Source organism: Equus asinus, chromosome 6 (genome assembly GCF_041296235.1).
Source record: "Equus asinus isolate D_3611 breed Donkey chromosome 6, EquAss-T2T_v2, whole genome shotgun sequence".
NCBI classification, from domain to species: Eukaryota; Metazoa; Chordata; class Mammalia; order Perissodactyla; family Equidae; genus Equus; species Equus asinus.
The window spans coordinates 13967820-14039908 of NC_091795.1; the positions used below are offsets into that span (position 1 = coordinate 13967820).

The window sequence follows — 72089 nt, forward strand, 5'->3', positions numbered from 1 at the left end:
CAAGCTATTTTTAATTTCCAATCCATTGCAGATACTTTTGTAAAATACAATAAAACAAATTACTAGGAAAATGAAGGGAATTATTGAAGATACACACAATACAAGCCTAGGTTTTTAAGACTCAACTTATTAATAAATTCAACATAAAATCATTTCAATAAAAGTAATCAGTACAAACATAACATTGGAAAAAAGGAAAAAATTACAAAAACTGTACACATTCATTGAAAGTATACATTTGTGTAGGTAATTAACCTATACACTTTTAACTTTTGGTGGTTCTACAATTGCAACTAAATAAAAGTTGAAACTAAATAAAATAATTCTTGAGTGAAATGATGATTCCCCATGAAATGTGTATATGAACCCTTTGAATAAATACTATGAATATTAACATATACTTTTTTTTTCTTTGGTGAGGAAGATGTGCCCTGAGCTAACATCTGTGCCAGTCTTCCTCTGTTTTGTATGTGGGATGCCTCCACAGCATGGCTGATGAGTGGAATACGTCTGTGCCTGGGATCCGAACCCACGAACCCAGGCCGCCAAAGCAGAGCACACAGAACTTTCAATCAATCAGGCACAGGGCCAGCCCATAATATACAAAGTTTTTAGGGTGACAAATGAGCTTTCTTCTTGCTTGTTAGTTAATCTAATCTAAATTAAATTGCCAACCATGCCGTTTGCAGGAGACAGTGTTTCTGTCTTGCTCTTTATTTTGTTTTAATAACACTAAGAGTAGAGAAAACATCTCACGGAGGAACGTTGACAATAACTTGAAGGCTTTTGCCCTCAGTCTTACTTGAAATTGAGAAACGTTGCATTTCTTCCTTGAACGGAAGTTAAGATCATTAAAGATACAAAGATGTCAAACAAAAAAGCATGTCTGATTATCCAATTTACATATTTTAAAATTGGGATCAACCTGGTTTCTGATATAGCAGAAGCTCTAAGCATTCATTCTGTAGCTCAGACATTCCCAGAAGAACTTTCCCCCTTGGCAACAGACAATAACTCAACAGCCAATAAGAGTTCTTTGTGGGGCTGGCCCCGTGGCGCAGTGATTAAGTTCGCACATTCGCTTCAGCGGCCAAGGGTTGGCCAGTCCGGATCCCAGGTGCGGACATGGCACCGCTTGGCAAGCCACGCTGTGGTAGGCGTCCCATGTATAAAGTAGAGGAAGATGGGCATGGATATTAGCTCAGGGCCAGTCTGCCTTAGCAAAAAGAGGAGGATTGGCAGCAGATGTTAGCTCAGGGCTAATCTTCCTCAAAAAAAAAAAAGAGTTCTTTGTGATTCGTGGTTTACAGTTTCATATAATAAAGAGAATAATCTTGAATTCCGCTTTACACATTTCGCAATTTTTATGATGTCACTAAGGACACTTTGGTTTAACTGACTTTGTTTTCATAGGAAGAGTTTCTTGATGAAAGGTGCTGAGCATTATTTTACGTCCTGGTACACGCTCCTTAATCTGGGTGACAACCCCAGGACCTTTTCCTGTCGTGGTAGCTTCTCCTTCAGATCAGACTTTTCTTTGCAGTCTTTCCTAAGTAGTCCTTCCGAATGTCACACTGCAGAGCTAGCTGTGTCTGTTGGCAATGATGCTGTAACGAGATTCTTCATAGCACCATCATATTCAAATTACACTAAAGGAATTGCCTCATTAGTAATATCTGTGCATGCATCAGGTTGCAATAAACAATGCTTTGCTAGTTTTATTTGTTCTCTGACTTGGTTTGTTACCGGCTCTTGGTTAATATCACCCTTGAAATGGGTTCCCCTGCAGTGAACCTGGCTGTGTGGGGTCAAAGCTAAACCCTGCATTCCTAGTTCCCCGGGTCTGTAGTTACAGTCAGATGTAAATGTTTGTTTCTTCAGCCTCTGACTCCTTGAGCTTTACAAGGAAATAGAAGTTACAAGTTACAAATCGTTAAAGCCCAGATGGCCACAAATTGGGCTCCCGCTAGAGTTGTAGCTAATCCCAGGACCTTGAAGCTCTTTTACAGAGAAACTAATGTCCAGAGAATATCAAGAAACCGAAGCTTCCCAGGCCCAACTCCTCAGCTTCCTGACACGAGAGTCCTCCTCCACCATGGAGATGAACAGCCAAGCACACTCATCTGAAAATCCTTAGTCTCCTCCAGTGGAAGCAGCCCCAGACACAGGGCGATGGGAAAACGCTGACCAAGAAATCCACGGTCCCCTCCCCTACCTAAAACCCCAAATAAAAACACCTACCCATTTCTTAACCGGGAGCAAGCAACTTTTGGGGCACTGGCCCTTGCTTTGCTCCCTCTGCCTGGCAAAGTAAAGCTTTCCTTTTTCTCCCACGACTCTGTTCCCATTATTTGGTTTGGCATGGGGATCAGAGACCGAACTTTTGGGAACAGGTTTTCTATATCATTATCTAGGGGAGGGGACAACTGGGAAATAAGATAGGCCATAAATTGTTGAAGATGGAAGATGGATACATGGGGTTTCATTATTATTATCCTCTCTACTTTTTGCATATGCTTGAAATCTTCTATAATAAAGGACTTTATAAAAACAAAAAAATTATTTAAAAAAGTAAAATTTCACTCTCTCTCTCATCACCTCTCGTCTACTTAAGTAGCTCCATCAGTTTTTTCTTTATGTATTTTGAGGCTCTTTTATTAGTTGCACACCTGCTTACGTGACCAGGGAAGCGGGCAAAGAAAGGGTTACTGAGGATTTACTTAACAACCAACTTGGTCTGTCAAGTGTTTTTCAAGACGAAGAGAAACTATGTGTTCTGTTTTGCAGAAACTGACGTCTTGGTTTTGCAGATGTTGCTGTTTTGCAGAGAAATCACACCTCTGCAGAAAGATCCCCGCCCCCCAAAATGTTCCCGCACCAGACATCCTAAAGTTACCTTAACTCATTAGCATCTTAAATTCTCCTCTGGGAAGGTCAAAACAGCCATTTTTAGATTATGTGATGTATGTAATAACATGTTTACCTGCTAAGTTTGTGCCTTAAAAGAACACAGTTGTTACAGTTGTTATGCAAATAAACCCTGATCTTCTGCCCTCTTTTGTATAAAGTCTCTACTGGCCCTGAAGTCGGGGAGACACTGCTTTGGGAGTTGTGCCCAGTGTTCTCCATTGCTTGTGAAAGTGATGAACCTCTCTTCATCTACTTCCAGCTTGGTTGTGTTTTCCATCTCTGCACTCACCAAGAGACGAACCCATTACCCATTGTGTTCGGTTACATTTAGAATTCAACATCTTCATGGTGAGTGAGCCTTTTTATCATTGTGTGCAACTCTATTAGTAATGATGCTTTTGCCTTAAAATCTATTTTATCTGCTATTAATATGGCCACCCAGCTTTCATTTTACTAGTATTTACCTTAATATCTTTTTATTTTTAACTTATATTTGACTTTATAATTTAGGTGTGTCTCTATGAAATAACATATAGTTGGGATGAATTTTGCCTCAATCTGACATATTCAATCATTAATTGGTGAATGTAGTCCTTTTATGTTTATTATAATTATTGATATATTTAGAGATTTCTGTCATCTTAATCATAGTGTTTCATTTTATTGTCCCATTTCTCATTTTTTTTCCTTAACTTTTGAGTTGATATCTTTTTCTTAACAAAATAAGAACCATTCACTAGTTTCTTCTCTGGTTTCTTACTACTTTTTGGGTTTATTATGTTGCTTTTCTTTCTCAACTTTTTGAGTTGGATGTTAGCATATTGCTTTTTAGTTTTTATTCTTTTTTAATGTAAGCATTTAAGGCTATAATTTCTTGCAAAATATAGCTTTAGATACATCACATATTTTTTAAAATTTAATGTTTAAATCTCTCTTTTTAAATCTATACAGATTTAAAACAGCTCTGTTGAAGTGTAATTGAAATTATAATAACATGCATATATTTAAAATGTATAATTTGATGTTTTGACACGTCAGTACACCCCTGAGGGCATCAACACAATCGAGATGATGAACATTTGCATCATTCTGAAAGTTTCCTCATTCACCTTTGTAATCCCTTCTCCCATCCCCACATGACCATTGATCTACTTTCTATTACTGTAGGTTTGTTTGCATTTTCAAGATTTTTATGTAAGTAGAATCATTTATATGTATATACTCTCTCTTGTCTGGATTCTTTCACTCAGACTACTTCCTCTGGATTTCATCCATGTTGGTCCCTGTATCAATAGTTCATTCTTTTTTACTTCTGAGTAGTATTTCATTGTGCAGACCACAATATGTTTATCCATTCACCTGTTGATGGGCATTTGGATTATTTTCAATTTTTAACTATTACAGATAAAGTCAATATGAACATTCACATACAAGTCTTTGAATGGACACATGCTTTCATTTTTCTTGGATAAATACCTGGGATGGAAAGGCTGGTACTATGGTAAGTATACATTTAACGTTTCAAGAAGTTGCCAAACTGTTTTCCAATGTGGCTGCACCATTTTACTTCTCACCACCAGTATCTGAGAGTTCTAGTTGCTCCATGTACTTGCCAACACTTGGTATGGTCATTCTTTTAAATTGTAGACATTCTAGTAGGTGTGTGGTGGTAGCTCATTTGGGTTTGATTTGGATTTTCCTAATGAGTAATGATGCTAAGCATCTTTTCATATACCCGTTTGCCTTCAATATAGCTTCTGTAGTCAAGTGTCTGTTCAAATCTTTGGCCCACTTTTTAATTCAGTTATGTGCTTTCTTGAGTTCCCAAAGTTCTTTGTATATATTTGATACAAGTTCTTGACCAGATACATGATTTACAAATATTTTTTCAAGTGTGCAGCATATCTTAGTGTCTTTTGAAGAGCAGAAGTTCTCAATTTTGATACATCCAATTTATCAATTTGTCAATGCCCTAGTGCCCCAAATCACCAGGAACACTGTATTTTCTATTTTGGTTTATTACTCATTGTGGCGCAGGAGAACACTCACCATGGGGAGTCTTGGTAAGAGGGTGTTAGAAAGAACCTATTATGGGGTTTGGGCTTTGGTTGGATAATTTTGGGAAAGATCTAAGGAAGAAGGATCTGATTGGGTGCTGTGAGAAAGCAGGTACAGTTCCACGATTGGCTATCTCACTAAATCTTATTTATTAGGAGGACAAACCAGAACGAGAATGAAGCTGTAACTGGTAAAGAAGTAGTAGTCATTCATTTTAGCTGAGAAGAGGGGATGGTTGGCATTTTGTGGGTTGCACAGTGCCCTTGTTTTTGTCTCACTTGATCATGGTCTCAGGGTAACTTTGTCTGATGTTCATGTTCTGAGATTGTTTATGTCCAATAGGAGAGCAAAATTAACTAGCTGTCAGCATCAGGCCAGCTATGTAATAATACTGGGGCCTCACTGTGTGTCAGCCCAGATCCCTGATGTAAGGGGCTCCTTTTTTCTTTTTTTCTCTTTTGGATCATGATTTTCGTGTTATATCTCAGACCCAGACACAAAAATTCTCTCCTATGTGTTTTTCCCCCCAGAAGTTCTATGGGTTTACTTTTAGGTCAATAATCCTTTTTGAATTAATTTTTGTGTATGATGCTAGGTATAGATCAAAGTTCTCCTTCCTTTTCTTCTCCTCCTCCACCTCCTCTTACTTCTTTTTGCATATGGATATCCAATTATTCCCACATCGTTTGTTGAAAAGACTATTTTCTTCTCCACTCGATAGCCTTTGTTGAGAATCAACTGCCCATATCTATGTGTGGGTCTACTTTTGGAATCTCTATTCTATTCCATTGATCGGTTTGTTTATTTTGACAACCAAAACCACACTCTCTTGATTATTGTAGCTTTATAATGAGTCTGGAAGACTTTGTTCTTCTTCTTCAAAGTTGTCTTGGATATTTCAGGTACTGTGCATTTTCATATGACTTTTAGAATTAGCCTGTCAATTTCTACAAGGAGTCATGCTGAGATTTTGATTGAGATCAAGTTGAATCCACAGATCAATTTAGAGAGAACTGACATCTTAAACAACACGGAGTCTTGTGATCCTGCACTACGTTATGTCTCTCCATTTGTTCAGGTCTCCTTTAATTCCTCTCAGTGACCTTTTGTATTTTTTAGTGTACAGATCTTAGACATGGTTTTTCATTTTTATCCTTAAGTTTTTCACAGTTTGTATGATATTGTGAATGGTATTGTTTTTAAATTTCAATTTCCACTCAGTGCTAGTATATAAAAATCCAATTATTCATTCCATGGGCTATTTAGAGGTGTGTTACTTAGTTTCCAAATATTTGAGGATTTTCTAGATATTTTTCTATTATTGACTCCTATTTTCAGTTCACTGTGGTGAGGAACGTACTTTGTATGACTTGACTGCTTGAATTCTTTTAAATTTATTGAGACTTGTTTTATGGCTCAAATATGTACTATGTTGGTAAATGTCCCATGTGCACTTGAAAAGAGTATGTATTCTGTTGTTGTGGGTGGAAAGTTCTATAAATGTCAATCAAGTAAAGCTAGTTGGTAGTACTATTCAGGTCTTCTGTATCCTTACTGACTTTCAGTATACATGTTCTATTGATTGTTGGGACAGGGGTACTGAAATCTCTAACAATAATTCTGAATTTATCTGTTTCACCTTACAGTTCTATCAGTTTTTGCTTCACATATTTTGAAGTTCTATTATTAGGTGCATACTTGTTTAGGATTATTACGTCCTCTTGACCAATTGACCCCCTTATCATTATGAAATGGCCATCTTTTCTCCTAGTAATATTCTTGGCTATGAAATCTACTTTGTCAGATAGCAATATAGTCACTCTAGCTTTATTTTGATAAGGGTTAAAATGGAACATCTTTTTCCATTCTTTTACCTTTAACTTATTTGTATTTGCTTATTTAAAATGGTAGGCAGTCTATATTTGGGTCTTCCTTTGAATACAATTTGACAATCTTTGCCTTTTAATTAGACATTTAGACCACTGATATTTAATTAACTTTGATTGATATGGTCAAGTTCAAATCTACCATCTTATTGTTTTCTTTGTCCCATCTGTTTTCTGTTGCCTTTCTCCTTTTTATCTTCTTTCTTTTGGATTAATAGAATTTTTAAAAAAATGATTTCATTTTGTGTCCTTGTTGGCTTTTTACCTATAGCTAATTGTGTGATTTAGGTGGATGTTTTAGGCTTTAGAGTCTACGTCTTTAGCTTATTATAATTTTCCTTCAAGTAAAATTATATCATTTCACATATAGTATTAGAATCTTACAACACTGTTTTTCCATTTCTCCTCTCCTGACCTTTGTGCTATTTTTAGCATAATTTTATTTCTATATATGTTATAAACCTCACAGTACATTAATATTTTTGTTTTAAACACTTCTTGCTCTCAGCAGGCATACCTCCAACAAGCTTCTGCTTTCTGTTCTCTTGCTAGAAATTTGTCTAAAATAAGAGCAGATCGGATCTGAGATGATAAGGTTTCATAATCCTTAGTGTGTAGTCTTTGAGGCACCAATTTAAATACTCAGAAGCTTTTTCCTCCTAGCTTCCTGGTTGTTGGCTGTGAATTTGTTGGATAAACAACCTTCATATATAAGTGAATTTCTACTGTATAAAGAAAGTAGATAAAAACAAAAAGTGATTAAAAAGAGAGTTTGGAATAATTCGCTAAGGAGAAACAGATCAAAATCTCGTTTGACTACAACTGTTACAGTCAAAATGGACGGCTAGGGGGAAAATCTTTCATGGAAAGAGCGGGGGTTGGGGTGCGTGGAGCGATGCGCTCTGTATTTGTATATTACAGGACTAGAGGGCTGCCGAACGTTGTCTCCTTTTCCCTTTTACGAACTGCTCTAAAATTTTCTCTCCTCATTTAATAAGGCATTTGCCTTTTCCCAAAGCCAGATTTGATCAAGGTATTTTATATTTTTTTAGTCAGCTGTTTTAGATGTAAAAAAACCCTCACAAACTTAGAATAAAATTTCGACTTGAAAACATGAACAGTATGGATTCTGGAATATTCTAATGCATTGTATTGCATTCAAATACATAGAATAAAATAGATGGTGGAACAATACAGAGAGAAGAGCAGGCTATGTATAATGAGAATTCTGAAACCTGATTAATGAACACAGAAAGAACAATTTTAGTCCTTGCATAAACACCAGCGTAGCTTTTAACTCCCTTCTTCCAGCAACTTCTGTATGCAGTACTCCATTAAGACACATTTTTAAAAATTCTATTTCTGCTTCCTAATCAAGGGCACAATTGTCCATTTCTCAACTCCCTGCTCCTCCCAGCACCTAGTTTGGTATTTCTTCACATTTTGTATTAAAATTATTCTAAATTAGAGTTATCAAGTGTTTCTGTCTAAAACTTAGAATTCCCTTAAGAGAAGCTTGCTGATGAGACCCGATCCGCGCCCACTTCAGGCTTCCCAGCCATTTAAGACAATTTCCCAAATCAAAGCTAGGGATACGTGATGTGCTTGGGAACTTTTCCTAGGTTCTCACTGTAGCCACAGCCACAGGTTGTCTGGCGGCCAGGCCCCTGGGAAAGGCTGCGGCCGCGGTGCGCCGACAGCTGGGCGACCCCGGCCCCGGACACCCGTTGCCGGCGCGGCCGCGGAGGCTCGGCGGAGAAGTGGCTGGGGCCGCGGGGAGACAAGGCGCGGGGAAGGGCGTGTGGAGACGAAGGCGCACGCACACGGGCGGGGACACCCGGGATCAGCGGCCGCAGAGCTGGCAGGAGACGCGTCCCTACGGAGGGGGTCGCCCCGTCCCTAGAGCTGACCCGAGATACAAAAGCCACAGTAGCGAGTGGGGTGCCGCGCGTGGGCAGGGCCTGACCCCGCCCCCTGCACCTGCCCCGCCCCTCCGGGGGGTGCGGCCCCGGGGGGCCCGCCCACCCACGCGGCGCGGGGACGCGGTCCAGCTTTGCGCCCGCCCGCCCAGGCGCTGGTGGCCGCGGCTTAGAGCGCGCCGCCCCAGACGCGCGTGGCACTCGCGAAGGCGGCGGCCAAGCGCCTTCCCTTCTCCGCGTCTTCGCTCCGGGCCTCCGCCGCCGCCTCCCCGCGGTATGAGCCCCGAGCCGGCGCCGCCGCCGCCCCAGTGTCCCGGCTGTGACCGCGGGGAGCCCTTCGCCTAGCGGCTGGAGAAGGGCGACGAGGCTTTCCGCGCGGGCGAGTACGAGGTGGCAGCCGACCTCTTCCGCTCCACGCTGGCCGGGCTGGCGCAGCCCGACCGCGGCCTGTGCTTGCGGCTGGGGGACGCGCTGGCCTGCGCGGGCCGGCTCCCCGAGGAGCTGGGGGAGCTGGCGGGCGGTCTGGCGCGCGCGCTCTGGGCCGGCAGACGAGCAGGGCTGCTTGGCTGCCCGCGCTGCCAGCGGCTGCTGCACAGGCGGGTGACGCTGCCGTGCGGGCGCACGGTGTGCAGGCGCTGCGTGGAGTCGGGGCCCGCGCGGCCGACCGCGCGCCGTGTCAACGTGGTGCTGAGCGGCCTGCTGGAGAAGTGCTTCCCGGCCGAGTGCCGGCTCTGCAGGCTGGCCGGCCAGGCGCGGAGTCTGCAGCGCCAGCAGCAGCCCGAGGCCGCGCTACTCCGGTGCGACCAGGCCCTGGAGCTGGGTAAGTGGCCGCGGGCGCTGGGCCGCCGCCCGCACACCTGTCAGGCTGCAGCGGGCTTGGGGGTGGAGAGCTTTGTTCTCCACTGGCCCCGGGGTTATTTTGCTTTCTGAAGGTGGTGAGGTGAGGATGAAAGGTGGTGACGGCCACACCCTCCAGCCGGGGTGGCTGGTGTCAGAGGCCGGGTGCGCCTCCATGGTTGTGCCTTTTCCAGGACCTCCGCAGCCCTCCTGAGCAGCCCCGTAAGGCCGACACTGCCTTTCTAGCTCCTCTCAGCTGTTCAGCAGTGGGAGGATGACCAAGGGTTTATTTGTCCTGCAGGAAAATGTAGAAGACTAACAGTCTCGAGGCGAAACAGAGTGCTTTGTGCTGGGGCCGGATTTGCTTTAGGGGTTTCAGCCAGTGAATCCAGTAAAGAGCCCCTTCCACTCTGCTTTTATTACTTCGTAGTGTCTGCTTCTGGCCTTCCTCTCTCAAAAGCCGTTGGATGTTGTTATGGTGTAATTAGCTTATAGATAGTTATACTAACAAGTGCTTTTTTTTTTTTTTTAACGAAAGTCTGTGACCAGCACCACCCGCTCTGTTCGCTTCCCCCCCACCCCCGCCCCCCACCCCGTTAAGAATAAAGAATTTGAAGGCAGGTCAAACTTCGGTCGTTGTGTTTGACTCTGAATGAGAATGCTCTATCGACCGTCATTTTGGGTGGAGAAGTGCGTGTGTGGAGGGTGATTTCTCAATTCACTGGTTTTGAAGCAGGGTGTATATGATTTAAATCACTAGTCAAGAAGACTTGGTCTAACCTTTTGTTACTAAAGGAATCTTGTGTGCTGTGGTCAGTATGCATTTTATGTTTTAAACTTAGGGTTAGGGTTTTCCGTTTTAGGAGGCACACCTATATCTAAATTGGAGGAATCTCTGCTAGGATAGAGCAGTTAAATTGCTTTATTTAACAAATATTCTGCACCGTTTTTCTAACCAACATATTCATACTTTAACAGGTTGTATATTTTGTTTTCAGCTATCTTGTGTGTGCATATGGTGCAGAGCAATGCTGTCCAGTAGAAATATTGCTTAAGCCACATAGGTTACTTAAGATTTTCTGGTAGCCACGTTAAAAAAAGTGAAGAGAGGCAGGTGAAATTTACTTTAACAATAGTTTTAATCCTATAGGGGTTAAAATATTATTTCAACATATCTTCAATGTAGAAAAAAAATCCAGATTTTACTTTTTTAAAAAATTGTCTTTGAAATCTCATTATGTGTTTTACATTTACTGCCCATGCCAATTAGGACACTTAATTTTCCTCAGAAATGCTTCCGCTATATTTAGATTTTGTAAAATTTAGAGTTGAAAAAGTAGATTCATGTATTGAAGTTGTTCCAAATTAACTTAAAAGTTTTTCACCAACTGAATAGAGTATCAGTTTTTAAACTTAAATCTCAGTTAGTTAAAATGAAATAAAGTTAACAACTCAGTTCCTCTGTTGCGCTAGCCCCATTTCAAGCGCCCATAGCCACATGTGGCTAGTGGCTGCTGTCTTAGACAGTACAAGAATAGAAATTTAAAAAAAAATTACTGCAAAAAACCAGAAAATTTTGTAACTGTGTACAGTGATAGACGTTACTAGACTGATTGTAGTGATCATTTTGTAATATATACAAATACTGAATCATTGTGTTATACGTCTGAAACTAATAAAATCTATGTCAGTTATATCTCAATTAAAAAAATAATTGCTGGAAATGTAAAAGGTCAAATGCCAACTATTGGAGAGGAAGTAGACAATGAGAACTATGTATGCTGCTGATGGGTCTGCAAAGTTTAACCCTGGAAAATTGGTCGGTAGTATCGGAAAATGTTAAATGTGACCTTTGGCCAAGCGTTTTTGAATAGGTACATGCGTATGTGCACCAGAAGAATGTATAGCGATGTATATCGTCATTAGCGATAACTCCAAATGTAAAGAACTCCAATGTGCAATAAGAACAGAATTAACGGGTAAATATAGTATGATGTCTTTATGGAATACTATACAGAAAGAAAATAAAGCAGCTATAGTCAGACACTGCAATGTGGATGAATCACAAACATAATGTTAACTGAAAGAAGTCAGACTCAAAAGCATCTTTACTATATGATTCTATCTGTCTGTAAGTCTAAGCATGCCAAATTACTGTAGCGTGTTAGAAGGAAGGGCAGTGGTGACTTTTGGGGGAGTAAAAGAGGACAGTTCCTGTGGGTATGAGGGGGCCCTGTGGGGTAGTGGTGATGTTGTGTTTCTTGGCCTGGAGGATGGATACACAGTTGTGTACAGTTTGTGATAGTTTATTAAACTGTGTACTCAGGATTTGTAGCTTTTCCATGTATGTATTAGACCTCAATTTAAAAGTGTTAAAAACGAGGATTGTTGCAGTTAATTCATCATGAGAATTTTTATTCAGTATTTTCCATTCAAAATTAGGTAAGAAAGCCAAGTTTCCCTAGTTTAAAAATTTATAGACAAATTTTAATTTTATGATAGATTATCCCCTAAAAGGTTTTAATATAGTAGAAAGGTCACAAGTGATTGGAATCAGAAATGCCTGTGTTTAGACCTAGGCTGACACTTGCTTATGTGACCCTAGCCAAGTGTAGTAATCATTAATGCTGTTCCCCAAACGTTTCTCTCTCTATACCTGCCCTCAACAAGGTAGGATTGCATTCCTGGCCTGCTTGTGGGGCCTGTCACTAATTTTGGCCAAAATAGGTTGTGAGTGGAATTCAAAATACCTAATAAATATGTTAAAACAGAAATAAATTTATGAAAATATAAAGCATTCAATAGGTAATGGTCTCTAAAAAATATCTGAAGTTGAGAATTAGATGGATTTAAAACCAGATTGGAAACACCAGAAGTTGAGATGAGAACACTCAGGAACAAGTCAACAGAAAATATCCACGTGGAATCACAGAGAAAAAAAGAATAAACAAAACAGAGTGTGAGACATATGTGTGACACAGACAAAAGTCCTAAACTCTATGAAGTTTGAATTCCAGAAGAGGAGAGAGAAAGAGAAATACTTGAAGCAAAAATGGCTGAGAATTTTGCAAATCTGATGAGGAACTTTAACTCACTGAGTCAGGAAGCTCAGTAAGCCGGACAGAATAAACACGAACACACAACAGACGAAACGTATCTGAGTATGTTCTAGTCAGGTTACTTATAATCAGAGATAAAGAGAAATTTAAAAGCCGTTAGAGAAGACAGGACATTTTCCTTCAGAGGAGCCATAAAAAGACTTCTAGCTGACTTTACAGCAAAATTATTTAAACTAGAAGATAATGGAATAACATCTTTAAAGTGCTTAAATGGGGGGAAAAAGCCTACCTGGAATTTTTTACCCAGCTGAAAATACCTTTGATAAATGAAGAGAAAGTCAAGATTCTTTAATCCAAATAAATAAATAAGATCAAAGAATTTGTGTTGCTATCAGAGATGCACTTCATGAAATACTAAGGGAAATTCTTTAGGCTAAAGGAAAATGATCCAGATGGGAGCATGGATCTAAAGGAAGGAATGAAGACCACCAGAAAGAGTAAATCTGTGAGTAAATTTGAGAGAATATTGATTATTTCAAAAGAAAACAGCAACGGCTTCTGGTGTTTATAACATATGTAGACGTTAAATGTGGCAGTAGCACAAAGCTAGGATGAGTAAATAAAGTTAAATTGTTGTGTGGGCTGTGCGTTGCTTTGGGTGTGGTAAAAGTAATTAAAATACACTAATAAATCAAGTTTGCATATCTCTTGGGTAGCCACCGAAAGGATAATAAAAGAAGATAAAATTAAAAGGCTGTGATGGAATAATAAATACTTGACTAATTCAAAAGAAAGTGAAAAGGAAGAAGGTATCAGAGAGTAAATGGACAACTAGAAAAGAAATAGAAAAATGGGGTTTAATTTGCATTAAATGTAAGTGATTTAAATATTCCACTTAAAAGACAAATGTTGACAGACTAGATTAAACAAAACACAGCTACATGAGATAGATATGAGATAAACTTTAGATATTAAGACACAAAAGGGTTGAAATTAATAGGATGGGAAAAGATACTGCACAAAGACTGACCAGAGGAAACCTGATAGGGCAAGTTTACTGTCGGATAAGGTGGTGTTTAAGGCAAGGAGCATCGTGAGAGATGGATATGTTTGTGATAAATAAGCCAAGTAAACAGAAAATATGTAACATTCCTAAATTTATATGCCCCTAAAATCAGATGTACACATACACGGCAAAAGCTAGCAAAACTAAAAAGAGAGATAATTGGAGATTTTGAACAAAACTCTTAGGAGCTGGTAAAATAAGGATAGAAAAATAAGGACATAGATTGGAACAACATAGGTCAGCACTTTGATTTAATATACAGTGCTAGATACAACTAGTGCAGAATATACCATCTGTTGAGGTTCACGTGATGTTAAACAGTAGGCTGGACTTGGTCTGTGGTTGGGCCATAGAACAAGTTTCCACAAATATTGAAATCAGACAATATATGTTCTTTGAACACTGTAGACTTAAACTAAAATTGAGTAGGAAATAACTAGAGTATCTTCAAATATTTAGAAGTTAAGCAATACATTTTTATATATCTTATAGGTCAAATAAGAAATCACAGTGAAAATTAGAAAATATTTTAGCTGAATGGTAATGAAAATATGAATATCAGAAGCTACGAGCTGCTACTGCAACAGTGCTTAGAGGGAAATTTATTGCTTTAAATGTCTGTACTCCAAAAGAACAGTTGAACGTTGGTGGTCTCCAGGTGTCCATTTCAGGATGCTAGAAGAAAAACAAACTGCATCCAAAGGAAGTAGAAAGAAAGACAATAAAGGTCAGAGCAAAAATCAATGACAAGAAAGGAAAAATATATAGTCCAGTATTTCTTTGAACATAGATGCAAAAACCCTAAACGAAATATTAGCGGACTGAATCCAGTGATACACTTAAAGAGCCATACATCGTGATTAAGCGGAATTTAATTACTGAAAATCAACCAATGTGGTTTACCATGTCTGCAGAATAAAGGAGAAAAATCATGTGACCCGTGTTAAAATTTCTCAGGGAACCAGAAATAAAAGAGAACTTTCTTAATGTGTTAAAGAGTATCTACAAAAATCTGTAGCAACCATCATAATTAAATGTTGACTGTTTTCCCAGTGAAGGAAAAGGTGATGGGTGCTCACTGTAGTACTGCCGTTCAACATTGTACTGGAGGTTCTAGCTAGTGCAATAAGGAGCAGGTGAGAGGGTAGTAAGATTGGGGGAAAAAAGAAAACTTATTATTTGTAGATGACATGTTGGAGTACATACAAACTCCAGAAGAATATTCGAAATTATAAGTGAATTAGTGAATTATAAGTGAATTATCAAGATTGCTGAATATAAGGTAAAAATAGATCAATGATAATCATATACACTTGGCAAAAAAACAAATAGAAAACAAAATTTTTAAATAACCCATTCGTGCAACAAAAATGTTCCTAGGGATAAATCCTGAAATCTGGAAGATGTTCAAAACCTCCACACTGAAATTACAAAACATTTCTGGGAGAAATTAAAGTAGACCTAAATAAACGGAAAGCTATATTATTTTCACTGATGATAAAACTCAGTATTGATGAGATGTCAGTTCTCTGCAGATTGAACTGCTGATTTAAGGCAATCTCAGTCAAAATATCTCCAGTGCCTTTGGTGGAAATTGATGAATGGCTAAAGCAGTGTTGACGAAAAATAGCAAAGCCGAAGAATTTACACTGTAAGATACCAGGGCTTACTATAACACTGTAATAATTAGGACGGAGTTGCGTGGGCCTTGCCAAGGATAGACACGCAGAAACTGACTCGCACACATACCGTCGCTTGATTTACTACAAAGATGCTAATAGAATTCCATGAGGAAAAAGCCCATTCTTTTAAATAATCTGAGTGAGTTGTTTATCCATATGGAAAAAAATGAACCTGGATGATGCTTATCTTACATGATACGATGAAATTACAGTCAGATATTGAAAAGAAATTGTAGAATATTTTCAAGAACTTGGGATAGGCAGTTATTTCTAGAATGAAACATGAAAAACAACCGTAAGACAAATAAATTTGATTAAAATTAAGAATTTCTGTTCCTCACAGATCTCCTAAAAAGTGAAAAGGTGATGTGTATTTGTAATATGTATCTTACTGAGAATGCAAATCCAGAATATTGGAAGAATGCCTGCAGTTCAGGAGCAAAAACGACTGTCTCAGTAACGGCAAAGACTTGAACAGATGCTTTAAAAACTAGATCTCAAAATGGACACTGAGCCTATGAAAGGGTACCCAACATTCTAAGTGATCAAATGCAAATTCAGACTGAAAGAAGATATCACTACATATGTGCCAGAATGGTTAAAATGAAAAAGACTGACAATATCTGGTTTGGGCAAGTATTTGAAGCGATTGGAACTCATATTGCTGGTGGAAGTGTAAATTGGTACAAGTTAATAAATGTGTTTGGAACTACCTACTAAAGCTAAACATACGTAATCTCTGACACAGTATTTCCACTTCTGAGTACGTACCAAATAGAAATGAATGCTTATGTCCACCAAAAGACATATTCAAGAATGTTCATTGTGGCCTTATTTATATATGCCAAAAACATTTAGGAAACAACCCACCCCGTAGAATGAGCAAGGCATTTGGTGTAACATTCAACAGCAATTTCTTTTTTTAAAAAGACTGCTGACACATGCAACAATATGGATGAGTATCACAGAATGATATTTAGTGAAAATCAGATGTAAAAGAGTACATTCTATTTATGTGACTCCATATGTAAGAAGTTCAGAACAGGCTAAGGTAATCTGTAGGGATACATGTCGGGATGGTGCTTATCCTCAGGAGAGGTGCACCAAGTGGGGAAGTGCACAAGGGAACCCTCTAAGGTCCTGGACATGATCGGGGTGCTGATCACGTGGGTGTATACGTGTGTAAAGGTTCAGGATACACAGTTAAAGATTTGTGGACTTGAGTTTGTAAGTCCTACATCACTTTGAACAAATAACCTATGATAAGTATTGCCATTCGTCCTTTCTATTCACCAGAAAAGCTACTGAGGTGTCATTGCTTTACGTGTCAGTTTGTTCACTGCTTTTTGAATAACACTTGTACAGTTCTGCATCTCTCACCGCTGCACACTCATTGACAGGTTTTACAGCAGGGCCCTGGCTCCCCACCCAGCAATGGCTCTGGGTTCCAATTGGAGGCAAACAGCCTTTGATGGACCCTAAACACAGATGTAGCGAGTAGACTTTTCAGGAAGCCTGGTTCTCAGACTGTCTTCTTTTTGACTCTCTTCTCCATACAGGGGTTAATTGGTAAATCCTCTGAAATGTTGTGTCAGTTTTTTGGAAGGTACACATGTGTGTTTTTCTCCCATATGCTTTCTCCCCACAAAGAATTTGAAGTTGCTTTCCCGCTTCCCTTTATTTTTGGGTGGTTCCTCAATAAATTCTCTTAGTTTTATTAAGCTTAAGCCTTAATGCTTAGAAAATGTGTAGAGATTTATTTTAAATATTTTGAAAGATTAAATTGTGAAGTGCTGCCTTCATAACTGGATTGCCAAAGAAGACACTTTGATGTATTCGGTGTCTGGATGAGAAGTGAGTGTAATTGCTTTTGGACCTGAGTAAAAGGCTTTAGAATGTGAGGAGTAGAAGCTTAATGCATTTGTTAGAAAAGAAGGATTGAAAATAAATGTGAATGAAATGTGTTTTTGACTCAGGAAACTTTGTCAAGATCGATTAAGCTAACAAAGTATAAGCAAAGGAATAGTGAAGAGAAAATAATGAAACAGAAAAAAATTGCCTTGGTTAACAAGTCAGAAATTGGTTCATTACAAAGGCCAGTAAGCGAGACAAATGTTTGGTAAGTGTGATGAAGAAAAATGCAGAGCACAAATAGTGTCAGGAATGAAGAAGCAGCGTAATTGCAGATATAAATTAGGATCACAGATTTTAAAACCTGTTAAAAAAAGGACAATTTGATGGAAACTAAAAATGACCAAAATTGATCCAGGAAGAAGTAAAAGCCTGACGTGGACCAATAACTGTAAAAGAAATTGAAGTGCTACTCAGGGATTTTCTTTTGAAAAAAGATGCTAAGGTCAAGCAAGTTCTAACAGCCTTTTGATGAGGATTAACTCCCATCTTATTTTAGATCCTAGAAAAATTTGGGAAGATTTCCATGTCGTTTTGTAAGATTATTATAAGGTTAATATAATCAGGTAAAGCTTGCACAGGAAAAAATTCATAGACTGGTCTTAATATGTACTTAGATGCCAAAGCTTTCATTAAGTGTCTTAATATTTTGAATCTAGCAGAGTAATAAGAGTTAAGGTCAAGAAGAGCTTATCAAGGAACATAAGGATAATTCAGTGTTAGACAAATCTTTCAATGTAATTCTCTGTTATAATAGGTAGAAGGAGCTATGCTCCATGGAATCTCTCAGATGCTGGCAGAGCATTCTATAAAATTCAACACCTACTTGTTAGAATGCCCTCAGAAAACCAGGAATACGAGGGAAGTTACCTAATTTGGTAAATATTCTCTCTCAGAAAATTAGAGCAAACATAGTTCATGTCAAAACGTGAGACATGTTCTTTTTAAATTCAAGAATAAGAGAAAAATGTCCGCTATCACTACTATTAATTGCAATATGAGGATAAAGGAAACAGGTATTAATATTAGAATGCAGGAGTCAAAGCTGTGTGCATCTGCTGTGGTTGTTCAGCGGTTCAAGAGCATCAACTTGAGCAAGACAGGAACGAGATGGGAGATCTCCCTTCTCACAGCAGGTCGGTCTCCCAAGCTCGGACTATAGTTCCAGCAGCCTTTTTTTATTTTGAGATTTCCAAAAATCTCCAAAGGAGATTCTGTATTTCAAAATGCACTTAACTGTGCAACTGAGGAGCTTGCACCTAATCGTCAGTTGGAAATTATTACTCTGTAGTTATATTTATTATGTAATGACGTACTAAAAAGACAAATATCAGGAGAGGGATCTAATGGAATTCTATAAATGCCTTCCAAGCAATGAAATGCTCAATTTAAATTCATATGCTTATAGATTGACAACAGTATTTCATAGTACTTATGTGCGTTTTTGAAGATGAAATAGGTAAAATCTCATTACAGATCATAATCAACAATGAACATTTTCAGTTGATTTTGATGATAGGGAACACTCACTTTGAACCTCAATTGAGGAAAATGTTAGCCCTTCCCAAACAATTCCATTTTTCTAATTAGTAGACATGCGTGAAAAAAAAGTACTAAATAATTATCATATTTTGAGTTTTGTCAAAATTTGTTTTCTTTCTTGTTATGTAAGTACCTGCATGATATCCTCAAGTATGCCTCTTGGCCTACAGAGCCTAAAATATTTAGTATCTGGCCTTTAACAGAAAAAAGTTGCTGATCCTTGGTTTAGCTAATGTCTTTTTTTTTTTTTTAAGATTGGCACCTGAGCTAAGATCTGTTGCCAGTCTTTTTTTTTTTTTTTTTTTTAAAGACTGGCACCTGGGCTAACAACCTGCTAATCTTTTTTTTTTTGCTTTTTTTCTCCCCCAATCTCACCAGTAGATAGCTGTATACTTTTAGTTGTGGGTCCTTCCAGTTGTGGCATGCAGGACACTGCCCCAACATGGCCTGATGAGTGGTGCCATGTCCGCGCCCAGGATCCGAACCGGCGAAACCCTGGGCCGCAGAAGCAGAGTGCACGAACTTAACCACTTGGCCATGGGGCCGGCCCCTAATGTCTTTTTTAAAAATTTAATTTTTATTGTTTGACTTTCCATTCCTACTGTTCTTTCTCTCTTCTCCCGCTTTTTTCCTCGTCATGCCTTCTCTATATTACACATGTGTAGCAATAGTGCATTTATAAGTAGCGCCGCTCACCATGTCTTGATGTAGTATCTTTTTGCATGAGTTCTTTTATACACACTTGCTCAGCCACCTGTATAAACTGAGGGAGACGTAGTGGCATTTGGAAAGGAGCAGGTGGTTAGATAGAGAAAGAGTCATGATCAAGGATTTGGAACAAACTGAAAATGTGTATTAGGTAGAAAGATGAGAACACATCCTAGGTGCTCAGAATGTTTATTGATCAACTAAAATGCACACTGTAGCTCTATTAACAAAGATCCTGCAATGAGCATAGGCAGAGTGAGCCAGGCCCAGCTGGATGAAAACTGGCTGTGATGGTTCTGTTTTTGTGAACTCTGGCTTTCTTGTCTCTTTTGCATGGTGCCCTGCCAAGTCAGCACCTTCATTTACTACACGTTGGTTGGTAGAGTCATTGTTGGCTTCTGTGGAGCTGGGCTTATGAGAATTACTCTCATGTAGTAGCAAATGCTACTAATGCTACTACGTATGCTACAAGATCGCTTCTGTTTGAGGAATCTTGGGGAAAAGGAAGTTTTTCTTGTCCTTTTCCCACTTAAGAGAACATACTGTAGGTACAAATCTGGTGATAAATCCGCATCCATGCGGTTCTATAGAAAAACAAACTCTGTTTTACTTTTGTTAGTTTCTTAAGCTTGAATTTCCTTATGCACTTTCAATAAAGTTATTTTAAATCCTTTTTTAATATCTAGTTATAGCATAAAGGTGATTCAGCATTTACTCAGTTTATTGGAGATTATGTTGTAGCTGGTGTGTACATAGCAGTCTTTTTCTTGGTGCATTTCGAAGTCTTGTTAATCCTCTTTCTCTTTTCTTGAGAGAAGCTATGTAAAATATACTTATCGAACTACTAAATCTAAGTATGATTGAAGGGAGGAATTATTTCTTATTTTCCCTTTAGGTTTATTTTCTAATTTAATATTTTTAATGACTTAAAAGTGATTTCTTTTTAAATGCAGTCATTTTTATTTGTTCCTGTTCCTCATGTCTTTCAGCTCCTGGTGATAATTCATTCTTGCTGCTGCGAGCAGAGTTACACTTAACCATGAAGAACCATGAGCAGGCTCTGAGGGATGCCAGTGCGGTTTGTCAGAATGAGCCTCTCCTGACTAAGGTACTGGTTGGCTTGGAGATAATAAATATACGTTTATGAGATTTTTCTTAAGAATAAAGTATGTTTCTCACGATTTACAGTAGTCTAAATATAGTAAACCACTTCTTAATAAACCTGCTTGATTTAAAAGACTGAGTCTCCAACTGGATCTAGATAAGAAACACAAATTTAAATTAATCTTTTTAGATATTTAACTGAATAATATGCTTTCTATACTGAGCAAGTATATAAAAATAGAATTTTATAAATTTTTGAGCAAAGAAGAAATATTTAAAATTAGTTTAAATAGGAAGATCACATCATAATTGTGATGAACAGTTAGGCCCTCATATGCATGGAGCATGTAGATGCTGTTAGTAAAAGGGTGAATGTTTCGTATGTATTTTGGAATAATTTTAATCTCTGTGTTTTGGTTGGAAAGGTCTAATATTTCTTCCTCTAATGGTGCAAAATAGCTTAACTCACTTAATAACGATAGCTTATGTTGTCCTTGAAGAAGAAGCCAAAGAATAAAAGTTGTAGTTTTTTTCACAGATTTTGATTATAAACCTTTATAAAATATTTTAAAGTTTTAACAAACTTGTGATGAAATTAACACCTATAGCATACGCTATTAGCTGATAATTGAAAATATTTTTTTTGTGCTATCTTACTTTTTATCATCTTTGTTTGAGAGACATAGAAGAGGCACTAACCCAGGTTAATAGAGTGGATGTAGCCCGCTCTTTCTTTCTCCCTCCCTTCTGTCCATGCAGCCATCTATCCAAGCATCCATCTTTTAAAACAAAATGTCTCAGATCAGATTGAGTGTCACAGCGGATTTGGGAATTAGCTGAAGGATGGGAAGGAAATGTTTGTTGGACCAAGCCCGGAAGTCTATTTTCTTGTTTGTATGCTTCACTAAAAACGTTTTCTACTCCCTTTTCTGATGCCTTTTCTCCTCTCCCTCTATCTGTTACTCTTCTTAGGTAATTCATGTCAGTAATGATTCAGCCTTAATTCTTGTGAATTATAAATCTAGTATTTCTGGCTGACAATAGACCTACGTTGCCCTCTGAAGCTAGATTATTCTCCCTAGTATTGGTCTTTGAACTAAAAAATCTGGCAGTGTCTCTCTGATCAAAGACAGACTTAATTACTACAGAGTTACATGGCTAATTGTAACTGTAAGAAAGGCAGAAAATGAACCTTTAGCCTTTGGGATTTTGGTCATTATCTTCAGGGTTTATTGCAAATCTGTGGACCTCAATTCTTGGCAAATGTCTGGTGAAGAACAGCTTCAACAGAAATACTCTCTGTCAAATCACTTTAAGATAGTAAGGGATAGAAATTTATCTCCAAGTTAATGTTTGTAACTGAAGGATTAGAGAAGAAGTGACATTGGAAGGTAAGTTGAAAGAACTGAGGGGAGGACGAAGTTGGCCAACTATGATTAAGATGAGATGGAAGCACTTGTGGAACCAACCTCAAAGTCCCAGTTGGGGCCTGATGTAGCAGTGTATTTTTCCCAAGCAAAACTGTCTTAGCAAGCAGCCAGTTGTGGCTGATAATTAGTTCAGAGCCTTTGGTCCAATGGAGACAAGCCACTGCTAGAAAATGTTTGCCCATATGCAAAAACAGAATTAGGTACATGCTAAGTTTGGTCTTAACCCAAACAGGGAGCCTGTAAGATTTAAAACTATTCAAAAGTTAGTGAATTTAATTAATAAGCATTTATTGATACACTCAAATTTTTAAATATTCTGTGTACGTGTGTGGAAAACTTCAAACTCTGAAGTGCTTTGTATATATAACTATTATTCTCTTAGAACTTTTGATAAGCTGACAGAGAAGATTTAGAAGCTTCTGAAACTTGAGAGTCAGGGCCCCTTACTTACATAATGTCTAGGAAGGGGCCTGGTAGCCTTCTATTCTTAATTTTGTACTTTTTCTTAAAAGGATATTACAAATTGTGTAAGCTTCAGGCTGCACAAAAGCTGGGTCCACTCTTTTAAGGATAATAAGAAAATTAGTAAAACTTCAGATGTTCACCAAAATTAAGAGAGTTCCATAGACGAATTGCTGATGGCCTGAAGTGCATGTGATGCTTTTCAGGGAGCTCAAGGATGATACTGATGAGCTGTCGTCCAAAATGTTTGTCATGTCTTTTGAAATGGCTGTTCTCCCAGAGAGCTGGAAGATAAGTGATGCAATGAATAGACGGTTAGCAAATGTTAGGAGAGGTGTTGGTGCTGGAGATAGCAACTGGCCACCACCAGTACATTCATGGTGTTTAAAACTATAGAGAAAGAAGTCAGGTGAGAGAGGGCCCTGAAAATAGGCCTTTGTGTTTGATGTTTCATGGTTGCCAGTGCCTCAGAACATTTTTAATAACAGAGATAAGCACAGGAGACATGAGGGATTAAGAGATAACAACTGGAGTGCATGCGTTATTGTTTTCCCTACTAAGGGACTCAATTAAAATGAAAGCAAAATTATAAAATTATAAAGCTATATAAATTAAAAAGTTATAACAGTTATACAAACTGGAATAAAAAAACAGACACTGTAAAGCATCCAAAACAGACAGAAGCTAGAAAAGAGTACACATGAAAGGGCTAAGAATTGTGTTTGTAGCTTTTTGGCTCAAGGGTTCTGTCCAGTTGCAACTACAGAAAACAGTAGTGGGAAAAACCCTTTAGCATTACTAGGTAAAGGTATCAGAGTCCCAGCTTCAGGGACCGTAAAGCATCTGGAAATATGACGGGGAAAACTTGGCAGCACAAAAATTGCTGAGGTGACACAGATTCAAAACAAAAATTGTCTAAATCCCTGACACACAGCTGAAGTGTGCATTTGTGTGTGAGATGCACAAGGTCCGCCAAAAAAACTGGCAGAGACCAGAGAGAAATCTACCGTTAAAAGAGTGTGACAAGGGCCCATATCTCTTGAGTTTGTGCTTTTCTTGATTGAGTGCATGCATTCCACAGCAGTGCGTAGCTCAGGCAGTAGAAAGCGTGACACGTCAGAGTACAGTGCCCAAAGGCGACAGAACAACTGAAAGGGAAAATCCCTAAAAGCAAGGAAATCGAGGAATGGATAAGTGCAAGCTCCAGCCAAATCCTGGCTTATTGCCACACTTCACAGTGTAGGGTAGAACCACAGGGCTTACAAAGCAGGAGTAGAAAGACATAAAAAGAGAGCAGAGATATAAGCAGCTCCATACCATGGGAGAGACAAGGGTCGCAGTTGAATGCAGGAAAGTTAACTGCCTACTAACACAAAACCCAGTAATCTTTAGAAGAATACAGTAAAATGCAGAGTTGATACAGCGTATTATGTACAGTGTCCAGTGTTAACCAAAAATACTAGACATGCAAAGAAACAGGAAATTGTTGAGCTATACTCAGGATAAAAGACAGTCAGTAAAAATTGTCTCTGAGTGCGCTGAGGTTGCAGTTAGCAGAAAAAGACTTTGAAGCAGCTGGTGTAAATAAGTTCAAAGAATTAAGTGAAATTATGTCCAAAGAATTGAAGGCAAATACGGTATCTTTGAATTAACAGGCAGTCTCAACAGGGCAGTTGAACCTCAACAGGCAGTTGAAAAAGTGGAAATTCTAAAGCTGAAAACTACAAATGCTGAACTAAAAAAAAGGCGAGATAAGCTCAATAGCACATTATATGTGGCAAAAGAATCAGTGAAATTGAGGATAGATTAATAGGAATTACCCAATCCAAAGAACCAGAAACAAGAAAGAATGAGGAAAAATGGAAAGAATCTTAGAAACCTGTGGGGCAATATAAAGTGGTAGAATACATGTGTAATTGAAATCCTGAAAGGAGAAGATAGAGAAAATGGCAGAAAAGAATTGAAGGAATAATGGCTAAAAACTTTCCAAATTTAGTGGAAAATATTAATTTCATATCTAAGAAGCTTAATAAGCCCCATGCAAAATAAACACAAAGAAATATACTTAGACACAGAATAATCAGACTACTGCTCTGTAAGCCAAAGATAACAGGACAGTCTTAAAGGCAGCAAGAGGAAAATGGCATGACATGAGAAAATTACATAGAGGAAAGTAAGATTTATGATTAACATATCATCAGAAACTGTGGAAGCCAGTTAACATTGGAACAACGTGTTCAAAGTGCCAAAAGAAAAAAGTCTCTCAACCAAGAAGTCTATATCCGGTGAAAATATCCGTTAAAGGTGAAGCTGGAGTAAAGACATCTTCAGGAAGCAGAATCAGAGGTTGTTGCTAGCAGATGTGTACTACAGGATCCTAAAGGCATTTTTCTAGTCTGAAGGAAAATGGCAGTAAATGGTAACTCAGATATACAGAAAGATAGGAAGAGCACCACAAATAGTATAAAAGTGGCTAACAGAAGATTACGTATTTTTTTCTTACTTTTTTTTTTTTTAAACTTATGCCTTTTGGTGAGGAAGATTGATCCTGAGCTAACATCTGTTGTCAGTCTTCATCTTTTTTTTTTTGCTTCTCCCCAAAGCCCCAGTACATAATTGTTTATCCTAGCTGTACGTCCTTCTAGTTCTTCTCTGTGGGACACCACCTCAGCATGGCTTGAAGTGCAGTGGTAGGTCCGTGCCCAGGATCTGAACTGCTGAACCCCAGGCCGGCGAAGTGGAGTATGAGAACTTAACCACTATGCCACTAGGCCAGCCCCTTTACTTACTTTTTAAAAGACCCATCAGTGGTTAAAACAAAAATTATAATACTGTGTTGATGGGTTTATAACATGTGGATATAATATGGATGACGACAATTTCAGTAAGGATGTGAAGAAGTAAATGGAAATATACTGTTGAAGAATTTTTACTATTTTACCTGAAGTGATTCAGTTTAAATCTAAGTAGAATTGGATAACTTTGAGGCATATTGTAATCCCCCAAATATTCACTAAGAATAATTTAAGATATATATCTAGAAAGCCAATAGAGGAAATATAACAGAATAATAAAAAGTATTTGATTAACACAAAAGAAGGCAGGAAAGGAGGAGTAGGGTGAAAAAACAAATGAGAGATAAAAAAAAATAGCAATATAATAAAAGTAAATACAACCACATTGATAGTTAAATTAAATATAAATAAATACTCCACTCCAAAGGCAGAGAACGTCAGACTGCCTACAAAGCAAGAACCAACTATATGGTGTCTACAAGAAATCTACTCTAAATTCAAAGACACAAAGAGGCTTAAAGTAAAAGATTGTAAAAATATACCATGCAAACAAGAAGCATACAAAAGGTGAGATGGCTATATTAATACCACACAATGAGTATTGCCAGCAACTTAAAAGGAATATTTTAGAGAGAAAGAGTGAAATTTTATAATGGTAAGAGGATCAGTACATCAATTCGTCAATAATACTGTAGTCATAAAAGTATTTTAGAGACAAAGAGGGAGATTTTTAGTAAGAGGATCTATGCAACAATTATGAGTAAATAAGAAATAATGGAGCACCAAAATGTATGAAGGAAAAACTAAAACTCAAGGAAGGAGGAAGACAAATCCACAGTCGTAGGTGGTGGATTTAATAAAGCTCTCTTAGTAATTGTTAGACCAACTTGACAAAAAATTTTAATTAACCTAAATAAGATCTGAATAATACTATCAATTCCCTTAATCTAATTAAAATATATACAACACCAGACCCAACTTCAGTATGCATGTATTTTTTAATGCTCATGCAGTCCTATGCTGGTAAAACAATAGATTTCAGATCATTGAAATCTTTTAAAGAGAGTGCTCTCTGACAATATAATTAAAAGAATAATCAACAACAAAAAAAAAATCTAGGAATTTCTTAAATACATGCAGCTTCATCATTTTACTTCCAAGCAATCCATAGGACAAAAAAGAAATCACAAAGGAAACTAGGAAATATTTTTAAATTATTGATAATAAAAACATTGTATCTAATCTGTGATAGGTAACTAAAGCCTCTCTTAGAGGGAAGTTTATAGCATTAATGAATTATTAAAGAAGTAAGGTCTCAAGTCAGTGTTCTAAGCTTCCACCTTAAGAAACTAGGAAAAGAAGAGCCAACTAAAACCAAGGGAAGCATAAGGGGAAATAATACAAGAGAAGTCAATAATAGAAAACAAGAAAGCAATAAAGAAATGTCAGTGAAACAAAAACCTGTTGTTTTCAAAAGATCAATAAAATCAATATACTTCAAAACCAGACTAATCAGGAAAAGAAGAGAAAAGGCACAAATCACTATTATCAGGAATGAAAGAGGGGATATCACTACAGATCCTACAGACATTAAATGGATAAAAAAGGAATATTATGAACAACAGATAAGTTCACGTTTCACTTCAGTGGCCCAGAGTTTGCCGGTTCGGATCGTTGGTGCAGATCTATGCACCACTTGTCAATCCATGCTTTGATAGGCATCCGACATATAAAGTAGGGGAACATGGGCACAGATGATAGCTCAGAGCCAGTCTTCCTCAGCACAAAAGAGGAGGATTGGCAGCAGATGTTAGCTCAGGACTAATCTTCCTCACAAAAAAAAAAAGAGAAAAAGATGAGAGGCAAAGAGGGGCAGTATATAATAAAAAAAGGTACATTCCACCAAGAGGATATAACACTTATGAATATATATACACCTAACACAGGAGTACCAAATATATAAAGCAATTACTAACAGACCTAAAGGGAGAAATTAAGAGCAACACAGTAGTAGTAGGGAACCTCAACACCTCACATCAGTGGATAGGTCACCCACACAGAAAGTCAACAAGGAAACAGTGGCCTTAAATGAAGCACTAGACCAGATGGACCTAATAGACATGTATAGAACATTCCATCCAAATACAGCAGAATACACATTCTTCTCAAGTGGACGTGGAACATTCTCCAAGATAGACTATGTGTTGGGAAACAAGGCAAACCTCAATAAATGTAAGAAGACTGAAATTGTATTAGTTACCTTTTCCGACCACAATGCTATGGAAGTGAAATCAACTACAAGAAAAAAGCTGGAAAATTTACAAATTTGTGGAGACTAAGCAACATGCTACTGAAGAACAATTGGATCAATGGAGAAATTAAAGGAGAAATAAAAAAGTATCTGGATACAAATGAAAATAAAACATACCAACTCTGGTGGGATGCAGCAAAAGCGGTACTAAGAGGGAAAGTTATAGCAATGCAGGCCTACCTCAACAAATAAGAAAAATCTCAAATAAATACTCTTAAATTAGACCCAACAGAACTAGAAAAAGAACACAGCCCAAAGTCAGCACAAAGAGGAAAATAATAAAACTTAGAGCAGAAATAAATGGAATAGAGACTTAAAAAACAATAGAAAGGATCAATGAAACTAACAGCTAGTTCATTGAGAAGATAAACGAAATTGACAGACCCTTAGCTAGACTCAGCAAGACAAAGAGAGAAGGTTCAAATAAATATAATTAGAAATGGAAGAGGACATATTACAATGGATACCCATGGAAATACAAAAGGATTATAAGAGGATACTATGAAGAAACCATATGCCAACAAATTAGATAACCTTGAAGAAATGGATAAATTCTTAGAATCATACAAGCTCCCAAAACTGAATCAAGAAGAAACAGCGGATATGAATAGACTAATCACAAAAAATGGATTGAAACAGTAGTCGAAAACCGTTCTCAAAATAAAAGTCTAGGACCAGATGGCTTCTCTGGAGAATTCTACCAAACATTCAAAGAAGGTTTAATACCTACCTATCCTTCTTGAAGTATTCTGAAAAATTGAAGAAGAATGTGATGCTTCCTAACTCATTCTGTGAGGCCAAGTTCACACTGATCCCAAAACCAAACAAGGACAACACAAAGAAGGAAAATTACAGGCCAGTATCACTGATGAACATAGATGCAAAAATCCTCAACAAAATATTAGCCAGTTGAATAGAGCAATACCTTAAGAGGATCATACACCATGATCAAGTGGGATTTATATCAGGGATACAGGGATGGTTCAGAATCCACAAATCAATCAATGTGATACACTGTATTAACAAAATGAGGAACAAAAATCACATCATCATCTCAATAGATGCAGAGAAAGGATTTGACAAGATCCAACATCCATTTATGATAAAAACTCTCAATATAATGAGTATAAAAGGAAAGTACCTCAACATAATAAAGGCCTGTATATGACAAACTCACAGCCAACATCATACTTAATGGGGAAAACTGAAATCCATCCCTCTAAGAACAGGAACAAGACAAGGGTGCCCACTCTTACCACTCTTATTCAACATAGTACTGGAGGTTTTGGCCAGAGCAATTAGGCAACAAAAAGAAGTAAAAGATATCCAAATTGGCAAGGAAGAAGTAAAACTCTTGGTTTTTGCTGATGAAATGCTTTTATATAGAGAAAACTGTAAAGAATCTAGCGGAAAACTACTAGAAGTAATCAGCAACTACAGCAAAGTCATGAGGTACAAAATCACCTTGCATTTCTGTATATTAATAATGAACTAGCAGGAAGCGAAGTCAAGAATACAATCTCATTTACAATTGCAACAAAAAGAATAAAATGCCTAGAAATAAATTTAACCAAGGAGGTGGAAGATCTATGCACTGAAAACTGTAAGACATTATTGAAAGAAATTGAGGAAGATGTGAAGAAATGGAAAGATATTCTGTGCTCATGGATCAGAAGAATAAACATAGTTAAAATGTCCATACTACCTAAAGCAATCTACAGATTCAATGCAATCCCAATCAGAATCCCAATGACATTCTTCATGGAAATAGAACAAAGAATCCTAAAATTTATATGGGACAACCAAAGACCCCAAATAGCCAAAGAAATCCTGAGAAGAAAGAACAAAGCTAGAGGCATCACAATCCTTGATTCAAAAGATAGTACAAAGCTGTAGTAATCAAAACAGCATGGTACTGATGAAAAATAGGCACACAGATCAGTGGAATAGAATTGAAAGCCTAGAAATAAAACCACGCATGTACAGCTAATCTTCGACAGAGGAGCCAAGAACATACAATGGAGAAAGGGAAGTCTCTTCAGTAAATGGTGTTGGGAAAACTGGACAGCCATGTGGCAAAAAATGAAAGTAGACCATTATCTTAGACCATTCACAAAAATTAACTCAAAATGGATTGAAGATTTGAATGTAATAGCTGAAACATAAAACTCCTAGAAGGAAATATAGGCAGTACACTCGTTGACATTCATCTTAGCAGTATCTTTTCAAATACCAGTCTACTCAGGCAAGGGAAACAAAAGAAAGAATAAACAAATGGGACTTCATCAGACTAAAAAGCTTCTGCAAGGCGAAGAAAACCATGAGCAAAATGAAAAGACACCCTACCAACTGGGAGAAAATATTTGCAAGTTGTGTATCTGACAAGGGGTTAGTTTCTAAAATACATAAAGAACTCATACAACTTAACAACAAAAGAATGATGTGATCAAAAAATGGGCAGAGGATATGAACAGACATTTTTCCAAAGAAGATTTACAAATTTACAACAGGCACATAAAAAGAAGTTCAGCATCACTAATCGTTATGGAACTGCAAATCAAAGCTACAATGAGAACCTTACATCTGTCAGAATGGCTGTAGTTAACAAGACAAACGGCAATAAATGTTGGAGAGGATGTGGAGGAAAGGGAACCCTCATACACTGCTGGTGGGAATGCAAACTGGTGCAACCATTATGGAAAACAGCATGGAGATTTCTCAAAAACTTAAAAAGAGAAATACCGTACCCCCCAGCTGTTCCACTACTGGATCTTTACCAAAAGAACTTGAAATCAACAATTCAAAGAGACTTATACACCCCTATGTTCATTGCAGCATTATTCACAGTGGCCAAGACCTGGAAGCAGTGCAAGTGCCCATCAGCTGATGAATGTATAAGGAAGATGTCACACACACACACACACACACACACACACACACACACACACACACACACACACACAGAATGGAATACTACTCAGCCATGAAAAAGACAAAGTCATCCCATTTGCCACAACATGGATGGACCTAGAGGGCATTATGTTAAGTGAAATAAGCAAGACAGAAAGATAAACCCCATGTGATTTCATTCACATGTGGAAGATAAAACAAACATATGGATGAGGAGAACAGATTAATGGTTATCGGAGGGGAGGGTGAAGGGGCACATATGTACAGTGATGGGTAAAAACTAGACTCTTGGTGGTAAGCATGATGCAGTCTGTACAGAAACTGATACATAATAATGTACAACTGAAATTTTACAATGGCATAAACCAATATGACCTCAATAAAATAATTGGAAAAAATAAGGAAATCCTGCTATTTATGCAGCAACAGCGTGGATGAACCTGGAGGGCATCATGCTAATGAAATAAGCCAGATAGAGAAGAAAAATACTGTATGGTATCACTGTATGCAGAATCTTAAAAAAAAAAAAAAAAGCTGATTTTATAGAAACAGAATAGAATGTTGGCTACCAGGGGCTGGGGTGAGGGGGGCATGGGGAGATGTAAGTCAAACAGTACAAATTTTCAGTTGTAAGAAGAGGGAGTTCTGAGGATCTAATGTATGTATTGCAAGTTGACTATAGTTAATAATATGGTGTTGCATACTTGAAATTTGGTAACGGTAGATCTTAAGCATTCTCATCAAAAACACAGAAAAAGAGTTAACTACGTGAGGTAGTGGGTGTGTTAATTATCTTGATCATGGTAATCGTTATACAGTGTATATGCGTATCAAATCATCATGTTGGACACTTTATATACAATTATATTTGTCAGTTATTCTTCAGTAAATCTCGATGAAGAAAGGAATTCAACTATCTAACATCTGGAGGAGATTAAATTCTTCATCTTGGGCTCTGTGACAGCCGTTTTTTCTCTGTTCACTTTAACTACCAAAACCTGTCATTCCTGAGACATTTCAAGGAGATGGACTGGGTGACCTGCAATGCATGTGACCCGTTGTAGCTGCTGATTTGAGCAAGGTCGGGTAACTGAAAACTTTCTGGTGCGTCACGTGTTACTTGCCTGAACAAAGGGCTATGAAACTAATAAAATTTCTTTTTAAAAATTTTAAAAAACGTGTAAATAAATAAATTGTAGTATATTCCTACAATGGAACCCTACTTGTTGGTAGGAAAGAATGAAGTGTTGATCTGTGCGTCAACGTGGATGGATCTCAGAAGCATCCCAGTAAGTGAAGGAAGGCACACACAATATGCGTGTGTGATTTCTTTTACATGAAGTTCTCAAAAAGGCAAAACTGTAGTGACAGAGCAGTGGTTTCTGGACTTGGAGTGGGGAGGAGATTGACGTCAAAGGGCACCAGAGAACTTTTTGGGGTGATGGAAATGTGCTGTACTGTGATGGTGGTTGTAGTTACACAACTGTATACATTGTCAAAACCCATCACATTATACATTTAAGAAATTGGTGTACATTTAAAATTAGTGAACTCTATTATATATAAATTATACCTAACTAAAAATGTGACAGTAAGAAGTTATAAACAAGAATTAAGTCCATAACTGAAGAGAATGGGGAATATTTATGGGATTGGAAAGGTCAACAAACTTTTGGAATGTGGACAAAAGACCAGCGGATGTTAGAGTTCGCGTGGGAGCTGAGCTATGTCATATTACAGACTCCAGGATGGGAGTAAGAAATGGGGTAGGCTCTACAGTGCCAGTTCACTCTGCTATGGAGAGCAGTAGTGGGAAAAAGTCCTAGGGCCCCCCTTCCGAAGAATTTGAACAAACTGCCTGGGGAAAATTAAGGTTACCAGTGAATGTGGCAGGTTTCCCTGAGTAAATCCCTCTAAATCCCAGCTTACGGGGCTCCCAGGCCTGGCTTCCCTGCCACACACCTAAAATAAAACCTCCCAAATGGGTCTCACCCATGGACAGAGGACCCCGTAAGTCTTCCCTTTAATAATGAGGTCTGTGAGGACGGAGGTGTAGCTGACTCCGTATCAGAGAAAGCCCCCTGGAAGCAGTCCATTTTTCTTAAGTATGAACAAAGAACCAGGGATCAACAAGAAAAAAGTGAATAGTATAGAAGAGAAAGACTAAAATAAATAATCAGAACAGTTGACCCAATGGATATATAATGCGTGAACTAGTAAAATGAAGAAACCACAATATTTACGTTGATTTGAGAAAATATTGCATCCATGAAACGAAAACAGAAAGGTATTGGAAAATACTGACCCATGTTGCGTTTTGTTTGTTTCTGCTGTGGTACTTGGGTATCATGCTTTGTGTTATAGTTGTTTCTGGTCCTGTCTATCTTCTCTCACAAGACTATGCTCCTTGAAGACGGGAACATGGTCGTGACCTGTGGCTCCTGCGTGAATTTAAAGTTGATAGACAGCCAGTTCTCTCTCAGCGTGTCCCTTGGAGCTGCTCTGGGCTCAGATTCCAGGTCTGGTGACTCCCTTGTTCTGACTGTACATTGTGTTCATGAGACATTCAGGTTCGCTCAGTTTCCGAGGTGGTACAACTAGCGCCAACCTCTGGGTTTTTGTTTATTCTTCTTAATGTGAAAATAAAACATAGTTCTAATGGTTTATTTAAGGGCTGTGTGTATGCAAGTATATAATCACACTGTTTTCCTGTCTGTCTTGTCTTTTGCTGAATCCAGGGACATCATGTGAAAGCTCGGGCCCTGTCTGGGCTGGGAAGAAGTAAGGAGGTATTGACAGAGTTTCTCTACTGCCTCGCTTTGAATCCCGAGTGTAGCGCAGTGAAGAAAGCAGCACAGGAGGTATGGTTTCCTTTAAGTGATTTTAAAGTTGTTCTTTACGTCTTATTTACAGCCTTCGTGTCCCTGCGGAGTAGCTCCTGCATGTAAAATGCACAAGAAGTAGAATTCCGAGTATTCGTGGCAGTGAGATTAAAAAAGCAGTAGTAATGATAAGGGCCATGCATTTGACACCTTTCATCCGTGGACAAAGCGGAATGTTCCGTGAGACGGCACACACACCTCAGTTCTGCTGAGAGAACACCTACTAGTGAGGCAGGGTGTTTGAGGCCGGGGAGGCAAAGTGGTTTTTCCTAGAGTTTGTAATTTCACGTGTTAAAGTTTGTATAGGAATTTATGAAAGGCAGTGATGTATACAAAATAGATCAATTTAGCTACACAGGTTGACTTGAAATTTTCAGCAAAGCTTCACCAGCACGATGCAGAAATAGCTGCTCTTTTATGCTAATCTTTCACTCAGTGTTATTGGAAGTCATCAAGTCACACTTAATGTAGGAATCCACCCTGTAAAAAAGGCTATACCATTGTTACACAGCCTCAATGCTTCCCGTGCCCAGGAGTTCTTGTTTTTCTGTCTGCGTTTCCCTCGTCTAATGCTATTTATTGCCAACTTCTACTGCACAGTTACCCTGTAATTTCCACTTTACAGTCTAGTTTTGTTTTCTGGATCAAAAGAAAATGAGGTCAGTTCTTCCACCTTCATTTTAAGCCACCTGAGATATTTGAGAACACCTGTTATCTTTGCCTTCAGTCATTCTTTGGACCAAACATCCTTTTCTCGTAGAACAGGGTTGTAAAGTTTGCTCCCCTGGATGCATTCCAGTGTCCCCCAAGTTTCAGCACCCACATCTGACAGCAGTAGGTGGTGAACTCTTACCTGCCCTTGTGTTCATGTCATGAGGTGTGTGTGTTTATTTTTAGCCTGATACTGTCACACTCTTGGCTCCGCTTAGAACTTTAGTTAGCCAGACACCTAGGTAATTTTTTTAAATGAGAACTTTGTGGTATATTTAAAAATTTTTTTTGGTGGGGAAGATTTGCTCTGAGCTAACATTTGTGCCAGTCTTCCTATGTTTTTTATGTGGGTCACCAGTGCAACATGGCTTGATGAGTGATGTAGGTCCTTGCCTGACGTCCAAACCACTGAAGCTGGACCACCAAAGTCGAGTCACCGGACTTAACTGCTAAGCCATGGGGCCGGCCCCTCTAGCATATTTTTATCCCTTTTTTTTTTTTTCCAGTTAATTGGTCTTTGTTAATCCTGTTGAGTTGTAGCTCATTGGTTTTGGCTATTATTTCAACTTGTCAAAATAATATTCAGTCTGGAGTTGGCTGTTTGAACTATCCCTGCCTGCTTTGTCCCACTCAAAAATCTTACAAGAATCTTAAGACGTATCTTATCTCAGGTGACGCTTAGAACAGCCTAAAATTCCGCCTGAGCTCAGTGAGATTAGGCAGATTCACGAAAGTCCCAGGACCGGAATTTAGGTCTTGTGCATTCTTGTCTGTCTGGGGCTTTTTCAGACATGGTGTTTTCCCCTCCAGCATTCTATGGGTGATAGGTATCTCGTATCACAGACAGTGCCAAAACACTGCCAGCCTGTTGATGCCCATGAAACATGGTACCCTCCCTGGCAGCCTCCCGCAGCTCCACTGAAGCTCGTCAGACCCAGTGCTGAGGACACCGATGTCCCTGCTGAGATGCTGTTCCTCATTGCTACAGAGGTCAGGGTTCTTGTGCACTCACCTGTCACGTGAAGAACAGCAGGGGGACTCGTTGAGGTGTCAGTCACTCCTTTTTGCCTCTCTCATGCCCTTGGATTCAGCTGAGTCCATTGGGTTTGGCAGGACCATCGACTGACTGGCAGTCACTTCCCACCACCACTGAAAGCCGGTTCATGGTTCTTCACCTAGAATTATGGCGTTTCACCTTCTCTTCCTTTCACATTCTTACTAGGTGACTCTTCTGTTTCTCTTGTAAATTGAGCCGTCCTCTAGAAATAATCTCACTCCTGTGGGCGATCACAGTTTAGATTTAATCTGAGACCCCTGCAACCTCTACACCCTACTTTTCTCTCTTATTAATGAGACTTTTAGGGGAGATTTTCTGGAGATGTGTGAGGACCATACAGAAGGAAAGTGTAAGGCTCATATTTCGTAATTGTTAAGACTAAGATGGAAAGGGACTGAGAGCTAAAGTGCTTAAAACGTTGACTGTGGTTTCAGAAATGTTTGAATTTTAAATATTGTCAATTGGAATATGGTAGTTATTCTTTTCGATGTTTTAGGCCTATTTGGCCTCATAGTTTCCTCTGAATGTATACGCGTATTATATATTTTTCAAAAGTGTTGTAAAATACTTTTGTTCTTTGTGACAATTTTTTTTTTAAAGATTTTTTTATTTTTTCCTTTTTCTCCCCAAAGCCCCCCAGTACATAGTTGTGTATTCTTCGTTGTGGGTTCTTCTAGTTGTGGCATGTGGGATGCTGCCTCAGCGTGGTTTGACGAGCAGTGCCATGTCTGCGCCCAGGATTCGAACTAACGAAACACTGGGCCGCCTGCTGCGGAGTGCGTGAACTTAACCACTCGGCCACGGGGCCAGCCCCTCTTTGTGACAATTTTGTAGGTAATGTGTGAGGCGTTTTTTCCAGCTTCAGAAAACGTGTGTCCAAATATAACGTCTTCCGTCCAAGGTGGCATCTTGAACCCCAGACTAAAGGCTCACTGTCGCAGCCGTGTCAACACCCAGCCTCCCCAGGAAGAAGCTGATAATGCAGGGCGCTCTAAGGTATGACGTGGTTGTGTTTGTCAATATTGTCTTGATTAAGCTTTATGTAATTCCTTGATTTTGAACGTTTACAAGTTATTCAGACTGTGGCATGATGTTAGAAGTACTTCTCAAGACCAGTTCTAGCTCCTCAACTTGAGAGTTGAAAGTTTTAAAGGAAGTTGGTGGAAGTAAGGAAAATGATTGAAGATAAAAGAAACTTTTAGACATCTCCAAACAACCCAAAACATCAGGAGGCTTGAAATTATTTTGGCCTGGAGAAAAGAAAGCAGTGGATGATTTGAAGATATGAAGATTGATGTTCAATTGATCTGTCCCAGGAAGAAATGATCCTATATTTTACCATGAAAAATGGAAAGTTCATCTTAGAAGTTAATAGATGAAACCAATTATGAAGGAAGAGTATAAGCCCTCTTCTTTCCGAAATTTCTAGGAAAGGCTACTGCATGAGTTTTTTTTGTCTTATGTTGTGGTTTCTTTAATATTCAGGATTCTTTTTTCCTACTTAACCAGAATGCATCTCAGAAATCTGATGTGTTTAAAAAATGCCAGTTCTTCAGTTTTATGTTTTGTGCTGGGTCTACACTTTGAAGAGGATAAAGAAGTGTTAGAAAGTCTCCTTGCAGTAGTGCCCAGCGCTGGTTTAAAGAGAGAGTTTCCGAGTGATTTGGAGGATGCACGTGACCTGAAGGCCCCTGGAAAAATTCCCAAGAAAGGTCAGTAAACTGTGTTCTCCTAGAGTTGAGTGACTCCAAAGGGATAGAATGTTAGCTAATATTCAGTATAGTTAAAAAAAAAAAAAACTTTACACAGGTAGTTTAAATTTAATGAGGAAATGAATATATCAGCCTTAAGATTATAGAACAGTTTAAATGGTTAATCCTTCAAGGACTTGATTGTCAAAAATAGCAGAGAAAATTTAGGTGTACCAACTTTTATTCATGCTTACTGTCTAGATCAGTTATTCCTGTATACTGGTAACTCGACAGGAGCTCTTCCTGCCCGGCGTGGCTTGTTACATTGGTGTAACTATCCAGAGGACATGCAGTTACTGCATGCTGTTAGCCACATGTGCAGGTATTAGTTACAGCATTTTAAATGTTTTCAGAGGCAGATTCCTCACCTCAAAGAAACATGAACTCTAACATAGGAGAAAGTCCAGAGCTTTCGATAGATGTAACCAACTTTGAGTGTGCCCTTTGCATGAGGTAGGATCACGTAGAGTGAATGCAACTCTTTGAAGAATTCAGCCTTCCTGAATTTTATATCCTAAACATAATGATGGTTTTATTATCAGAAAAATTACATATATCTCAGTAATAATTGATTTATTTTTTAAAAATTTGATAAAAATACAAATGGAAATGGATATAAGTGATTTCCAGAAAGTAAAGGAATTGCCTAAGGAATTCTTACTATAAAATAAACAGATTATTTGAAAGTCTATCTGGACATTTTTTGCTGAAAACTCAGATGTGTTTTCCAGGTTGCTCTTTGAGCCTGTCACTACACTGTGTGGACACACCTTTTGCCTAAAATGCCTTGAGCGCTGCCTCGACCATGCACCACATTGTCCACTGTGCAAAGAAAAACTTTCGGAAGTAAGTATTTCTTGTGAAACGACAAGACGGTTTTGCCCTCTTCTCATCCCTCGGTACCTGCTCGTTTCATGGGTTGGCTTTGCTTCTGCTACCCATTTATTAAAGTCAGATTTCTCCAATCAAAGATAGGTCTCTTTCTCATCTCTCTGATTTCTTGAAGAATACACAGAGGAATTTTAGATACAGAAACAACTAAATTTCAAGGAAATTTCCAGGCACGAATTATGGTTGATATGTTGAAAATAGGTGACATTATTGGAGCTCTCACTATGTGTTGATTATAAAGAGTTGAGATAACATTACTGAGTCCTTACCATACGTTAATCATGAAAGACTGAGATAACATTATGGTGCACTTAACGTGTCAAGGATTCTCTCCTTTACCTCATCTCAAGGCAGAGTCACATTATCGTGCTCAGTTTGTGTAGGATTGAGGACTTGATCGTTTCTGACTACTGGGAAGCCCCTTTGGTGTGCTGTCAGTTATAGGTATCTTTTCTCCGAAATCAAAACCAGTAAAACCTAAGTTCCATGGAGAAGCTATTTAATTATGTCCAACCCAAATATGCCAACCCTGGGGTCTAGTGGATAAGATTTGGTGCTCTCACTGCTGTGGCCTGGGTACATTTCCCGCTCAGGGAACCACACCATCCGTCAGTTGTCATACTGTGGCAGCTGCATGTTGCTGTGATGCTGAAAGCTCTGCCACCAGGGTTTCAAATACCAGCAGGGTCACCCATGGTGGACAGGCTTCAGCAGAGCTTCAGCAGACTTGGAAGAAGGACCTGGCCACCCACTTCCGAAAAAATTGGCCATGAAAACCCTGTGAATAGCAGCAGAGTACTGTCTGACTCCACGGCACTTACAGCAAACCCAAATATAAACAGTTAAATCCATATGTTAGGTATGATAAATACAGTAAACAACACTTAAAAGCTGAAGGCTTTCTGATCAGTTTTTCAATAATGAATCTGTATCACCTGTATTGGGCTCTGGTCCAGTTGGTACACTAACTTTCCATGAAGGAAGTTCTTTGTCGGGGAGGGGATTTATTTTTTCATCCATAAAATGGTACTAATTATGTTTGCCTTAATTACCTCCTGGAGATTAAACTCACTCACTGCATCTTTTTTTTTTTTTTTGAGGAAGATTAGCCCTGAGCTGACTACTGCCAGTCCTCCTCTTTTTTGCTGAGGAAGACTGGCCCTGAGCTAACATCTGTGCCCATCTTCCTTTACTTTATATGTGGGACGCCTACCACAGCATGGCGTGCCAAGCAGTGGTGCCATCTCTGCACCTCGGATTCGAACCAGTGAACCCTGGGCCACCAAGAAGCAGAATGTGTGAACTTAACCACTGTGCCACTGAGCCGGCCCCTCACTGCATCTTAAATAGGATAAAGTGGTTTTTGTAAATGAGTGTACTGTATAATTGATTTTTAAATCTGACATGATGAAGGAGATGATAGACTTAAGTGAATTGTTAAATAATTGTAACTAATAATTTTAAAATAATTTTTAATTTACTGCTAAAACTTAAATGTTACTATAATGGAACCCTTTCTAAAGCATTGTATGCATGTACTTGCTGTGTTAAATTACATTCATACTGATTTCTGAGTTATTCTGGGTTCTCATGAATATTAGCCATCGTGCTATGCACTGTGTCATGACGGTTGAGGCTTTTTGAGTCCACATAGCGGTTTCCTTTGGTGGCTCCTATGTGGATCTACTCCAGGGCGTTTGCTGTCTGTTCTTGATAACGATGACATTGCATCTTGCCTGCTACCTTGTCACCCATACTTGCCTGGGCCAGTAGGTACAACCCTGGTGGAGATGCTTGCCTGTTCTCACAGAGTGAAATGTGTGTCTGGGACCACGGTTTGTACCACAGACCCTTCATTCCCCTCTTTGTTCAGTGCTGCCTTGCAGGGGGCTGTGTGGTGAAGCAGTGTCTGCAGGTGGCACTTGAATATGAGCTCCTTAGGGACAGAGATGACTTCTGTCTGATTTTCACTCTCTCTCCAGGGACCAGAACACATACTAGAGGTTCCAGAAATCTTTGTTGAAGGAATGATTACATGTGAGCTATACGAAGATTGCCAATGTTCCAGAAATTAGCATATAACAACACTAGCTAAAATCCGGAATCGTAATTCGATCCTTCTTCAATCCAGAAATCACTTCATGAGTTTAGACTTCCTCACATGCATTACTATAAATATGAATTATCGATTATCTGTGTATGGACAGAAGTCTTGGTTAACATAATGTCAAGTAAAGCAGATTTTATTGCCCTACTCTTCAGTAAAAGGATACCATAAACTGACAGTTTACAAAATGCCTATGTGATTAATAATGAAAATTACGAAGTAGTATCGTGAACTAAGTGAAACTTGTTTCTGCTGGTTATGCTGTGACTGAGGTTCCCACACACAGTTGTTTCCAGTGCTTGAACTCCTGGTTCTCATCAGTTACAGCAGTACAGGTAGCTTGTTCACGCAGGCTGAAGGGAAACCCCGCAGCGTGTCAGGATTCACGCAGACCTAAGTGTGTGAGACGTACGTAGAGCCAGCAGTGCAGCCAGTTACCAAAGCAGCAGGAGCACACGGAAGCCCACCAGGCCTGGGGTCCTGGCTGTGCCCCGGGGGCTCTGCGCTGGTCCCTTAACCTTCCTGTGACCCCCCTTCTCTGTTAGTGCAGTGTAGAGATGACCTGTAGTGAGTGCTGTTTTAAGGCCTAACTTAGTTTCCATGAAGCATCCGCAGTCGGTACCTTAAGTTTTAAGTGTCCGTGAAAAAGAGCTGTTGTTTGCAAATTCATATGCCTGAGAGAAAAACAGTGCACACACCCAGGGTAATAGTTCTTGAGCCACATGTGAACCTACCGCCCATTGATCCTAGCACTTTGTAATTCAACTTCCACCTACTTTCCCTTCATATCCAGCTTTATTTAATTCCTTGGTCTCTTACTCCCTTTCTCAACCCGAATAAAGTCAGCCATGCTTTTTACATGTCTGTATAAGTAACATGGCAAAGTAAGAGAAAAACCACAAAATTGGGAAGATTGGTTTCAATTTAAATTTATAATCTGAAATCTTGGACTGAAAACATTAGTAGTCATTCTTACTATTCTTTCTAGTAACTTCAGTTTTTCACTCTGCAAGATGATTATTTCATTTTTCTCTTCTCTCCCAACGTATCCCAACTCACTGCTGCACCCCTCCCTGACATTATGATACTTGATTGAAAATCTAGAAGCTATCAGGATTGAGATTGCCTCATCCTTCCTCCAGGTGAACACCTTCTCCTGCCCTTTTCCCATGGGAAGGAACTGCCCTGTCCCCCATCCCTGCCACAGGCTGACCTCCATGCTCCCATCTTCCCATGCCCTTTGTCTTCTCGAAGACCACAACGCTCTACCTTTGTTGACCTCTGTCAACAAGGAAGAGGGTGCTTTGCTCTTTAGAATTAATTACCATGAGGTGTTATTTAACATCTTCTTTTGTTACAGTTGTTGGCAAGCAGAAATTTTAATATAACTGTTCTGGCTGAAGAATTAGCATTTCGGTATTTGTCGGATGAACTGTCTGATAGGAAGAGAATTTATGATGAAGAAATGACAGAACTTTCAAAGTCAGTCCTCATGCTCTGTCCTTGCTCTTGAGTTCAGATTAAAGAAGAAAATGTGTGTTGACCTTGTAGCTTTATCTCAGTTTTACTCCCCCTTGACCGAGAAATTAGGAAGCCTCAAAATACAAAAAAATTAATTCCAAAACTTCATGGAAATTTAATTGAAAGAGGTTATAAGAAATATTCTTAAAGTGTATTTTAACGAAATTATGTAGTTTCTCTTTGTATGTAAGTGATACTGAATTTTTCATAATTGAGAAGGCAAGGTATATAGAAACAGAACATAAAACAGTATTACCAAAGTAGCCTTGCCAGTTTTTTTAATCTTTTAAAGTGATTGAAGTTTTGTGTTGTGGTAACCTTTAACTATTGAGATCTTATAATTCTTCAACTCTTTTTTATTTAGAATGCATTACTTTTGACTACTATGTAGTTTTTGCTTTCATCAGAATTTTTTTATTTATTGAGGTATAATTGACATATTATATTAGTTTCAGCTGTACAACATAATGATTCCATATTTGTGATATTGTAAAATGGTCACAACAGTAAGTCTAGTTAACATCCGTTACCATACATAGTTACAAAATTTTTGTGCGTGCTATGAGAACTTCTAAGATGTACTCTGTTAGCATCTTTCAAATATGCAATACAAATAAGCATTATTAACTGTGGTTACCATTCTGTATATTACATCCCATGACTTAATTTATTTTGTGACTGGAAGTTTGTACCTTTTGATCCCTTCACCCATTTCTCCCATCCCCCGCCTCTGGCAACCAGCAGTCTTTTATCTGTATCTGTGAGCTTGGTTTTTTGTTTTTTGTTTTTTTGCTGAGGAAGATTCACCCTGAGCTAACATTTGTGTCAATCTTCCTCTATTTTTTGTATGTGGGACACCACCACATCATGGTCGATGAGTGGAGCAGGTCTGTGCCCGGGATCTGAACTCACGAACCTGGGCTGCCGAGGTGGAGTGCGCAGAACTTTAACCACTCAGCCGTGTGGCTGGGCACTTTTTTTTTTTCCTTTTTTTTAAGATTCCACATATGAGTGAGATCATAGGGTATTTGTCTCTCTGTCTGACTTACTTCACTTAGCATAACGCCCTCAAGGTCATCAGAATTTTTTTATAGTGGTCATAAGCTATAACTTTCTCTAAGTAAACTAATATAATTCAGCATATTCTCTCATCGTATTAAATAAGACAGTCTTGGCAGCAAACTTAGGTGAGTTGGAACTTGTTCATGCTGTGGTCCTTCGCTTTTTTCCCCCACTTAAAACTTGCAGGCCTCAGGGTTTTATTTTGTAAACGAGAGAATTGAGGTTAGCTTTTGCTCCTTTACAGTGACTGGTACTCCCTCCTGTTTCTAACAGCTCCTGCATCTAAGTTAACATTTTCCTTTACCTACAGTCTGACCAGAGACATCCCCATCTTAGTGTGTGCCATGGCCTTCCCCACTGTCCCGTGTCCTCTCCACGTCTTCGAGCCCCGCTATCGGCTTATGATAAGAAGATGCATGGAAACTGGCACCAAACGGTTTAGCATGTATTTATCTTCTGAGCATGCAGGGTGAGAATTATCAGCATTCATGGGGTCCTAATTAAGTGCATAATTTGTCGTTTTTCTTGAAGAATGGTTTAGGATGATGGTGAAAATCTCTAGTAGCCCCCATTGCGTAACGAGGTATAAATTCCAGGCCATCCATGACGTGATCTCGGCCTTGTTTCTATCCGTCTCCTAGTCCTTCCTTTCAAACGTCATTCCTGCTAGTCCACTGCCATATCATTTGCCCTTCTCCGAATACAGTTCATGTTTTCATACCCCCATGTTTCCCTCTGCCTGCAGTTCTCTTCTAGCTCAGCAATATACAAACCAATCTGGTCCAACTTTTAAGGTCTAAAATAATTTACTACATCCTCCAAGAAACCTTCCTTTATACACACAAAATTTTCAGTCTTATGAAAACCCACAGCACTTGGTTTTTACCTTTCCTTGTTTTACATCATTTTTCTAGGGAAGATGTTCCAGATCAGCAGACAGCTCCCCTTATGAGCTTCTTTGCGGGTCTCTGGGTCCTTCCCACCTCTTCGCTTCCTGATCCCCTAGGGCTTTGTCAGCACTGCATCATCATGCTGAGGTCACTACATCCAAGTTCTAGCTGTGGAAGAGGCACACGTGCTCTTAAAGAATTGTGGAGAAAAGGGGCACACGTCCCTGCTGCTCACACTCACTGCAGAGGAGGCTGGGAAGTGCCCGTCTACCCATGTGCTCACGAGGGAGAGGAGACTGGATATTTAGGGCCACCCACTAGTTTCCACCATAAATACCCAGGAACAGATCTTTCTACAGATATGTGTTAGGACCTCAATGGAGAAAATTCTACAACTTTATTGAAAGACATTCAGGAAGATTTACATAAATGCAGAGAAATACCATGCTCATGGATGCATAGACTCAGTGTCATAGAGATGCCAGTTTTACCCGAATTGGTCTATAAATCCAGAGTAGTTGCAGTCAACACCCCAAGAGTGTGTTTTCATGGAATTCTTCAAGTTGATTTTAGAATCTGTATGGAAAAGTGAAAGACAGACCAAGACCATGACAGTTTTGAAGAAACCGTTGAGCAAGATGGGAGAATATTCCTACAATGTCAGACTTAGAAATTATAGTAAGACCATTGAAATAGAGAATAGAGATAAGAAACAGATCCACTCATGTATGGACTCCAAATTGATATGGAATTTTGTGAAAAGAAAGGCAAACTACTCAATAAAACGTGCTCAGAAAAGTAGTGGGTAATCCACATGGGGAAACAAATCTCTACTCTGCCGTACGCCATAAACACAAAATAACACATTTACATTCCCAGTGTGAAATGTGAAGAAGAAAATATAAAAAAATTTAAGAGCAAATATTGGGGACTATTTTTATAATTAGGAATAAGGAAAGGTTTTTTTCTTTTTTTGTTTTTTACAGAGGATGCTGAGAGCACATAGCATAGATGGAGAGATAAATAAATTTGAGTATATTAAAATTTGACTCATCAAAATGAGCAAAAGCAAAGTGAAAAAGCAAGTTCCAGAAGTTCCACTTCTAACCAAGGATGTAGAACACTGAGAAAAGTGTTACTCCAGATAAACTACAGAACCTAAATTTCTTGCACCTGTCAGAGTGGAGCTTGCTCAGGGTAACAGAGGAAAGACAGGTCCCTCCAGGAAGAGAGGAGACAAGAGCCCTGGCTCACCTGTGGCAGAGCCTGGAGGAGGAGCTATGCAAGCGTGTAGGAAGAATTCAGCTAATTTTTTTGACAATTTCTAATGGCCTTACGTGGACAAGCATGAGAGTCTAGATCCCCTTAGAGCTGCAGATGGCAAGAGGAGTTTGTACCCACTCACAGGTTTATGTCTACAGACAAGAGAGAGACAGGTTCTGCAGCTGAGGCTGTCTGCTGATAGCTGGGGCAACAAGTCCTCCCTTGAAGGCATCTTCAGGGTGCTTCCATGCACACCACAGCTATAGATAAAGTAGTCCTGTTACATAACCAGGAAGAGAGAGTTTTATTAGAGATCCCGGTAGAAGTGTCCAGCAGGCAGCTGGCCATGCAGGCATGCAGCTTGGGAATCATCACTCATCATTAAGGTGTATGGTGAAGTTCACTCACTTTAGAATCAGGCAGCCTTGGGTTCAAATCTTGGCTGTAAATCTTATTTGACCTTAGATAAGTGGCTTAATTTTTCTAAGCTTGCGTGTTTTTGTGAAGCTTGAATGAGTATGTGTTGTGAACTGCTGCGTGTAGAGCTTGGTACGTCATAGGCAAGACCAGTGTCATCACGATACAGATGGTTACAGATGACGGTTGAAATCACTAGAGTGGGTGAGATTGCTGGGAGAGCTTGGGGCGAGGACACAAGTAGCCAAGTATGCCTTCCTGGGTAGCCCCAGTGTGTAAGGGGCGTGTGAAGGAAGCAAGCTGTCAAGGGCTGGACTGGTCAGGGAGGGCAGAAGGAGAGCAGCAGATGGTGTTGGGTCAGTGACAGGTCAGCAGGGTCATGCCCAAGTCATTTGTGACTTCTGCTGGGGTTGTTGCAATAGAACTTGGGGGCATTGAGAAGTGAAATGGAGACAGGGAGATGAAGGCAGTGACCGTAGACGACTTTCCATAGCAGTTTGCTGGGGAGGGCAGAGTTGACCAGCGTCAGTGCAAGTGGGAGCGGAGGGAGCAGAGACTGTGAGTGGCCCGGGGGCCTGGGCAGGCTACGTGTTCTCTGGAGCTCTTGAGGTTGCTCCCTGGCCAAGGGGGCTGAGGGTTTAAGATTCCATCTCTTGGGTCCTTCTCAAAGCACGAGCTTGTTTGAACAGCTGAGGTACAAGTGCTCTCACCTCCAGCCCTTTCTTTGCAGCCATCGCACACCAGCATGTTTCACATTTAACAGAAGGAGTCATCTGCATCTGTCTGTTAGAGAAAATTACCTTGGTGGTTCAGTGTGGAGACATCATTTGTTTTGTTTGGTTTTTTATTCCTTTAAGACCCAGACTTTCATGTAGGGAAAAATAAGACCTCCTGCATTTTTTAAGTTGGGGTCGTGTCTCCTGACTGACCTTTCAGGATTTCATGCTGGAGATTAAGGACCTGAGAACCTTCCCTGATGAGAGTTCGGTTGTGGATGCAGTTGGTATTAGTCGGTTCAGAGTTTTAAGCCACCGGCACAGAGATGGGTATAACACGGCAGACATTGAATATCTCGAAGATGAAAAGGTGAGGTTTATTTTACTGATGTGTGTTAAAGAGGTCAGTCACTTTATTTCCTTCAGCACTGGGGAAAAACTTGGTCAAATTTCTAATGACAGTATTACTTATTTCCTCCTCAAGTCAGCACTTGTTATTTTTATCTCAGTGGATTTTTACCTGAGTTGGAGCTGGTAGAAAAATCTCCTCCTCCTGAAAAAATTTCCTTGTTGCTGAACATTGCAAAATGGATTTGGGATTCCTTGTTTTAATGTTCTAGTCCAAACTGTTCTGGAAAAGGCCACACAATAAATACTCCAGACTTTCCAGGCCACGTGGTTTCTGTTGCCACTGCCTCACTCTGCTCTTGTAGCAGAGAAGCAGCCATAGACGATACGTAAACTAATCAGCATGACTGGTTTCCAGTAAAATGTTGATGAACAGGAGTTGATTTGCAAGCAGTAGTCAGTCCTTGTCTAGATACTAGTATCAGTTCAGAATGAGACGTACAGCAATAGTGCTGAAAAATACCTTCTAAAGCTAAGTATAAAAGGCTTAGGTCTCTTATCCCTTAAGAATTAAATTGTAGCTAATAGAAATACCAGAATCCATAATTTGGCAGAGCAACAAAATATTTTGAAGGGATTCTGAAAAAGACTTGTACAAGGATGTCCATAGCAGTCTTATTTGTTAATTGCAAAAAACTAGAAACAGCTCAGATGCTCATCACCAGGTGAGTAAGTACAGTATAGTATGTTCATACTTGGCAATAAAAAGGAATGAATCTCACTGACATTGTGCTAAGACGGAGGAGCCAGATGTGAAAAATGCCTACTGTGCGACTCCGTTTATACACTTCCAAGAACAGGTGTAACTGCTGATGGAGGTCAGAGGGTGGTTGTGGGGTGGGAGTTGGAAGTGACTGGAAGGGGGATGCAGGAATCCTTCTAGGTGACTGAAATGTTCTCTGTCCTGTTCACAGTGATAGTTACACTGGAATGTACAGTTGACAAAACTCTTCGAGCTAAACAATTAAGATCTGTGCATTTTTTGTATGTGAATTATGCTGCAACAAAAACGTTAAAAGTATTTAGAAGGGCGAAATCCTTGGAATTATTGTATCCCTCTCTTGAATTCTTTGGTTCATGTTGAGAAATGAGGAAAGTGAGTCTTTAGCCATCTCGCCTCACACTGGAAGTCACTCTGGGGACAGCAGTGTACATTCTCGACACCTGTGCATAGAATCGCACCACGGTGCCAGCTGCCCCCTTCCAGCTGCTGCTGCAGGTCGTCTGTGAGCACAGGGCTTTGCAGCACAGGGGAGCAGAGCACAGCGAGTCCAGCTCCCAGGTGTTGGGACCAGGAGCTGGTTTTAATGGCTGTGACTGGAGGTGATAGTTCTCTGGGTCCCCCTGATGCCCTGATGACAAATCTGATGGAGGGTTTTTCCACTATTGTGGATGACGGCTTTGAATGGCGTATGTATTTATTTTAAAATGGGAGCCCAAACAGCTACAACATGAAATGATTTTAGTTCTTTTTTTAAAGAAAACCATACACTACATATGAATAGTTGATTTGTATAGATCAAATTGAGAATGGTTATGTGTATTATAATCTAATTCCTCAGTTTACTATAGTTTTCATAGATACTGGAATTTTATCGCTAGAGAGGATCTTAATGGTTTATTCCCAGTTTACAGATAAGAAAACTCTATCCTAAGGAGGCTGTGCAACTGGCTGAAACTCACAGATGAGTCAGTGATGAAGCCGGAACAGATCCGGGTCCCCTGATCCCCGGTCCTTGCGCTTCCCACTCAGGTGTTCCTAAATTGGACGGAGACATGCTTGAAATGAGTGACTTGACAGCGAGATAGGTACCCAGAAGCAAAGCCTGATACATCTGAAGTGTCAGGCCCACCACTCACATGAGGCTAATGCAGTGAATGCATTGTCGCTGAAATATCTTTTGGATAATATGGAATACAATTTTTAAAATGTCTAATTCTTTGACTTGGTAATTCTCCTTCTAGGAAACTGTCCTGAGGGAATGACAGCCCGTTCTTTCACCACAAAAAACATTTTTGCATAAATGTTTATATTACTGTGTTATTTTTAAAAATGAAAAATTGGAAATAACCTTAATATAGCTTATGTGAATGGTAGAGGAAATGATGGTATAACTCAAATATGATTGCATGTAGCCATGAAAATTATTCGTAATAACATGGGATATGTGCCTACAGTTGTTGAGAGAAAAATCAGGATGTGATAGAGAACAGAGAGATCTGCACTATGTAAAAAGAAGTGCAGTTTCTATGTTGAGCATGTGTCTTGTTTATAAAACACTAATGAGTTATCAAAGTAACAGATACCTCGAATCTGCTTAGCAGAGGCAGCAGAGGTCGCTAAGTGTATTTCATGTGTAATAACGAGTTGTGAAAATGGTTGTCTCCTTTCCTTGATCAGGTGGAAGGTGCAGAGTATGAAGAACTAGCCAGTCTTCAGGATTCAGTTGATCAACAGTCTGTTTCCTGGTTTACTTCACTTCAGGATCACGTGAAAGAACAAATTTTAAGTCATTTTGGGTTAATGCCAGCCAGGAACCTGAGCCTCAGGTACATTCTCCTTTTTTCTTATATAATGCTGTTATTTCCTGTTGTGGTGTGTGGTGTGTGGCACTGTTGTGTGATATACTTCATTGTGATTGCTTATGAATCAGTTCATTTATTAGCAGCCCCAGGAAGTGCCTAATAGAGTAGCATGTGCCTCTTGGAGCAAAACAATAAATGTTTTCTGATTGCTACTACATAAAGATAATTTCTTTTCTATCACAAATCAGTTTATTCTGATCGGCCCTCAGCTTTTGTGCTTTTACTTCTCTCACCAACATCATAAGATTTAAATAGTAATTTTAGTTTATTGGCATCAACACTCCACGTTTGGCACATCACATTGCCTGGCCCCTAATAAACAGGTGTTGACTAAATGAAGAGCAGATGCCCTAAGTCGTGTTAAATTAGGAGCTTCCCTGCCCTTGTGGTCCCTTCCATTCAGTCGTCACTGGCTTCTGCTTGTGCCCCCAGCAGGGCTTTTGGTGAAGCTGGTTTTTTAAGCAACAAATTGGCTTCAGGTGTGTGAAGCATTTCCAAGTGCAGGTAACTCCTCTCCTTGGCGTCTGGGTGACAGAACCAGGCAGGGATGGTTTAGGGTTGTGGCTGAGAGCACACAGTTTCCGTTGTACACACACCCCTCTTGGGGAAAGTGGGGAAGCAGGACCAGCTCTCAGTGGGTTCAGGGTCACATGAAATGTCTTTTGTGTCTTTTCCATCCATTTTTGTCTTTTCCTCTCTTTTGAGGGCTTCTGTCTTTTACCCCCACCGGAGTTCTGTCTTTTCCAAACTCAAGACAGTGCTTTAAGCCAGAAGTTGCCTCTGAGTCCCTCCTCACCCTCCACTCTCTTATCACCCCCTCTTCCTACTCTGTATTGTAGCTCAGATTCAGAAAGAAAGGTGCTTAGACTAACTCCAATTAAGGTATGAATCATTCTTTTTGTAGGGATTTTTGCTTATTAATCCAACTTAATCTCTAATTGGGGGAGGTATTAACTTTTTATTATAGCTGTAACAAATTACACAAATACAGTGGCTTAAACAACAGAAATTTAGGGACTGGCCTGGTTGCGTAGTGGTTAAGGTCGGTACACTGTGCTGCACTTCAGTGGCCTGAGGTTCGCAGGTTTGGGTCCCAGGCGTGGACCGACACACTGCTCATCAAGCCATGCCGTGGCAGCGACCCACATATAAACTAGAGCAAGATGGGCTCAGATGTTAGCTCAGGGCCAGTCTTCCTCACCAAACAAACAAAACAAATAAGTTTATTATCTTGCAGTTCTGGAGGTCAGAAATCAGACACAGGTCTCATTGGGCTATGAGCAAGGTGATGGCAGCACTTTGTCCTTTCTGGAGATTCTAAAGGAGAATCCATTTCCTTAGCTTTTTTACCTTCTAAAGGCTGCTGGCATTGCTTGGTTCGTGCCCCTTCTTCCATCTTCCAAGCCAGCAACGTTGCCCTCTCTGACCATTCTTCCATAGCGCACATCTCCCTCTGACCACGGCCCAGAAGAGCTCTTGCTTGATGGAGAACCCACCAGGATCATCTAGCATGACCTCTCCATCTCAAGGTCCTTGACTTACTCACATCTGCAGAGCCCCTTGTGCCGTGGAAGCCTCCATGTGCACAGGCTTCAGGGATTAGGGGGTGGGCACTTCTGGGAGACCATTTTTCTTCCTACCACAGAAGATTGTAGGTGGTATGTGGGAGATATTTTTATGCCGAGCCCTTCCCATTAAGCATGCTACTCAGTTTTTCCTGCTCTGTTAGATGAGGAGGGAAAAGGAGAGTTGTGAATCATATAGAAGGTCTTTTTCTCTAACAGTTGGGAGGGAGGCCGGTTCCTTCCTCATAGTGGCTTGGCTGTCCCTGTGCACTTTGTCCTCAGTGTGACTCCTAATCTTTCAGTAGAATCTACCTCACTCTGAACCATGGTGACTCCAGAGTGCCCCCTCCCTGGTTCTCAGCTGGGGTTCTGCATTGGAAGATACTTCTCTTTGCAGTCCTTTTGTGAGTTCCCCCCCACTTAGATGTGTAACATAGGAGTCAACTGTGTGTTTCGAGGGCTGAATGAGTTGTGAAGTAAACCTAACTTAGGAGGTGGCACTCAATTCTTGCTCATATGTCTGTTGGTGAAACAAAAGACAATGTTGGAGGGGTAGGCTTGTATTTTAGGCGATAATTTTGTGGTTTCTTTTCCTTTCTTTTGCAGAGTAATCCTAGTGGTCCTGCTTGGTCCTGGTGGATCCTGGCAGTGTTGCCGTTGGAACTCAAGGCTCAGCTGGCTATACTTGGCGTGACCTCGCTTAAAGAGCGTCTGCTTGCCGTTCGGAGAATATTAGTCATCATCACACGTAAGATAAATAGTCGGCAAGAGCTGAGTAATAGCAGGGAGAGAAATAATTGATTTTCTCTCTCTGTCAAGGTTTCCAGAACCCCTTGTACTTTCATGAGGATGCGAGGCATGGACGAGCAGCATCCCATTCATTGCGCTTTGTGAAATGCTTGTTGATAGAGTTACAAAATGGAACATTTAGCAAATATTGACTCCTACTCAAAAGTTAAAAGTCTATGCCTGGTGGAATCTCACTCTGTACAAGGTTAGCCTAAAGTTTGAATGGAGCCCATGGTTGGAAAGCAACGTAAGAAAATCTCTTTGAAGCAGATGCTTCTGGTGTGCTGACACAGCATGGACATCACAGATGGTTTGCAAATGGTTTGGGTTTTGCAAGAAAGGAGGACTCCTTTTTTGTAAAGTACTTTGCTACACCAGATGGGAACAGCATGCTTCAGTGGCCAGACAGTAAGGGGGAAACCACGTTTTTATCTGGATTCAGATTTCTCAGAGCACAGGCTAACCAAAAATGTGCTTAGGTGTTGTGTGTCACTGTGAAGTTGTCTGTGAAATTGAGGCATCAAACCATTGTCCAGTGCAGGAGCTGAACTTAGGTCTTACCTGAGAAGCAGTTGCTACTCGATAGAACTGTGTTTTGTGTCCTGCAGTAGTTCAGATGTTGTAAATTTCATGTTGTAATCAAGTGAATGTCAAAATGCAAGAAAGTGTACCTTGGACATAGAAAAATCTGAGAACAGTGTAGTTTATTTGAGGATGTATATTTATACACACTCAATCAAGAGTGAGCAAAAGTGAGTTAAAACTACATGCATTGGGATGTCAAACATATGACCAAACTAGTGCAAAGAGCCCATTGAAAGCATAACCCTGTGGCATTGATTCAATGGATACTAAGCATTTAGGAATCTTTTCATCTTTCTGCTAGGATTCACATTAGAAATTAGGCCCATCGGTAAATTTGAGTTCCCCACCCATCCACTAATACATGATGACATTAAAAAGCTGCTATGAAATGGGAATCTGTCTATTCCAGGGAAACATACCAGGAGAATATTCAAGGAGAGCGAGGCTGGTAGGGGATGTAAACATTCAAGTTTTTCTCCAACACGAACCGAGAAGTTATCTTTGTTTTTTTGCAGTGTTACAGTGATAGAGCAGGTGTCATCTATTAAATAACAGTACCTTTCACTGCCAACCTAATGCGCATTGGTGACATTGATTGGAATAACCATTTGACCCTGAGATACTGAACCGTTCTCACTGGCCTAAGCAGCCGGCGCTTTCAGTTGGCTTCTTGGCCTGTGACGTGGATGTTCTTAAATGAAAGATGGTAAGGACCAGACTAGAGAGCAAATCGCAGCTGTAAGTTTTGCTTTCTTCATTCAAGGTGTATGATTTTGAGTTTTAAAAGATGTATTTCAGATACTAAACGTTAGTGGTTTCTTGACCCATCAAGCATTTTATTGAAAAGACTTTCTAATAGTGTTTGTTTTTAATTGTAGGAGTTTTCAGTAGCTAAAACTCAGTTTCGTCATGGGAGTTAGAAAACACTACTAGTGGAACTTAGTCATAAAGAGAAAATGTGAAAGAATTTTCCAGTCAAATGTTCCCAGTGCTTCACTTACTGTGAATCTCACATCTCATCTTGTACATGGTTTAAAGGCAATTTGGCCAAGTGGTTTCTAAAAGATTTTATTAATCCATGCATTAACAATAGTGTTCAACTTTCTTAGGCACTTTAATCTAACGTGATCATTTAAAAGAAAACAAAACTGTATCTAGTATGCCAGGAGGCCTTTTTAGAAATGGTCATGAAAATGGGTGTGAATTGACCATGCTCTTTCTCTTTTGGAAAATCTTTTTCTACTTTAAAACTGTATCATTGTATTTCTATTTGGGGGTGTCTGATAACCAGAATGTGATCAAATTTCTGCAAGAGCCTTCCTCAAGTTAGGTTTCTGTGCTCACAGTATTTGGGCTTTCCCCATAACAATCAATGCTGTTGCTTTCTCACCCTCACTCCTTAAATGTCATAACTCACACGGTTCTTTAACCAGAACCCTTAAGTTATCTCTTCCTGATTCTTTCTGCCTCTGTCTGAGTTGTCTTCTCATTCTGAGTGTTCGTACGTAAAGCCTGTTGAATAGTATTGATGTGGACTAGAGCAACAGAAGTTTTTGTTGTTTTTATTTATTGACACCAAAGGGAACTGACTGTGATCGCTTCGTGCTCGGTCCAGCGCCACCCCTCCACAGAGGACAAAGCTGGAGTGGATTGGTACTTCCTGAGCACTTAGGTTACACTATTCATCAGGAAGTCCCACCAAGGAAATAATATCCTGAGACATATTATGAAAGAAGCTTCCTTTTACAAACTTAAAAAAAGAAAGGAACCCCAACTCCAGTTTGCTACAAATAGAGCTAAAGAAGAACAATCCCCTTTCTCCTCTCCTACACCTATTTTCTATCATGGAGATCTCATTTCTAAGGATTTCTCAGAAAATAATGTAATCTCTGGGTCAAAGTCAGATCATTGCAGTTTGATTTTACTGAAAATGTTCCAACATGAATGCTCTAGTTACATGAGAATAAAAACAGAATCTACAACGCAGGGAGTGATTTTTCTTGAATACAGTACACTGTTCGGTATTTTTCCACTTACTCTCCTGAGAGGCTTCACTCGTCATTCCATCCCTGCCTGTGTCTTTGAAATGCAGCAGATGTCCTGACAGGCAGGATTCTGAAAGCCCATGAGATTTTAGGGTATCACATCCCCTATGAGTCCCCGTCTTCAGAATTGAAAGAATATTTATTAAAGTTGCAAATGAAAATAAATGTAAAATTTGAAGGTTTATTCATGCAACCACAATAATTTTTTTTTTTTTTTAAAGATTTTATTTTTTCCTTTTTCTCCCCAAAGCCCACCGGTACATAGTTGTATATTCTTCGTTGTGGGTCCTTCTAGTTGCGGCATGTGAGACGCTGCCTCAGCGTGGTCTGACGAGCAGTGCCATGTCCGCGCCCAGGATTCGAACCAACGAAACACTGGGCCGCCTGCAGCGGAGCGCGCGAACTTAACCACTCGGCCACGGGGCCAGCCCCCACAATAATTTTTAATCTATTCATGTACCATATTTCAAGTATTATCCCGTTTTGATGACCACAAAGATGTCCTTTCTTCTACTTAACCCCCTTGCCCAAACCAGAAAACACCAAGACTATTTGCTAAGTTGTGTCTCTGTTCTTGCTATACCTCACGTCTTACCACAGGGCTTTTGACTCATCAAGGAGCAAAGTTAGAGATGGTAGAATTACCATGAACTGTGGTATTATCATTTGTTTTTGGTACAGTTCTAAATGGGATTGTTTACTTAATTTCTCTTTCTGATAGTTTGTTGTTAGTGCATAGAAATGCAACAGATTTTTAATTATTGATTTGTATCCTGCAACTTTACTGAATTCATTTATTAGTTTTAACAATTTTTTAGTGAAGTCTTATGGGTTTTCTATATCTAAGATCATAAAATCTATGAACAGATAATTTTACTTATTTCTTTCAATTTGTGTGCCTTTTATTTCTTTGTCTTGCCTAATTGCTGTGGCTAGGACTTCCACTACTGTCTTTAATAAAAGTGGCAAGAGTGGGCATTCTTATCTTATTCCTAATCTTAGAGGAGAGGCTTTAACTTTTGACCGTTGAGTATGATGTTACCTGGTAGCTGTGGGCTTGTCATATATAGCCTTTATTATGTTGAGGAACATTCCTTGTACACCTAATTTGTTGTGAGTTTTTGTCATGAAAGGATGTTGAATTTTCTCAGTTGCTTTTTCTGCATCTATTGAAGTGTTCATATGGTTTTTATCCTTCATTCTGTTAATATGGTGTAGCACATTGATTGATTTGCGTGTGTTGGTACATCCTTGCATCCCGGGGTAAACCCCTCTTGATCATGGTGTATGATTGCTTTAGTGTGCTCTTGAATTTGGTTTGCTAGGCTTTTGTTGAGGATTTTGAGATAACTATACGGTACACTGAAATAAGACACTGATGAAAGAAACTGAAGACACAAATAAATGAAAAGATATCTCGTGTTCTTGAATTGGAAGAACTGATATTATTAAAACATCCTTACTACTCAAAGAGATCTACAGATTAAATGCAATTCCTATCAACATTTCGATGAAATTTTCTACACAAATAGAAAAGACTATCCTAAAATTCATACAGAATCAGCATAAATTTTAAGGTCCCTAGGATTTCCAGAATGGTAAATGAGCTTGGCTTCAACTTAAAGTCACATGCTGTTATTAGCCCCTTACAGGAGAGTCAGCCTGTCCTTTGAATGGCTGTGAAAGGCTTGGATGGCATCTTCTCACGTAAGGCTGTTTAGTCTACACTGAAAATCTGCTGTTTAGTGTGGCCACCTTCAATGATTCTCTTCGCCAGATCTTCTGGATAACTTGCTGCAGCTTCTCCATCAGCACTTGCTGCTTTGCCTGCACTTTTATGTTATGGAGACGGCTTCTTTCCATAAGCTTCGTGAACCAGCCTCTGCTAGCTTTAGACTTTTCTTCTGCAGCTTCCTCACCTCTCTCAGCCTTCACAGAATTGAAGAGAGTTATGGCCTTGCTCTGGATTAGGCTCTGGCTTAAGGGAATGTGGTGACTGGTTTGATCTTCTATCCAGACCACTAGAACTGTCTCCATATCAGCAATAAGGCTGTTTTATTTTCTTGTCATTTGTGTGTTCATCGAAGTAGCACTTTTAAATTCTTTGAAGAACTTTTTCTTTGGATTTACGACTTAGCTAACCATTTGACGCAAAAGGCCTAGCATTTGGCCTATCTCAGCTTTCAACATACCTCCCTCACTAAACGTAATCATTTCTTGCTTTTGATTTAAAGTGAGACACATGTTAGTCTTCCTTTCCGTTGAACACTTAGAGGCTATTTTAGGGTTATTAATTGGCCTAATTTCAGTATTGTTGTGTCTTGGGGAATAGGAAGGCCTGAGGAGAGGGAGAGAGATGGAGGAATGACTGGTCAGTGGAGCAGTCAGAGCACACACAATATTTATCAATTAAGTTCACTGTATTACATGAGCACGGTCTGTGGCGCCCCTAAACAATTACAATAGTAACATTAAAAATCACTGATCAAAGGTCACCATAACAAATATAATAGTAATGATGAAAAAGTTTGAAATGTTGCATGAATTACCAAAATGTGACACAGAGACACGAAGTGAGCAAATGATGTTGGAAAAATGCTCCATAGACACACTTGCTCCATACAGGGTTGCCACAAACCTTCACTTTGTGAAAAAATGCAACACCTGTGAAGTGCAGTAAAGCAGAGCGCAATAAAACGAAGTATGCCTGTATGTTTTGCTGCTGTTGGATGGCATGTTCTGTACATGTTGTTAGATCAATTTGGTATAAAGTGTAGTTCAAGTCCATTATTTTCTTAGTGATTTTATCTCTGGATGATATCTGTTGTTGAAAGTGGGGTATTGAACTCTGCTACTATTATTGTATTGCTGTTTCTGACTTCCCATGTGTTAATGATTATTTAATATATTTAGGTACTCTGATATGGGGTATGTATATATGTATATATTTGTAATTGTTGTATCCTCTTGATGAATTGATTCCTTTGTCTTTATATAATGACCTTCCTTTGTCTCTTGTTACAACTTTTGACTTAAATTCTATTTTGCCTTATATTAAGTATACATAAGTATATTACGTATAGCTACGCCTGCTCTCTTTTGGTTTCCATTTGCATGGAATGTCTTTGCCATGTCTCCAGTTTTAGCCTATGACTGTCTTACAGCTTAAGTTAGTCCCTGTAGGCAGCATATAGTTGGGTCTTATTTTTTTTTATCCTCAGCCACTTTTGTGTCTTTTAATTAGAGAATTTAAACCATTTACCTTTATGGTAATTATTGATAGATAAAGACTATCACCATTTTGTTACTTGTTCTCTGATTGTTTCTTTCTTCTTCTGTTGTTGTCTTTCTTTTTGAATTGATGATTTTTTATAGTGGTATGCTTGGATTCTTTCTCTTTATCGTTAGTGTATCTGTTGTAAGTTTTTGCTTTATGATTTCCATGAGGCTTTCGTAGTACAACTTACGATAGTCTCTTTTAAGCTGATAACTAGTTAACTTTAATTGCATAAGAGATTCTACACATTGACTTGCCCCCCACCACATTTTATATTGTTGATGTCATAATTTACATCTTTTTATATTATGTGTCCATTAACAAACTATTGTAGCCATAAGTTATTTTCAGTATTTATGTCTTTTAACCTATATGCTAGAGTTGAAAGTGGTTGACACACCACCATTGCAGTATTGGAGTATTTTGAATTTGACTACGGTAGTCCCCCCTTATCCATGGGGGATACATTCTGAGACCCCCAGTGGATGCCTGAAACTGTGAATAGAACCAAACCCTATATGTACTGGTTTTTTTTTTTATTGAGGTCATAATAGTTTATAACATTGTGAAATTTCAGGTGTATATTATTTGTCAGTCACATGTGTATGTACCCCTTTACCCCTTATGCCCATTCCCCAACCCCCTTTCCCTCTGGTAACCACTAATCTGTTGTCTTCATCCATGTGTTTGTCTTCCACATATGAGTGAAATGATATGGTATTTCTCTTTCTCTGTCTGGCTTATTTCACTTAACATAATACCCTCAAGTTCCATCTATGCTGTTGCAAATGGGACAATTTTGTCTTTTTTTTTTTTTTAAAGATTTTATTTTTTTTCCTTTTTCTCCCCAAAGACCCCCAGTACATAGTTGTATATTCTTAGTTGTGGGTCCTTCTAGTTGTGGCATGTGGGATGCCACCTCAGCATGGCTCGATGAGTGGTGCCATGTCTGTGCCCAGGGTTTGAACCAACAAAACACTGGGCCACCTGCAGTGGAGCATGCGAACTTAACCACTAGGCCAGGAGGCCGGCTCCCAATTTTGTCTTTTTTATGGCTGAGTAGTATTCCATTGTGTACATATATCTATTCTTTACAGATCTTCTTTATCCATTCATCAGTGGATGGGCAGTTAGGTTTCTTCCACATCTTGGCTATTGTGAATAATGCTGCTGTGAACATAGGGGTGCGTAAGTCTCTGAATTGTTGATTTCATGTTCTTTGGATAAAGACCCAGTAGTGGAATAGCTGAGTCATTTTGTATTTCTGTTTTTAATTTTTTGAGCAATCTCCATACTGTTTCCCATAGTGGCTGCACCAGTTTGCACTCCCACCAGCAGTGTATGAAGGTTCCCTTTTTCCACGTCCTTTCAAATATTTGTTGTTTTTGTCTTGCTAATTATAGTCATTCTAACAGGTATAAGGTGATATCTCACTGTAGTTTTGATTTGCATTTCCCTGATAATTAGTGATGTTGAACATCTTTTCACATGCCTGTTGGCCACCTGTAAATCTTCTTTGGAAAAATGTCTGTTCATATCCTCTGCACATTTTTTGAGCATGTTTGCTTTTTTGTTGTTGAGTTGTATGGGTTCTTTATTTTGGAGATTAACCCCTTGTCGGATATATGATTTGCAAATACTTTCTCCCAGTTGTTGGGTTGTCTTTCCGTTTTATTCATGGTTTCCTTTGCCTTGCACAAGCCCTTTAGTCTAATGAAGTCCCATCTGTTTATTTTTCTTTTGTTTCCCTTGCCCGAATAGACATGGTATTGGAAAAGACTTTTTTAAGACTGATGTCAAAGAGTGTACTGCCTGTATTTTTTTCCAGGAGTTCTGTGGTTTCACGTCTTACCTTTAAATCTTTGATCCGTTTTGAGTTAATTTTTGTGTGTGGTGAAACATAAGGGTCTGGTTTCATTCCTTTGTGTGTGGCTTTCCAGTTTTCCCAACATGATTTATTGAAGAGACTTTCCTTTCTCCAGTGTATGTTCTTGGCTCCTTTGTTGAAGATTACCTGTCCGTAGATGTGTGGTTTTATTTCTGGGCTTTCAATTCTGTTCCATTGATCTGTGTGTGTGTTTTCCTATTAGTACCATGCTGTTTTGATTACTATATCTTTGTGGTATATTTTAAAGTCAGGGATTGTGATGCCTCCAGATTTGATCTTTTTTCTCAGAATTGCTTTAGCTATTTGAGGTCTTTTGTTGCCCCCTATGAATTTCAGGATTCGTTTTTCTATTTCCGTGATGAATGTCACTGGGATTCTGATTGGGATTGCATTGAATCTGTTGATTGCTTTAGATAGTATGGACATTTTAACCGTGTTTATTCTTCCAATCCGTGTGCATAGAATATATTTCCATTTCTTTGTCATCCTTGATTTCTTTCAATAACATTTTAGAGTTTTCAGTGTATCAGTCTTTCATCTCCTTGGTTAAATTTATTCCTAGACGTTTTAGTCTTTTCGTTGCGATTATAAATGGGATTGTATTCTGAAGTTCTCTCTCTGTTAGTTCGTTATTAGAGTATAGAAATGCAACCGATTTTTAAAGGTTGATTTTGTACCCAGCAACTTTGCTGTAGTTGATTATTTCTAATAGCTTTCCAGTGGATTCTTTAGCATTTTCTATCTATAAGATCATGTCGTCTACAGAGTTTCACTTCTTCCTTACCAGTTTGGACTCCTTTTATTTCTTTCTTTTGCCAAATTGCTCTGGCCAAAACCTCCAGTACTATGTTGAGTAAGAGTGGCAAGTGTGGGCACCCTTGTCTTGTTCCTGCTCTCAGAGGGATGGCTTTCAGTTTTCCCCATTGAGCATAATGTTGGCTGTAGGCTTGTCATATATGGACTTTATTATGTTGAGGTACTTTCTTTTTTTTTTTTTTTGAGGAAGTTTAGCCCTGAGCTAACTACTGCCAGTCTTGCTCTTTTTTCTGAGGAAGACTGGCCCTGACTTAACATCCACGCCCGTCTTCGTCTACTTTATACATGGGACGCCTACCACAGCATGGCTTTTGCCAAGCGGTGCCATGTCCGCACCTGGAGTCTGAACCGGTGAACCCCGGGCCACCGAGAAGCGGAACGTATGAACTTAACCGCTGCACCACTGGGCTGGCCCCCTCTGTTGAGGTACTTTCCTTCCATACCTACTTTGTTGAGACTTTTTATCATAAATGTATGTTGGATCTTGTCAAATGCTTCCTCAGCATCTATTGAGATGATCGTGTGGTTTGTATTCCTCATTTTGTTGATGTGGTGTATCACATTGATTGATTTGTGGAAGCTGAACCATCCCTGGGTCTCTGGTATAAATCCCACTTGATCATGTATGTATGTATGTATGTGTGTATGTTTGGATGATCCTTTTGATATATTCCTGTAGTCAGTTTCCTAATATTTTGTTGAGGATTTTTGCATCTATGGTCATCGGTGATATTGGCCTGTAATTTTCCTTCTTTGTGTTGTCCTTGTCTGGCTTTGGGATCGGGGTGATGTTGGCCTCATAAAATGTGTTAGGAAGTGTTCTGTCTTCTTCAAGTTTTTGGAATAGTTTGAGAAAGATAGGTACTAAATCTTCTTTGAATGTTTGGTAGAATTCTCCAGAGAAGCTGTCTGGTCCTGGACTTTTATTTTTTGGGAGTTTTTGATTACTGTTTCAGTCTCTTTACTTGTTACTGGTCTATTCAGATTCTCCATTTCTTCTTGGTTCAGTTTTGGGAGGTTGTATAAATGTAAGAATTTATCCATTTCTTCTAGATTGTCCCATTTGTTGGCATTTAGTTTTTCATTTTGTTCTCTTATAATCCTTTGTATTTCTGTGTTATCCATTGTAATTTCTCCTTTTTCATTTCTAATTTCATTTATTTGAACCTTCTCTGTTTTTTTCTTAGTAAGTGTGGCTAAGGGCTTGTCAGTTTTGTTTATCTTCTCAAAGAACCAGCTCTTAGTTTCATTGGTCCTTTGTACTGTTTTTGTGGTTTCAATTTCATTTATTTCTGCTGTAATTTTTATTATTTCCCTCTTTCTACTGACTTTGGGCTTTGATTGTTCTTCTTTTTCTAATTCTGTTACGTGTACCTTGAGATTGCTTATTTGAGATTTTTCTTGTTTGTTAAGTTGGTCCTGTATTGCTGTGAGTTTCCCTCTTAGTCACGTTTTTGCTGCATCCCATATGTGTTGGTCTGGTGTATTTTAATTGTCATTTGTCTCTAGATGTTTTTTTATTTATCCTTTAATTTCATCAATGATTCATTGGCTGTTCAGTAACCTGTTGGTCAGTCTCTACATATTTGTCATGTCCCAGCATTTTTCTTGTAGTTGATTTCTAGTTTCATAGCATTATGGTCTGAAAAGATGCTTCATATGATTTCAATCTCCTTAAATTTATTGAAGCTTGCCCTGTTTCCCAACATAATGGTCTCTCTTTGAGAATGTTCCGTACCCATTTGAGAAGAAGGTATATTCTGCTGATTTTGGATGGAGTGTTCTCTATATACCTAAGTCCATCTGGTGTAGTTTTTCGTTTAGTTCCACTATTTCCTTGTTGACTTTCTGTTTGGATGATCTATCCATTGATGAAAGTGCAGTGTTAAGGTTCCCTACTATTATTGTGTTGCTGTTAATATCTCCTTTTAGGTCAGTTAATAGTTGCTTTATGTACTTTGGTGCTCCTATGTTAGGGCATATATATTTATAAGTGTTATGTCCTCTTGGTGGAGTGTCCCTTTTATATTTGTATACTGCCCCTTTTGTCTCTCATTGTCTTTTTTTTATCTTGAAGTCTGCTTTGTCTGATATAGGTGTAGCAACACCTCCTTTCTTCCGTTTGCCAGTAGCTTGGAGTATGGTCTTCTATCCCTTCACTCTAAGCCTTCAGAGTGTCTTTAGAGTTGAGATGTGTTTCCTGGAGGCAGCATATTTTGGGGTCTTGTTTTTTAATCCATCGAGTCACTCTGTCTTTTGATTGGGGAATTCAGTCCGTTTAACTTTAGAGTGATTGTTGATACATGAGAGCTCAATGCTGCCATTTACTCACCTGTTTTCCAGTTGTTCTGTATGTCCCTTGTTTTTGTCCTGTGTATTTTGGAATGAGAGTTGAGTTTGGTGGTGCTCTATGATGGTTTTCTCTTTATTTATGATTTGTGTCTCTGTTCTGCTTTTCTGTTTAGTCATTACTGTGAGGTTGGTATAAAAGATCTTGTTGATGAGATAGTCTCTTTTCTGATAGCTTCTCGTTCCCTTAGTGTAAACAGTTTCCATCTCTTTCCTCTTCCCCTTCTAAGTTGTTGTTGTCATAACTTATTCCGTTTTGTGTTGTGAGTTTGTGGTTAAAATGAAGTGATTATATTCTTGATATTTTCCTTCCCTTTATCTTTAATGACATAATTACGTGTTTGCCAACCTGTTCTGAAAGAGAGTTAGAATTTTCTGATTTTGTCTGTGTGTCTATCTCCTTGCTTTAGGCTTTGTAAACCCTTTCTTTTTTTTCAGTTGTGAGTGCCTTCTTGATCGTTTCCTGTGAAGGGGGGATCTGGTGGTGATGAGCTCCCTCAGGTTTTGTTTATCTGGGGAAGTTTTTATTTCTCCATCATATCTGAAGGATATTTTTGCTGGATAGAGTATTCATGGCTGAAGGTTTTGTCTTTCAGAATTTTGAATATATCCTTCCACCCTCTCCTAGACTCTTAAGTTTTCTGCTGAGAAATCCTCTGAAAGCCTGACAGGAGTAACTTTTTAGGTTATTTTCTTCTGCTTTCCTGCCCTTAATATTTTTTCTTTGTCATTTGCTTTTGCCGGTTTTCCTAATGTATGCCTTGGAGAAGGACTTTATATACATTGATGTAATTAGGAGTTCTGTTAGCTTCGTTTATATGTAATTCCAGCTCCTTCCCCAGGTTTGGGAAGTGCTCAGCTATTTTTTCTTTGACCAAGCTCTCTGCTCCTTTCGCCCCCTCGTCTCCCTCTAGAATACCTTCAATCATTATGTTGCATCTCCTAATTTGTCAGATATTGCTCAGAGATTTTATTCGTATCTTTTTAGTCTCAATTCTCTCTCCTCCATGTGAAGCATTTCTATATTCCTGTCTTCAAAATTGTTAATTCTGTCCTCCATAATATCAGCACTGTTATTTATGGACTCCAGGCTTTTCTTTATCTCATTGATTGTGTTTTTCATCAACAACATTTCTGATTGGTTTTTCCTTATAGTTTCAAGCCGTTTTGTGAAGAATTCCCTCTCTTCATGAATTTTGTTCCTGATTTCATTGTGCTGTCTTTCTGAGTTCTCTTGTTACTCATTGAGTTTTTTTATGACAGCTATTTTAAATTGTCTGTCATTTAGGTTGTAGTTTTCTGTGCCTTCAGGATTGATTTCTGGGCATTTGTCTTTTTTTTCTTATCATCTGTAGTATTAATATACCTCTTCATACTATTTGATGATGGGGATTTGTGCCTTAGCATAGATTCCACCTGTTGCCACTGGAAGGGGAGGCAGGAGTTGTGCGTTCCGAGCCTGCGACGATCCCTCTCCACTGTGGTGTCCGAGCCTGGTCCACTCATGGGGACTGCAGTGGCACTGTGGGCTCTCCCACCAAATGGGAAAGTGATCATGTGGGGGCTCAAGGCTGCCACCTCTGTCCCGCCAAAATGCCGTTCCCCCCTTCAGGGCTGCAGTGGTACCCTGGGCATTCACAGCAGCTGAGAACTTGTTCGCCTGGGCCTGCAGATCTGCCACCATCTCCTAGGGTCACACCAGCCATTGTGCTTGGTGGGCATGGCCTGGCCTCCCCACTGGGTCCAAGGTTGAGCCCCTCCCTGGGACCATGGCAGCACTGTGGGCTCTCCCACTGGACAAGAAAGCCATCACTTGGGGGCTCAGGCCTGCGGCCACCTGCTCCCACAGTCCTGCTGAGACAGGCTCCTCCCTTCGGGGCCGCAGCAGTACTATGGGTATTCACAGCAGCTGGGAGCTCATTCCCCTGGGCCTGCAGATCTACTGCCATTTCCTAGGTTGCACCAGCCATTGTGTTTGGTGGACGTGACCTCCCCACTCTGTCCGAGCCTGGGCCACTCCCTGGGAGTGCGAAAGTACTCTGGGCCCTCCCACCAGACAGGAAAGTGATCACACGGTTGCTCAGGGCTGCTGTCACTTGTTCATGCAGTTGTGCAAAGGCATGCTGCCACCCCTGGGGCCACAGTGGTGTTATGGGCACTTCAGTGCCAGAAGAGCAGTTGCAAGCGTGTACAGGGCTTATCAGTGAATGTCCATTTAGTTGTAGTTTGAAGGGGAAGAGACAATGGGAACAGCTCACTCCACCATGTTGCTGACGTCTCTCCTACTGTGTTTCTCTATGCATACATACCTGTGATAAAGTTTAATTTATAAATGAGGCACAGTAAGAGATTACTAACAATAATCATAATAGTTGATAAAAGTTATGTGACTATGGTCTCTCTGTCAAAGTGTCTTATTGTACTGTACTCACCCTTGTTCTTGGGATGATGTGAGATGATACAGTGCCTCTGTGATGAGGTGACGTGAGGTGAAAGACGTAGGCAATGTGATGTAGTGTTAGGCTGGTATTGGCCTTCTGACAATACCTCAGAACGAGGCTCGTCAGGCCCTGATGATGACTATGGTTGGATGTCAGGAGCAGACAGTGTAGGTGGTTGGGGATCATTGATAGTTGCAAGTTTGTTTTGCAAAATCTTTTGGAAGAACATTGTAATTGGAAACTGTCATCTCTTTCTTTTTGACTCATTGAAGTGTTGCTGCAGAGGTGGTAATCCTTCGGTGATCATGTGGGTGACTTTAATGCTGCATTACATCTGAGAATCATATTCCATAATTTTATCCTTTAATGTCTGTACAATTGGAAAACTTCCGCAGTTTCGGTAACGTCCCTGTTGCTGGTTCTGCTTCAGTTTCTTCTTCATTCTTCTCTTCCTTTGCAGATGACTCAACAAATTCTTCCCATTCCTCGTTTGTTAATAATTCTCAATGGCCTTCAATGTGTTCTTCCACTTCTTCATCAAGCATGTCAGCAATTCCCTCTCCACTAACTTCTTGCTGCATGAATGATTTTCCTAACTTCCCTGTTGATGCCTGGGAAGCTTTTCAAATAATTGATGACTTCACTCCATATGTTTTTCCAGGAGGCATTTACAGTTTCTGATTTTAATTCATCCGTTACAGCTTTCATGAATGTCACTGAATCAGCAGTAATGAATGATTTCCAGCACTGCACTATATCCAGATTATGGTCTACATCAATTGCTGATTGAATGCGATCAAATACTAGGCAAGTTATGTGGCCTTGACAAACCAAATGGTGCCCTGGTCAAGGGGCTAAAACAATGAGGTTGTGTTTGGAGGTAAAAATAAAACCTCAATGTTTTAATTTTCGTAGCAAACAGATTTGGGATGGCTAGGTGCATTGTCTATTATTAATAGAACTTTAAATTCCAACCCTCTTCTTCCAAGTGTTTTCACTGCTGGGATGAAGCGTTGGTGGAACAATTTCATAAATGAGATGGCTGTCACCCGCATTTTCTGATTATATTGCCAGAACACAGGCAGAAAATTTTGCTTTTTAGAGTGCACAAGTTCTCCACTGTGTACGCTACACCTGGCTTTGTCATATGCCCCACAGTGTTGCCACATAGTACTAGAGTTAATATGTCAGTCCCTGTTTTATGCCGTTGATGCCTCCTTTATATTTTTATGAATGTAGATTCTACTGGGCATCTTCTTCCAGAGGAGCCTAGTTTTATCACAATTGAAGACTTGCTTTCAATGGTACTCTTTCTCCTTAATTAATTTCTTCAACTCTGCTGGAAATGTGGCAGCAGCTTCTTCATTGACAGAAGCAGCCTCTCTAATAATTTTTATGTTTTTCACTCTAAACCTTTTCCTGAATCTGTGTAACCATCCCTTACTTGTGGTAAGTGGCTAGGTGTCACTTGTTTCAGGGGGCTTGTTGCTGAAGCCTTCGTATGGGCTCAGTGCTTTCTGGTGCAACACTTTGTTGTCAGTCGGCACACATTTTATGTTCATGTCTTCCACCCATAAATTTAATGTCTTTTCCATCTTAACTAAGCATTTATCATTCAGTGTCGCTGTACCTTTTGTAGTTTGAGGCACAACAGCAAAACTAGTATGAATTTCTTTTTCCTCCTGAATTTCAGGTGGGACAGAGTTCGACGGCACAAGAATTTGTCTCACTACTCAGAACAGTGTGCAATTTAAACCTTACAAATTGTTTATTTCTGGAATTTTTTTGGTGGGGGGTGAAGATTGGCCCTGAGCTAACAACTCTGCCCATCCTCCTCTATTTTGTATGTGGGATGCCAGCCACAGCATGGCTTGGTAAGCAGTGCGTAGGTCCGTTGCCTGGGATCCAAAGTGGCAAACCCTGGGCCACCAGAGCAGAGTGCGCAGATTTCACTGCTGGAATTTTTCCATCCCTGGCCCCTGGAATTTTTCATTTAATCTTCTCAGGCCATGGGTAACTGAAACTGCAGAAAGCAAAACCACACATGAGGAGGGACTACGGTATGTATTTAGCTTTACCAGTGAGTTTTATACTTTCATAAGTTTGCATGTTACTACTTAGTGTCCTTTCATTTCAGTTTGAAGAACTCCCTTTACCATTTCTTGTAAGGGTGGTCTATTGATGATGAATCCCTCAGCTTTTGTTTGTCTGGGAAAGTCTTCATCTCTCCCTGTCTTCTGAAGGACAGCTTTGCAGGGTGGAGTATTCTTGGGTGGCAGTTTTTCTTTGAGCACTTGGACTGTGTCATTCCACTCTCTCCCGGTCTGCAAGCTTTCTGCTAAGAAGTCTACTGATTGCCTTGTTGGGTTCCATTATGTGTGTTGAGTCTTTTTTCTCTTTTGCTGCTCTCAAAATTCTGTCTTTGTCTTTGGATTTTGAGAGTTTCATTATAATGTGTCTCAGTGAAGATCTTCTTGAGTTAAATCTGTTTGGGGACCTTTGGGTTTCATATACCTGGATGATCCATATGTCTCCCCAGATTTTCGCAAGTTTTCATCCATATTATTACTTTAAATGATTTTCTGTCCCTTTCTTCTCCTTCTTTGACACTCATAATGTGAATATTTTTTCGCTTGATGGTGCACCGTAGTTCACATAGGTTTTCTTCACTCTTTTTCATTCATAATTCTTTTTGCCTCTTATTGTATGGTGTTAACAATCTGTCTTGGACTGGCCCCATGGCTAAGTGGTTAAGTTCATGCACTCCATTTTGGTGTCCCGGGGTTTCGCCAGTTTATATCCTGGGCACAGACATGGCATTGCTCATCCGGCCATGCTGAGGTGGTGTCCCACATAGCACAACTGGAGACACTGGCAACTAGAATATACAGTTATTTACTGAGGGTACATGGGGGAGAAGAAGGAGGGAAAAATGAAGATTGGTGACAGATGTTAGCTCAAGTGCCAATCTTTAAACAAACAAACAAACAAAGATGCTGTCGTTAAATTCACGAATTCTTTCTTCTCCTCATGCAGCCTGTTGTTGAAGCTCTCTCTTGCACTTTTCATTTCATTCATTGTATTCTTCACCTCCAGAGTTTCTGTTTGGTTCTTTTTTATGATTCTAAGACTTTGTTGAGCTTCGTGTTTTGTGCATGTGTTGTTTTCCTGAGTTGATAGAGTTGACTCACTGTGTTCTCTTGAATTTCATGGAACTTCTTTAAAATAGTTATTTTGAGTTCTTTTTCGGGTAACTTGCAGAGTTCCACTTCTTTGGGATCAGTTGCTGGAAAATGATTGCGTCCCTTTTGTGATGTCATTTTGTCTTGCTTTTTGGGTTTCTAGTGACTCTGTGTCAATGTCTGAACATATGAGAGAGACATCACCTCTTGCAGCCTTTTCAGACTGGCCTTGGTGTAAGACTATCACTTGAAGGTAGCTGTCTGGGTGCCAGATGAGTGGGGTCCATCTCTGGTTCCAGGGAGGGCACAGCAGCATAGTCCCCATACAGCTCTGTTAGCTGAGGTCAATGTCAGCGAAGGCTGTGGGAATCTTTGGTGGTCAAGAATGTGGAGGACCTGTTGTTGGCAGTGGAGACTATGGCCATTCGAGGACTTGCTGGTGAAGGTGGCTGGAGTCCTCCTGCTCTCCTTTGTTGCCCATGGGAGGAAGTTCTAGTTGAGGGGATCTCACTTGGCACCAGGTTGTTGTGCTGATACTCAGCTTGGCAGTGGAGCACTGGTCCAGTAGAACTACCATGGCACCAGGGGCCTGGGGCATAGGTACACTTGCCATGATTGTGGCATCAGTGCTTGATGTGCTGGCATTGGAAATGTGCTGTGGAACCAGGGTCTGGGTCTAGGGCTCAGTACAGTGACTTGGGCCCCAAGGGCAAGGGGATGCAGCAGCAACACAGACCCCGGGATGAGGGTGCTGCGGTGCCATGGAGGCAGGGGGCAGCATCATCATGCCCTGGGGATGATGTATCAAGGTTCTGACTCTGAACCCAGGGTGCAGATGCAGAGCAACAGCAGCTTGGCCTCAGTTATGCTGGATCAAAGCCTCAAGTGAGGAACCAGCAGGGGAACACAGAGCTGCAGCAGCACAGCCTGGGGATGGCAGGTCAGTGCCTGGACTTACGACCCAGGGGGTGGGGCACAGAGAAATAGCGGCAGCAGCACAGCCCCTATGATGGAAGATGAAAGCCCTGACTTAGGACTCAGGAGGCAGATCAGGGCAATAGTAGCATTCCCTGGTGATGGCTTGTGAGTGTTGCAACTTGGTACCCAGTGGGTAGATGCAGAAGAGCAGCATCATGGCCCCAGTGATGGCCCATGAAAGCCACACGTCAGGACGCAGAGGCGAGGGTGCAGAGCAGCAGCAGTGCAGCCTTGGTAATGGTAGGTCAAAGTCATGACTTTGGCCCCAAGGGTGGGACACAGAGCAGGGGCAGCTCCAGTTCCACAGGTCAGAAGGCACTCTAATGCCAATCATGGAGAGCAGAGTCCTGCAGCACCTAGGGCCCCTGGGGGCAGACCTCACTGCCATGGCAGCTCCAGTGCTGGGGAGGAGACACTGCAGTGGGGACCTTGAGTAGCTGTGTCAGCTGGTCCAGCGTTGGTGAAGACTGTCTGTGCTCCTCGTAGCAAAGGCTGCAAATGTCCATGGCAGGGACAAGGATTGCTGGGTCCTCTTGTTCCCCTTTTCCCATGGGATGAAATCCCTCTGAGGGGACCCCTCTTGTCCTTTATTTGCTCTGGACAGGGGGATGGGGTGATACAGGTAAAATGCTCCCTAAACTTTCCTGTGTGGCCATCGTTAGTTTTTGAGCTCTGCAGGGTTTCTGCTGCTGCTTTGTTGTAGTCTAGAGCTTTCCAACAGCTATTTTCATTGGCTTGTAGTTTCTTGTTTCTGGTTTTTGTGGGGAAGATGAATGCTGACACCGCTTAGCCTGTCATCTTGCCAGATATTTTTCAGAAAAATTTTTTACATTGATGTACTTAGGAGTTCTATCTTCTTCTTTCACTTGTAATTCCATCTTGTTCCCAAGATTTGGAAACTTCTCAGCTATTATTTCTTTGAACAAGCTTTCAGCTCCATTCTCCTCTTCTCACTCTGGAATACCTAAAATCCGTATGTTGCATTTCCTAATTGAGTCAGAGATTTCTTGGAGCATTTCTTCATTTCTTTTTAGTCTTAGTTCTCTCTCCTCTTCCATCTGAAGCATTTCTTTATTTCTGTCCTCTAAATTACTAATTCAGTTCTCCATAGTATCAACTCTATTGATTAGGGAGTCCAGAGTGTTCTTTATCTCATCCATTGTATTTTTTATCTCCAACATTTCTGATTGGTTCTTTATAGTTTCCATCTCTTTTGTGAAGAAGTTCCTGATTTCTTTGACTTGTCTTTCCATGTTTTCTTGTAACTCACTGAGTTATTTTATGATAGCTGTTTTGAATTCTCTGTCATTTAGATTATAAATTTCTGTACCTTCAGTATTGGTTTTTTGGTACTTGTCATTTTCCTTCTGGTCTGGATGTTAATATACTTTTTCATACTGCTGGGTGGTGTGGATTTGTGCCTCTGCACAGTGATAGTATCTGCTCGCAGCTCCCACCTGCCGCCACTAGGTGTGGGTGTGGAGCTCTATATTCTGAGCCCAACACAGTCCACAGCTCCCGCACTCCAGCCACTGACTGATTTTCTCTCTGTGCAGCACTTAGGCCAGCTGCTGGTCTCAGGTACCAGGCGAGGAGTGGGGTGCTTTCTTTCACTGGGCTATCCTCCCAGGCACTGACTGCTTTTCTGTCTGTGTGGACACTCTGGCTGACCACTGAGCTGTAGTGCTGGGTCAGGAGAGGAGCGCTTCCTTCAGCCTGTGGGATCCCAGGCTGTTCTTGCTGGGCCCTCACTATCTGCTCTCCTGAGGTGCTGGTCTTAAGAATACACTCCCTTAGTAGCTTAGCCTCCTGTGTGTGGGGCTTTCCCACAGGCTGTGAGGGAACTTGGACAGCAATGGTTTTCCCATGGAGGGTTGCCCCTCCGTCTTTTCTCTCACAGTCATGCACAGTCCCGGGATCGCTGCTATTCAAGAGGAAAAGAAGATCCCCCTTAGCCCCTTCCACTTCCTCCGGGGGGTCCAGCACCTCCCTCTTCAGATGTATGGCTCTGTGGGTCTCTCACACGTCTTTTGTGTTGTTTGAATGCCCTCTCTTAGTGTATGAGTGTCCTTTTAGTTGTATCTTAGAGGGGAGAGTCTAAGAGGAGAGCTTACTGTGCCATGATGCTCAGGAAAGTTTCTTAAAGTGTGTGTGAGGGGGTGAGGCAGCCTAGGGGCCATGAATTATTAGAATTTAAGGTCTGGGGCACGACTGAGGCGCACTTTCAGGGTCTGTTTGGCAGACTGGAATCTGAAAAGGAGTTTTTTGAGGAGACCATCATCTCTTGTTAAACTGGGTATCTGGGACCTAATAAAGACATGAAAGTTCTGTTGAACACCTTTTCCAAAGGCCCAGCATTGTGTACAGTAGCTCCCCCTTACTCATGGTGGATACATTCCCAGACCCCTAGTGGATGCCTGAGACCCTGGACAGTGCTGAATCCTATGTATACTGTTTTCCGCTATACATACGTAACCAAACTTAGTGGGTCCCTCTCTGGGTGAGTGTGGAGCTGACAAGCACAAGCATGGCAGAAGTGGGTGAAGAAAAGTTTTATTGCCTGCACAAGCAATGGAGAATACTGGGGATAACTCTGGAAACAGCATCTCCCCAATCTCAGGGCTGTTGGAGACTTTATACAAAAGAGAGTGGAGGGTCAGGGTTTATTTGCATAACAACTTTAACGACTCTAACAACTATGTTCTTTTACGGTGCATGTATACATGTTATCACATATATGGCATGACTTAAAAATGGTTGGACCCTCACAGAGGAGGGGATTTTAAGATGCTAATCAGTTAAGGTAATTTTAGGACATTGGTGCCGACCAGTTTGCAGGAGTCTTTTTGCACACTTGTGATTTCTCTGCAAAACAGCAACATCTGCAAAACAGGGACAGCAACCTCTGCAAAAGAGAACATAGTTTCTTTTTGTCTGAAAAATACTTGGGCGATTATGTTAGTTGATGACCAGACCCTCAGTAACCCTTTGTTAGGCTGATTCCCTGGTCACAGAATCCCCCTTGATATATTTTACTCCTCATTCTTGAGGGACTAGGGACGGCATTCAGTCTTCTGTGACTGCTTCCTGCTGGCTGCGGTGGTTGTCAGGGGAGTTTCAGGGGTAAAACTCTCCTGCTGCCAGGCTAAGGTCAGTTTCGGGGCTGTCTGAGAAGTTTTGTAATGGTTGATACCGTCGCGTAACTATGACTTGTAACTTGAACTTTTCTCATCAAGAGCTGATAAACTTAACTGGCATATTAAAGATGGATGTACCAAAAATTGAAAGGAATGGGAGAATTACAGAGGGGCCTATCAAAGGC

At 40.0% G+C, this 72089-nt stretch overlaps 1 protein-coding gene across 1 annotated transcript; it reads left to right on the plus strand.

Annotated features, from left to right (window-relative positions):
- Positions 1-8896: 8896 nt before the first annotated feature.
- LONRF2 (LON peptidase N-terminal domain and ring finger 2) lies at positions 8897-57951 on the plus strand. The gene is given in 15 exon segments (XM_070511623.1): positions 8897-9593; positions 20568-20686; positions 33329-33451; positions 36075-36236; positions 36750-36773; positions 36775-36952; positions 37351-37444; positions 37723-37837; positions 41350-41471; positions 42883-43041; positions 45233-45245; positions 46079-46228; positions 48668-48794; positions 48797-48816; positions 51024-57951. Coding segments are annotated over 15 exon segments (2145 nt in total). The 5' UTR covers positions 8897-9049; the 3' UTR covers positions 51219-57951.
- Positions 57952-72089: the final 14138 nt, after the last annotated feature.